We start from the raw sequence: 72,089 nt of genomic DNA on the forward strand, positions 1-72,089 counted from the left end.
CGATCTGAAATCCCTTGTCAATAGCGCTCAACACTTCCTGCGAATAAAGAGCTAGCTGTGTTTCACAAAAACGATGTTTTCTAAATCTATGTTGACTGCGTATCAATAGACCGTTTTCTACCAGGTAATTGATAATGATCGAACACAATTTATGTTCCAAAATCCTGCTGCATACCGACGTTAATGATGCGGGCCTGTAATTTAGTGGATTACTCCTACTACCTTTCTTGAATATTGGTGTGAACTGTTGTGCAAATTTACATATATAAAATATATAATTACAAAAATAAATTATGCTATTGACATATTCAATTTTTATGAATTTTGCAGCGAATAAACTGTCTTTCTCTTTTGATTCACAAATCTCGTGAACTGTGAGCCAGTGGTGTAGTGAAATTACGTCGAATCTGGTATCCTTGGTTATATTCGTCTTCTACCACCGTAAGTTTTTTTCTTTCTTGACCGTGTTTACAATATGAATTCTTAATCGGAGCCGGCCGTGGTGGTCTCGCGGTTCTAGGCGCGCAGTCCGGTACCGTGCGACTGCTACGGTCGCAGGTTCGAATCCTGCCTCGTGCATGGATGTGTGTGATGTCCTTAGGTTAGTTAGGTTTAAGTAGTTCTAAGTTCTAGGGGACTGATGACCACAGCAGTTGAGTCCCATAGTACTCAGAGCCATTTGAACCATTTCTTAATCGGACTTTCTCTTCTGTTGCAGGCAGCTATGTTGACATGACAATGGGATAATGCGCAGAAGAAAAGAAAAATTTCGTGGTTTTGCACAAAAACGAGCTCTCAGACTTCATATTTTCATAGAATTATTATTCAGACAACACATTGTATCACAAGAAATACGTCTTCTCGCCACGAGAACTAAAGACAGAGTCTGTGTAATAACTGACAAAAAATTTAATGGAGTTTTTATTATTTGTCATTCGCCTTCCGGCGTAGCAAATTACATCTTTTCCGGCGCTTATAGCAGTCGTGCTAATGATTATTATCATTGGTTTTAAATTTTTGTAGTAGCTTGTTGGGGCTTTTCCTTATGTACCTATACACTGTGCAACTTTCCAGTCCTTGGGTATGGATCTATAGTCGAGCGAACGGTTGTATATGATTGTTAATTATGGAGCTAATGCATCAGCATACTCTGATAGGAACCCAATTGGTGTACAATCTGGACCAAAAGACTGCCTTTTACTAAGTCATTTAAGTTGCTTCACTACTCCGAGGATATTTACTTTTGTGTTACTCATGTTGGTAGCTGTTCTTGATTCGAATTCTGGAATATTTACATCGTTTTCAATTGTGAAGGCATTTCGGTAGGCTGTGTTTAGTAACTCTGCTTTGGCAGCACTGTTTTCGATAGTATCTCCATTGCTATTGAGCAGAGAAGGTATTGATTTCGTCTTGCCGCTATCATACTTAACATACTCCCAGAATATCTTTGGATTTTCTGCCAGGTTTAGAGACAAAGTTTCGTTGCAGAAATTATTATAAGCATCTCGCACTGAAGTCCGAGCTAAATTTCGAGCTTCCGTTAAAGATCGCCAGCCTTGGAGATTTTGCGTCTGTTTAAATTTGGCGTGTTTATTTAGTTGTTTCTGCAACAGTATTCAAACCCGTTTTGTGCACCAAGGAGGATCAATTCCGTCTTTTATAATTTGGTATAAATCTCTCAATTGCTGCCGAAACTATTTTCTTGAATTCAAGCCACACTATGTTGTTAATTTGGAATGAGTGGAGATTACTCTCAGGAAGGCGTCAGGTGAATTTTTATCTGCTTTTTTGGATAGGTATATTCTTTCAATTTTGGAGGATTTGGCGGTTAAAATATTCAATCTCGCTACGACAACCATGTGTTCACTAGTCCCTGTATCCGTTTTTATGCTCGTTGCTAACTCAGGATTATTTGTTGGTGAGAGGTCAAATGTGTTTTCACAGCCAACTACTATGCGGTGGGCTCTTGAACAAACTGCTCGAAACAATTTTCAGATAATGCGTTTAGCACAATTCTGATGATGTGTTATGCGTACCTCCGGAATTAAACATGTATTTTCGCCAACATATGAAGGGTAAATTAGTCACCACCAACTATAATCGTATGAGTCGGGTATGTGTTTGAAGTCCAACTCAAGCTTTCTTTGAACCTTTCAGCAACTGTCACATCTGAATTGGGAGGTCGGTAAAAGGATCGAATTATTGTTTTATTCCGGTTAGCAACAATAATCTCAGCCCATACTAACTCACAGGAACCATCTACTTTAATTTCACGACAAGATAAACTACTTCTAACAGCATCACCACGAACCGTGTTTAGCCTATCCTTCCGGAACACCGTCAGGTTCTTCGCAAAAATTTCGGCTTAGCTTACTTCCGGCTTTAGCCAGCTTTCAATGGCTATAACGATTTGAGAATTAGTGTTTTGTATTAGCTCCAGGAGCTCTGGTACTTTCCCAACGCAGCTATGACATTTTACAAATGATATACCGGTAGTTCCTGTACCTACGTTGTTCCTGTGTTCTGCCTGCACCCTTTTTGACTGAAGTCCTTTTTGTGTTTTCCGGAGATGCTCTAACCTAAAAAACCGCCCAGTCCACGCCACACAGTCCCTGCTACCTGCGTAGGGGCTTCCTGCGTATAGTGGTCACCTGACCTGCTCAGCGGAACCCGAAACCCAACCACACTTTGACGCAACTCAAGGAATCTGCAGCCTACACGGTCGCAGAACCGTCTGAGCCGCTGATTCAGACCAACCACTGGGCTCTGTACCAGAGGTCGCCAATCGGTCCTGTCTACTATGCTGCAAATGGTCAGCTCTGCTTTCACTTCACAAGCAAGACTGGCAGCCTTTACCACTTCTGTTAGCTTCTCGAAACCAAAGAGAGATTCTCTTCTGCTCCAAAGAGACACACATAACTGGTAACGACGTGAGCCACCACCTGCAGTTGGCTGCACACGGTGCTCTTCATGGCATCTAGGAGGATCCGTTCCACGTCTGGAATCACTCCTTCTGGTATGCACACGGAGTGCACATAGGTTTTCTTACCCTTCTTGTCAGCCATGTCCCTAAGAGACTACAAAGCCGTCACATAACATTAGATTTATCTGACATATCTGATGGCACATCTATAGACGCTATGGACTATGGTCTGATAGAAACACCAACTCTTCATACTGTCGACCATCCGAGTTATGCTCGGGGTTAGGGTGAGAGGAACTATAGAGGCAGAACTCTCCGCTAAGATGGTTCGTTCTTATATTGCACTGGAACGTAAGAGGTTTCAGGATGGGGGATCAGAAACTTCCAGAGCAGGGCATACGCTCTGCAAGAAACATATTGAATCTCACAGATCCGCAGTAAAAAGGGGCTATGCACTTCAGTCCAAGGATTAGCTTAATGGAATAATAGACAAGGGAGGCGTAGCTTCGTTTGTCAGTAACGTACACCAGCTCTCAGTTTTACATGTGATTACTGACCTACAAGTGGTTGATGTATTTCATGCGGGCCAAGGATTACAGTAAGCCCTCTGTACCTACCAGCAGAAGACAAATTGGCTAACGAGACATAACTCTTCTATATGTAGATATTCCCCAGGAGTCGGGTTTAAGAGAGCTACATCACGTATCAAGGACAGTATATCCTGAAAACCACCAACAAAACATATTGAAGCACAGCTACTGGGTCAGTCATAAACCTCTACTTACGCTTTTCGGCTCTTGCTGAATTTACTCAGTGATAAGGATGATCTTCAGTGCAGATCCCACAGCTCACACTAGAGCCACCTATCAGATTGCGATCCACTGTGTTACAGATTTATCCACCCAAAGCCGTCTTAGGAGGCAGCATCATAGGATTCAGTCTGTACCTTGGTGACGTGATTAGTGTCACTCAGAAGCACGGTTCTGCAATGGTTTAAATATACCAACCAAAGGCAGAAAGCCTCGGAGCTTTTCAGGCGCAAGAACTAAAGCTCGACAAGCAACAAAAGAGTGCAGCAAAAATAATTATAGTGTGTCTGGTCAATATAAATCGTTCCTTTAGTTCTACAGAGGTCTACGATGCCTATAATACTACAATGAAGAGGTTTTGATTTGGCTTCAGTTTCCAGAATTCCTTTCTAGGACTGTCCCTTCATGATACAGGAAGAGGAATCGTCATTGTCTGTGGCTCATGATACTGCAGCTGAACACTACCGAACACAGCTCAGCTTGTTACGACACTTGTGAAGAGAAACAAAGAAAATATTTCTAGAAAACTTATTCGATATGACTGAAAGACAAATCCCAGTTCGTTGTGGGAGCCAATTTTAATATCTCTCCTCAGATATGAAAAGGACAGTATGTGCTCCAATAGTTGCAGAAATGTCGTCTTATTGGTCTGCATAGGAAAGACCTGTGATTAGTCAAGTGTGCGCGCTCCGCATGTTAGAGACCACGCAGCTCGTTGCCTATTCTCAGTATGGGTTCGGGAGATACCAAACCACTATCGGCTACCAGAGCCCGCTAGAGGGGGCAATATAGCAGCCCTTCTACGTATGCAGCATTGCGTAAATATATTTGTGATATTGATTAAGTTTTCGACACTACTTGGACATTTAACATTTTCACCGCCATGTGCATCATGTTTGATGCACAACGTTTTTTCCGTTTTTGCTATGTGCATCATATTAGATGACACGAGAGTTCATGAGTATTTTTCTGGTGCATACACGAACACAACAGCGTACCGGCAAGTGGTAAAAGTTTTTTGATGTATTGGCAGCAGTGGGAATTGTTACCAGTGTACTATGTAGCGTCAGTATGTGTTCATTGCTGGCACTGACATTTTATTTACATTTATGGCGTTATGTAGTGCTTATTTCCAGTAAGATTTTGTGGATGTTCGGTGAAAAATGGATTCACAAGAGGAGAGAATCCGAAAATGGTTGGAGGAATTGAGTTTGTCTGATGAGTCACTGTTTGACACTGGTAGTGATTCCGACCCTGATTACCGTGCTCATTCCTTGAGCGAAAGTAGTAGCGAAGATTAAGTAATTCCTTTTAAGAAACAAAGGGTACACGGGCAAGTTACGAATAATACGTCTACAAATGGAGCAAACAAGGTTTCATCTTCCACTGATGAAGACAGTGAAGGTGAGCTGTCACCTGAAGAGATGTCTTGTGTCGCTGGGCTCCCTACTTCACGAGTAAAGTGGTCTGACGTACAGGGAAAACTAAAAAAGTTTGTTTTTTCTGGCAACTGTGGATGAAGCACTGTACCTCTGGACAATCTACCTGCAAATATTCGTCCCATTGACGTTTAAAATGTTTTTCTTCATGAAGAAAAATACAATTTCGTAGCAAATGAAACAAACCGTTATGCTGAGCAAACGATTGTTAGTGGAATAGCTGCAGAAACATTATCACCATCATCCAGACGGACTTTATGGAGTGATATTGGCGTTGATGATTTGAGGAAATTTATGAGGCTTACGTTATGGATGGGGCTTGATCATAATCCAAGAATGGAGGATTATTGGTGCCGGAATCCGCTTTAAAAAACCAGGTGTCTTTTGGTATGTCCCGAAATATGTTTGATTTGTTCCTCAGTTGCATACATTTTTGCGACAAAACAAACATAGATGAACATGACGGTGTTCAAAATTAGGACGCTTGTGAATCGTCTGAACGCAAAAAGCTTTCATTCCAGGTGAAGCTGTTTGTATCAATGAAACGATGGTTTAGTTTCGTGGAAGGTTACAATTTCGTCAGCACATTCCTGGAAAACGTTTCATATACGGAGTGATATTACACAGAATGTGTGCTGCGGGTTGATGTACGTGGAATGTTAAAGCGTATTGTGGAAAAGAAGCTAATGCTAAAGACGTAACAACAGCGACTGTTTTAGAGGTAATGGTTTCACTTTTGAATTCTGGAAGGACACTCTTCGTAGATAACTCTTACACTTCTATGAACTTGGCACACATTCATATAGAAAAACAAACTCATCTGATGGGAACACTCCCCGCAAAAAGAAGGGGAAATCCGGAAACCATCATGGCAAAAAAGTTAGAGAAGGGGGAAATGGTGGTTGCGGAAAGCAACTCAAAGGTTGTTGTTGCAAAGTGGCATGGCAAAAGGGACGTCTTTATTTTGACAACCAAACACAAACCCGAGCTTGCGGAAGTGAAAACGAGGAGAGGTAAAGTGAAAAAACCAAACGCAGTTGTGGATTTCCTTAATTGATCCTTCATATTAGAAGGAAACTTGTAGCTCATGCTTGAGGAAGTCAGTTAATTCATACCGCAAAGTGGCCTTCGAATTACTGTCCAATGCTACTCTTGTAAATCGTCATACTTTGTATGTCCAAATTACAAAACAAAAAATTGGCAGCATTGCTTTCCGCGAGGCTATTGCAAATGCTTTTACTCGGGATTGATGATGTTCGGGAGACATCAATGAATGGCGATCACAAACTGGTTGACACTCCAGTGAGAAGACGTTGTAACAGCTGTTACCACAAACTCTCCATTGCAGGTGGGTGAAAGCACGCTGTTAAACATAGGAAGCAGATGTCACTGAAAAGCCAAATTTGTCCTCAGAGTTTCATGTGCATGGGGTGTTCTTTTACAATGCACAAGTGTGTAAAAATGTATATTTTATTTTGATAATTAGAGCAATTATCTAACAGATCATTGGAGCTTTAATTTTCCAATAATTACCTCTTCCTCAGATGTGACTGTGTATCAGGAGTGACGCACATGGACATATAAAGCTTCTAGTAGAGTCGTAAGTTAAAAATGGGCCAGGTGCATCTTCGATCACACCATATTTATCTGGTTAAAACCGGTATTTTTACAATTTTATGCGTGATGAGATACGCCAACTTCAATGATTTAAAATAATCTGTAGAAAAAAGTCATGACCAAAATGAAAAGTTTACCAAAATATTACTTGTGGTGAAAGGGTTAATATTCTAGGAAAGTTCCACCTGTCTGCCCATTTCCATTTGTTAAAAACCATTCAACAGCCAAGATCACATAAAATATTTCTTTATTCAAGACAACCGGTTTCAACAGAATTGCTGTCATCTTCAGGTACTGAAACTCTCTATGTTGTAAAAGGTGTTCATTTTACACTGAACCTCACACCAAGATGTCAAGTGGATGCAAATCAGCACATTATAAAAGCTCTGTCATCAACAAAATATTCAAAAACATAAAGAACCTTGTGAAAAGGCCATGTCTATGTGATCACAGATGCTTGCTGCTTCAAACAAACATGGTACACCATAGCACATCTGTTTACATATGCTGGACATATTCTAATATAGTCCGAATGCACTTTAAAATGGTGTTTACCCCCTCCCCTTCGTGTTGTTTTGGTGTTGTCAGGGTTCATAAATGCGACATTCAATTTTGCACCGGTTTGCTGCCGTCGTCCTCTTAATTTTCGTCGAAGTCTTCATCAATAATTGTTCGCCACGATCACTCAACACGCCATTTCGCCCGAGCTGTAACTTAACGGATGACGTTTTTCTGCTATCCCTGCATGCGGTATAAATGTTCAATATGGTGCCTCTTGAGACACGAAACACTTCAACCCTTTGGTTTACAGGAGGACGCAAGAGCAACAACAATTTTCCCACGTTCTAATTCACTTAGATCCGACGTAATGTACTCACAACTACGCAAAACGCTATTACCAGTGACACTTGCAACATACTGAGAACATAGCAAAGAGGGGATTTCGTGGTCAAATACAACAGCGGCAAGCGCAGGCTTGGCTAGCATCTGCCATTTTTGGTTCAAATGGCTCTGAGCACTATGGGACTTAACATCGGAGTCATCAGTCCCCTAGAGTTAGAACTACTTAAACCTAACTAACCTAAGGAATTCACACACATCCATGCCCGAGGCAGGATTCGAACCTGTGACCATAGCAGCAGCGCGGTTGCAGACTGAAGCGCCTAGAACCACTCGGCCGAAGCGGTCGGCACTGGCATTTATGTCGAAGCATGCATTTCTTGTTGTTTTTCCGTTCTTTTCATCCTGCCTCTGTACAGGGTGTTTCCGATTGGTCGTTTTCATTGGTGCTTACAAAGTAATATAAAGATAAACGAAAGAAATTTGCCTTTTCTACGGAGTTTCGGTAACCTTTTCTGAAACACCCTATAGGCAGATGTAGAACAAAGAGTTGCACCACTGCGGTACGACGTCACCGGTATACTCGTAAAACGGCACAAAGGATGTAGCACATTCTTCTCTTTTCGTGTAGTCAAATACATAAAGTGTTCATTGTCTTGATAAAATCATACGTAACACAAAACACAAGACATAAGATAAATTATTTCTTTGCAGAGAATGCAGAATGAACTCTAAAAGAACCTGAGTTGTACGAACGAAGGTATGCTGACTGAAGGTTTCCAAGAAGAATGACTATTCAGCACAAACAAAAAATAATTACTCGAAGAACACTGGATTGCAACCTAGAAACATTTAACGAACGAAGCTCATAATACGAATGTTAATTCCAGAGTACCTGCTAGGGCCTGTGGAATAAGTAAATAAAGCATTGATCGTATTTTGCGGACAAACGCTTCTATCAATATCGGGTGTCACTCTGTCAAGAAATAAACCGGTCTGATTGCAAAAGACGCATACAGATCTGTCATTGGATTCTAATGAGACAGTATTGTTTCTTTTTCAGACAATCCTGTTTGCCGATGAGGCTGTCTTTACACTGTTCGCTGAACTTAACTAACTGATCCATTATAGATTGAATAGAAAGCTGTCATATCGACGTCAAACAGTCTACTCTAGCGTATTTTCATAGTTTTGATTTACAATTGTTTTTACTGCTGTTGCAAACAAAATACTACCAGTTCACTATCTGTTCTTTACAGTACTGTGCGATACTTGGTCAGTGTATAAACGGACGTGGTATGTTAGAAACGAGCTTGTTCCAGTGTAGTAGGATCTGGGACACAATAACACAATATGTGAGCGTTCTTCAAAACAGAGGTCTTGCACGCTACTTCATTACGTTACATTACACTTCATTACACAGCGCAGCAAAATTAATCTCATCTGCCGGTAAAGAGTTGTGACTGCAAGTAGGAAAGCGAAGCGTAGAGCAGAACGGTGCACTAATTGTGAATACATTCGTAATTAACGTTGTAATTAAGGTTTCAAGGAAACTGTCAATATACTGAATGAGGCCAAATTACCGGCCAGCGCGTAAGTGTGCCCATTACACTCGCAGCACAAAACCTACTCATCTGCCATCTTAACGTTCGTAATGTATCGGAAATTTTAAATTTCACAGCCCTGAATTATTGCCAACTTTTGAATTTGGTGCAAAATACGGTTCTCGAATAAAAAGGAATGTGCGGAGGAGATGAATGCATATTTTGGGTGTGATGTTCTCTGATACGTCTATGCAGATTATACTAAAGTGGACTGCAGAAAAGTTTTAAAAGGGGTATTCTTCAGTCCGTTTGAGTATCTGAACGAACACTTCTACGATACGTAATAAAATGAAGCACTTGCAGCCGTCATTATGATATTACTTCATTATATTGCAACCAGTTTCGGCGACTCAATGTAAACAGTAATGATAGCACATCGCCTTAGTAACTGTGCAAATGCAAACATATTAAAAACAGAATAAGAGTCAAGGACAACTCTAGATAAGTGAACTACAGTAATCAGTTAAGTTAACGGACAATTTCCTGAGAGAAACAATCGCAAGGATGGACATACAAGAGTTCTGGGAATGTACATCTATAGTTTTAGATATGGGATATCTGGTCAAAATGTTGATCCTGAGAGGTAACCACAACTGTTTGTCAGTATACTGTATGTTGCAAGTGCAGCTTCCACGGAAGGCAGACACAACGTAAAATTAAATTTCAGAATTAAAATAGCTTGATAAGGCACAAAATGACAAGAGCATAAATCGTATTGAAACATTTTTATTAAAACACTTTATAAAAGCAATTTCACGTTGAAAATCTGTTGTATTATGTAATATAACATCGGCTACTCTGCATTTATCATCAATAATTATGTAACCAAACGTGTGTAAAGAAAAGTGGAGTAGAACAAGAGTATCGTAACTTATAGTGTGAATTAATCTAGCTTTTATTTAATGAAATAATCCCATTCAACTACAGAGTCAAAAGAATCGTGTCCAAGGGATAACAACCGATGTAACGCTACTTGATCAGAATCCCGCGACGCAATGTTACCTCGCCGGAATGTGGACAAAATGAGCGTAGGTGTGGAGTAGCATTAGCATTGCATCGACAAATGGCAGCATCAGGACACTGGGACACGATTATGCCATGAAATGTAATAGGTTTTGTGGACGTACTACATTGTTCTTGATGCATGCACTCCCAATGTAAGACCAATATCGTGATTTCCTAGTGTTTAATACAAAGTCATCGAGATTTGAACTCAGAATTCTATCTTAATACTTAAGTCGCACATATCTTGCTGTTCTCGAATCGTATGAAATCTGTCAAATTGTATACCACCTTATTCCGTAAGTGTTTGCTATCTCACCCTCAGCCTCTTCTTCCCCACCCCTACTGTCACCTGTGCCACCATTTATGTCCGCCCTCTTACCCCTATCCCATACTATTTCCTGGTCCACATTGACCGCACCTTCTTCACCTACGTGACGGCCACTGACCTCAATATCCACAGCCGTGCTCCTGCTGAACTCCAGCAGTGTCACCAGTTTCTCACCACCCTCCAGGGAGACCTGGTTCCAATCCAACAGCTCTCCCGACTTGATCCTAGCCTCTCCAAACCTCCTTGGGCGCATCGCCATGGGTGTCCTTCAACTCACTGACAGTGACCATGCTCCAATCCTCCTCACTGTATCTAACGGTCGCCATCCTTGCCCATCCCTGACATCCCTCCTAAACTTGTCTACGATTACTCCCTCACCAACTGGGATGCCTGCCGGGACTCCATACACACCCAGGTTGAACGCCACGACCTTACTCTCCAATCTCCTGAAGACACCTTCCACACCACTGCCTTCCGGCACCAGACCTTGTCTGACGCCGTCGCCACCCATATCCCTACCAAAGCCGTCCACCCTCACTGCCCAGCCATGCCCCCATAGGCCATCCTTATCCTTTGTGAATCCCGCCGCCTCTACCGCTCTTTTCTCCGCATTCGTGACCGGGACGCACTCACCCGCCACCAGCAACTACAATGACACGTCCGCAACATGATTACTGCGAAGAAACGCCGTGCTTGGCGACAGAAATGTACACAACTCAACATCATGCGCCCAATTAACTCTTCCAAGTACTGGTCTGATTTCCACCCTACCTCCCAGTACCGTCTCCTCCTTGATGACCATCCCTTTCCTGACAACCTCAGTAAGGCCAACCACTTTGCCTCCCACCTATCCAACGTTTTTTCCATCCCAGATGATCCCCAATTTGATTATTCCCTCTTCCCTGATGTCATCGACCATACAGATACCTCCGTTCCTCCCCTAGCTCCTAGCTTCCAGTGCTTGGGTCACATACCACCATCTGAACTTAACACTCCCATCACTAAATAGGACACCAGCTTCACACTCTACAGTAAACGCAACTCTGCTCCTGGCCACAGCTGTGTTACCTACCGCCACCTCAAACACTGCCTTGCCTCCATCCTTGCAGTCCTTGCCACCCTCTACAATGTAATCCTTGCCTCTGGCTTCTACCCTGACCTGTGGAAAACCTTCCATATCCTGATGTTCTCTTAAAGTCAACAAGCCTCCAACTGATGCCTCTTCCTATCGCCTTATATGTCTCACGTCGGTGTTCAGCAAGCTCTTGGAATCCATCCTTACCCAGCGCATCCATCACCACCTCCACAAACACCATCTCCTCCCCAACATCCAATGTGGCTTTCGACCTTCCTTCTGCACCTATGACCAACTCCTACGACTCACTGCTCTTCTCTTCCTCCAGCTTAACTCCTGTCGCTCCACCATTTTTGTCTCCCTCGACCTCAAAAAGGCCTACGACTGCGTCTGGCATCCCAGTCTCCTGTTTAAATTTCAGACCTATGCCCTTCCGATCAACTATGTCTGTCTGATTGCCTCCTTACTCTCCCACTGCTCCTCCTGTGTTACCATTCATAACGCCAATTCCCGCACCTTCTACCCCTCTGCGGGTGTGACCCAGGGCTCTGTCTTCTCCCCTCTCTTCTACTTCCTGTACATGGCAGATATGCCACAACCCCCCTCCCCTCCAGTACACCTCTTGCAGTATGCCGAAGACACCGCATTGCTTTCCCTCGCTCCTACCCTGCAATGGTCCCAACACCTTCTCCAGAAGCCTTGACCTTTTTGCCACATGGTGTATGCAGTGGCAACTGAGAAGCAATCCTTCCAAGACCCAAGCAATCATCATAGGTCGTACCACTTGCTCATTCCGACACCTCGATTTCTCTCTTACGATCTGTGCACGTCCTGTCCACCTCTGCCCCACCCACACCTACCTTGGCCTCACCAATGACCGTCACCTCACCTGCATCCTTCATCTCTGCTCTACCCAATCCAAAGCCCACAGCCTCATCCAAATCCTCAAACTCATCTTTGGCTGGACATGGTGGTTGAACCTCTCTACCATCTTCCACATCTACAAATTCTTAATCCGTTCCATCCTCTGTTATGCCAGTCCCACCTGGATATCTGCCCCCCCCCCCAAATTCTATAAGTCCCTCCAGATCCTCGAGCGCCATGCACTCTGCCTCGTCTTCCATATACGCCTCCTGTCCACCAAACGGATCCTCTACAACCTGATTGCTTTCCCCCATCTGCTCCTTTTCCTTGAACATTTCCATGTCCTCTACAGCTCCTGCTGCCTTGATCCCCCTCATCCCCTAGTATATCCTCTCCTCTCCAACACCCACCCTCTGCCATGCCTTCACTGTTGTTTCCACCCTACCCTTCACCTCTACATCCATCTCCTTTCCCAAGCTGGCTTCGGTCAACTCCCCCTCCCGGATGATACCGTCTCTCCCTCCATTTATTCCCCCTGTCAACTCTGATCATCACTTCTCCTTCCCTTCCTCTGTCCTTTTAGCGGGCTCCCTCTACCCCCCTTCCATCATGTTTTTTCTCTACCTACCCTCTCTCTGTCTGCCTTCTCTCCCCCGAGCCCTTTTTGTTGACCCCTTCACTGCCTTTCCACACTCCCTCTCGCATCTGCCCTACGCCCCCCCTCTGAGTCCTCCCCCTCTGTCGGCTCCTCCCCCCACTTCGTTTTTCCTCTCCTTTGCCCTGTTTTCCACTCGTCTTTCCAGGTCTCCCCCCCCCCCCCCCCCCCCAATCTGTCCCTGGCTGTTGTGCATCATTTTCATGCCAACTTTTTAGTGCAGTGTTTTAAGTGAGTGTTAAGTGTTGTGCATCTTTTTCGAAGTGTTGCAAACAGAAATCATACTTTCACTTGGTGTGTTTTTTATATCTTTTGCGAAAACAAACCAGACTGTCACCGTGTTTTTTTAATTGTCTGTCTACTATTTTACCTGTTGGCTTCCTGTGTATTTTATTAGCATAGCCAACCCTTTGTTTTATGTTTTAACTTCCACAATTTTCCTCCATTTTACAATTTAAGTCACCGTTTGTATTGCCTGCTTTGATTATTTATTATCTTCTTTATGTTTTAAAAATTCTGTAGGCTGAAGAGCAGCGTGCTAAGTTGCTGCTATTAAGAGGTTGAAATTATTTTAATTAATAATACCTTGTTCGTGAAACGCTTATGTGAGCAGTTCACAAAATACGTGAATGTATTCGCAGTTGCGAATACGAACAACCATCAGCTGGATAAGGGAGTGACAACAGTAAAAATTTGTGCTGGACTCAGACTCTAACCCGGATTTACTGCTTTAAGGGAATGGTCACCTTAACCGCTTTGCTTATCCGTACACAGCTCACAGTCAGACGAAAACTTCCATATGTCACCGTCCCTGCATCACAACCTCCACTCAAAGACACGTTATGTTATTCCCATGCGTTGTATCGGTAGATAAGTACGAAATTACCATGTCTGTGTGGTTAAAAAGAACGATGCTATGTCCTTTCGAACATGCATGCATGTTCATCGATGACTGTAACGTGACCGTAGCTATTTAGATCAAGCTCATAGAGTAAAAACCACAATAATCGACTAATTCTTGGTGATATATAATTGTTAATACGTTTGATGTTTCTATGTATACACGAAGGGAAGTAGTGTTATAGATGACATTTCATCAGTAGGATGAAGAAAATGGAGGAACAAGTAATTCGTGTAGGTGACGTCGCAGTTTTCAAAATTCTCTACTTGAGTGCTAGAGTTCAGTGTTCATGCATGTTACACACTATCGCTGACGCTCACCTGTACGGTAGTGCTCGACTCACTGCAAGAAAGGAGAGGTGCTGGCGTAAAATCCTTGATCACCAGACTCAGAGGCAAAAATTTCTTGGTCACTAGAGCCAGTGTCCTGAATGTCTGCTCATAATTTAGCAAGTACTACATTGATTTTAATCCATGAACAGTTAAGACAATCGCAGTTTCGTCATAAAGCCGTCGGCACACGGACCGTGCATCCGAACGTTGAGCGTCGAGGGTGCAGCGTTTCTGACGTCATAGCGTGGAATAGGACGCTCGATAGTCTTTCCGAACGTGCAGAGCAATATCTGGCTTGTCAGATATTCTGAGCATGCGTCTGAGCGTTATCCAATGAGATGGCACAACGCCACTTACGTCACACGCACGCCGTCTCCCTTCAGTACAGAGTTGTGAGGCAACATATTGGCATTCATTTCAAGCCCATATGTACAGGGTGTTTCAAAAATGACCGGTATATTTGAAACGGCAATAAAAACTAAACGAGCAGCGATAGAAATACACCGTTTGTTGCAATATGCTTGGGACAACAGTACATTTTCAGGCACACAAACTTTCGAAATTACAGTAGTTACAATTTTCAACAACAGATGGCGCTGCAAGTGATGTGAAAGATATAGAAGACAACGCAGTCTGTGGATGCGCCAATCTGTACATCGTCTTTCTGCTGTAAGCGTGTGCTGTTCACAACGTGCAAGTGTGCTGTAGACAACATGGTTTATTCCTTAGAACAGAGAATTTTTCTGGTGTTGGAATTCCACCGCCTAGAACACAGTGTTGTTGCAACAAGACGAAGTTTTCAACGGAAGTTTAATGTAACCAAAGGACCGAAAAGCGATACAATAAAGGATCTGTTTGAAAAATTTCAACGGACTGGGAACGTGACGGATGAACGTGCTGGAAAGGTAGGGCGACCGCATACAGCAACCACAGAGGGCAACACGCAGCTAGTGCAGCAGGTGATCCAACAGGGGTCTCGGGTTTCCGTTCGCCGTGTTGCAGCTGCGGTCCAAATGACGCCAACGTCCACGTATCGTCTCAAGCACCAGAGTTTACACCTCTATCCATACAAAATTCAAACGCGGCAACCCCTCAGCGCCGCTACGATTGCTGCACGAGAGACATTCGCTAACGATATAGTGCACAGGATTGATGACGGCGATATGCATGTGGGCAGCATTTGGTTTACTGACGAAGCTTATTTTTACCTGGACGGCTTCGTCAATAAACAGAACTGGCGCAAATGGGGAACCGAAAAGCCCCATGTTGCAGTCCCATCGTCCCTGCATCCTCAAAAAGTACTGGTCTGGGCCGCCATTTCTTCCAAAGGAATCATTGGCCCATTTTTCAGATCCGAAACGATTACTGCATCACGCTGTCTGGACATTCTTCGCGAATTTGTGGCGGTACAAACTGCCTTAGACGACACTGCGAACACCTCGTGGTTTATGCAAGATGGTGCCCGGCCACATCGCACGGCCGACGTCTTTAATTTCCTGAATGAATATTTCGATGATCGTGTGATTGCTTTGGGCTATCCGAAACATACAGGAGGCGGCGTGGATTGGCCTCCCTATTCGCCAGACATGAACCCCTGTGAGTTCTTTCTGTGGGGACACTTGAAAGACCAGGTGTACCGCCAGAATCCAGAAACAATTTAACAGCTGAAGCAGTACATCTCATCTGCATGTGAAGCCATTCCGCCAGACACGTTGTCAAAGGTTTCGGGTAATTTCATTCAGAGACTGCGCCATATTATTGCTACGCATGGTGGATATGTGGAAAATATCGTACTATGGAGTTTCCCAGACCGCAGCGCCATCTGTTGTTGAAAATTGTAACTACTGTAATTTCGAAAGTTTGTCCGCCTGAAAATGTACTGTTGTCCCAAGCATATTGCAACAAACGGTGTATTTCTATCGCTGCTCGTTTAGTTTTTATTGCCGTTTCAAATATACCGGTCATTTTTGAAACACCCTGTATATATGCCGTTTCTGAGCACCAGCAAATTGAGAATCACTGGAAAACCCGTTGTTAATTGTGTGATTCGTTCCAATAAAATAATGGGAAACATCATATTCGGGGCGGTCATCAGAGGGTTGGATCCCCTCAGTCGACGACGTCAGGTTGCAACGCCTGGGCTACTCTCAGGTTGTAATCTCCGTCTTCGGCGGTTGTGTCTGTCTGTCTGTCTGCCTGCCTGCCCGCCCGTCGCTTCCTGCTGTCGCTGTTCGTCCGTCTGTCCGCCTGCCTGCTCGCTGTCCGCCGCCGCCGCCGCTGCCGCTGCTGCCTGCTGTCCGTCCGTCTGCCTGTTCGCCGCCGTCTGCTGTCCGTCCGTCCGTCCGTCTGTTCGTCGCCGTCTGCTGTCCGTCCGTCCGTCTGTTCGTCGCCGCCGCCAGCCGGTGCCCGCCGCCGCCGGTGCCCGCCGCCGCCGCCGCCAGCCGGTGCCCGCCGCCGCCGCCGCCGCCGCCGCCAGCCGGTGCCCGCCGCCATCCGGTACCCGGCGCCGTTGCCGCCTGGTCGCCGCCGTCGCCGCCGTTGCCGCCTGGTCGCCGCCGCCGCCGCCGTTGCCGCCTGGTCGCCGCCGCCGCCGCGGTCCTGACCCTGGTCTACGGCCGTCTTCGTCTTCATCCGTCTTCGTCTTTGTCTGTCCCCAGTTTCTTGTCCTTTCCTCTTCGTTCTGTTCGTTATTGTTTCTCTCTACCGTCATGTCCGCTCCCACCACCGCTGCCACCGCTACCACCACCGCCATAGTTTATACTTCCCCTTCCGCCGCCTCCACCACTATCGCTTGGCGTGCCCATTCCCACCCCCCTCCTTCCAACCCACCTCTCCTCACTCTCCCTTCACCCTCTATCTTTGTCGCCCCCTCTCCCGCTTCTTCCTCTCGCTCCTCTCGTTCTGATCCTTTCCCCCCACTCCCCCAGCCTGTCACTGCAGCTCCGGCTCGGGTAGTGGCCCGTCGGGCCACTGTCCACGCTCAGCTCTCCCCGTCACCTTCGCCATCACCGCCGCCACTGCCACCGTCATCGTCATCGTCGCCGTCGCCTTCACCTTCACCGTCACCGTCACCATCTCTGGCGCCGACTCCGGCCCCGGGACCTGCCCCTCCCCACCACATTCCCGTTGTTCCCATCCCCCACACCTCCTCCACCGCCGTCAAGCGCCCCAGTGGCACCCCTGCTTCCTCTGCTTCCAAAAAGGCTACGCCTCGTCCTCCTTCCCCCACCCATGATGCCATGGATGTCTCCTCGCCTGTCCTTGCCCCCTCATCCTCCTCCTCTACCCCCTCCTCCTACTGCTACCTCCTCTCCCGTCCTGATCCCTCTCTCCTTGAAGCCCGGAACCTCACCCTCTTCCTTCGCCAGCATTGTCCTGGTGCCCCCATCTCCCTCCTCACTCCTCGCCGTGATTCGGTCCTCATCTCCTCCCCCAGCCCAACCCTCCACACATACCTCCTTTCCCGCATCCCTGTCACCCGCTTTGGCCCTCATGCCTCTCTCACCCCTGCTCCTTCACCATCTCCCTCCCGCCAACCCCAACCTCCGCGTCGCCCACCAACTCTCACCGCCGTGATCACTCGGCTTAGTCCAGTGATCACGGAGGAGGAGGTGTTGGCGCAGCTCAAGGCGCATCCCCATTTGGAGGTGCGTGCGGTTCGCCGCATTCATAACGCTGCCGGCCCAACCCGCCTTATGCGGGTGTTTTCTGAGCACGCCCCCTCCATTGACCGTCTCCTGAAGGAGGGTGCCCTCCTTTTTAACCAGCGGTACAAGGTCGACCCCTCCTATTCCCCTCCTCAATCCCTGCGCTGCCAGAGGTGTCTGCGCTATAACGCGCACCCCACAGCTGAGTGCCGCGAGGCCCCCACCTGCCCGCATTGTCGGCAAGCGCACTTCCTCAGGCAGTGCCCTAACCACCAATCCCCTCCTTCCTGCAATACCTGCAATTTCCCCCATCCCACCTACTCCCAAAAGTGTAAAGCCCGACCCCCTCCAAACACTCCTGAACTCACCGTCCCTGTCCGTCCCCTGGACGCCCCCACCCCTCCTGGCAATTCCCTTCGTCCCCCCCCCCCCACCGCTGAGGACATCATCAGGTTCCTTACCATCATCCTCCAGAATGTTCATCCCTTTCAGCGCCCCCACACCCTCCAGTAGATCTCCCTTGCCGCCCGTTCCATATTCCAACTCAAGATGTACGCCACCTACTCCAACAACCAGGCCCATTTCACCTTCTCCCGCCTTGACACCCTCGTCTAAATCCCTATCATGGCGCGACAGCAACGTATCCTTTTCAACAACATCCGCTCCCTACCCGCCAACAGGAACCTCTTCCTGCACACCCTTGCCACCCACCGCGTGGATGCCTTCCTCCTTAATGAAACCTTCCTCCAACCCCACCACACCATTCACACTTCGCCCTACCTCCTCCACCGCTCCGATAATCCCCTCCCAATTGCGCGTGGCGGAGTTGCCATTGGTCAGCACCGCCAGATCCCCGTTCGGCTCCAACCTCTCCTTTCTGACCCCACCGAACACCTGATCCTTAGTCTCTTCTTCCCCGGCCTTACCGTTACCTGCGCCACCATCTATGTCCGCCCCAACGCTCCTATTCCCTTCGACTTCCTCTCCCACATCGATCGTACCTTTTCCTCCTACGTGATCGCCGCCGACCTCAACATCCATAGTCGTTCCGCTGCCCAGTTACGGCGGTGGCATCGGTTCCTCTCCACCCTTCAAGGCGACGTCGTCCCCATCCCCCAGCATACCCGACCCGAATCCAACTCCACTCCTGATGTTATCTTCTCCTCCCCCAACCTCCTTGGGCGCATAACGGTGGATGTCCTGGAACCTACTGGTAGCGACCATCTCCCTGTCCTCCTCACCATTTCAGACGGTCGTCGCCCTTGGCCCGATCCTCGTACTGATCCTCCCCCTAAGTATGTCCAAGACTATTCCCGAGCCGACTGGAATGCCTACCGGGATACCCTTTCCACCCAGGTCGATAACCACCCTCTCATCTACCACCACCCTGACGATGTCACCCATGCCGCCTCCTTTCCCCAGCAGACCTTGTCTGAGGCCGTGGAGGCCCACGTTCCTACTGTCGCCATCCTCCCCCACCGTCCTACCTTACCCCCACAGGCCGTTCTCCTCCTCCATGAATCCCGTCGTCTCTACCGTGCCTTCCTCCACACGCGTGACCCGGACACACTACGACGCCACCGGCAACTCCAGCGACACGTTCGTAATTTGCTCGCGGCTAAGAAACCCCGGGACTGGCGACAGACATGCACCCGTTTAAATGCAACTCTACCAATCAACTCGTCCAAGTTCTGGTCGGCCTTCCGTCGCCTTACCGGAACTAAACCCTCCCCCTACTATCCTCTTCTCCACGATGATCACCCCTTCCCTGACACTCTTAGTAAGGCCAATCACTTTGCCTCCTACCTCTCCGAAGTTTTCTCCATCCCCGATGATCCCCAGTTCGATTACTCCCTCTTACCGGATATCCGCGATCGAACTGACACCTCTGTCCCTCCCCTCGCTCCTGGTTTCCAGTACTTGGACAACATTACACACACGGAACTCAATGCCCCTATCACTACCCAGGATCTCATTGATACACTCCGCACCAAACGCAACACCGCTTCTGGTCACGATCGTGCCACCTACCGTCACCTTCGTGAAGCTCCTGTCTCTTGCTTCTCCACCCTGGCCAGGCTCTACAATGTAGTCCTGTCCACCGGTTACTACCCCGACCTGTGGAAAACCTCCCGTATCCTCATGTTCCTTAAACCTGGCAAACCGCCGTCCGCCGTCTCCTCTTACCGTCCCATCAGCCTTACCTTGGTCTTCAGCAAGGTCCTGGAATCTATTCTCACCCGCCGCATCCACCAGCATCTCCGCCAGCACCGCCTCCTTCCCGTCACCCAGTGTGGCTTTCGGCCATCCTTCTCTTCTGACGATCTTCTTCTTCACCTCACTCATCTCCTTTCCGAACAGCTTAATTCCTGTCGCTCCGCAATCTTCCTCTCCCTTGACCTCGAACGCGCTTATGACCGCGTCTGGCATTCCGGTCTCCTCTTCAAGCTCCAAACCTTCGCCCTTCCCATTAACTACGTCCGTCTGATCGGTTCCTTTCTCTCCCGCCGTCCTTCCTATGTCACCATCCATAACACCGATTCCTACACCTTTTTCCCCTCCGCCGGTGTGCCCCAATGCTCCGTCCTCTCCCCCCTTCTGTACCTTTTGTACACGGCGGACATGCCGCCGCCGTCGCCCCCCATCCACCTCCTCCAGTTTGCCGATGACACCGCGTTCCTCGCCCTTGCCCCCACCCTGCAACGCTCCCAACGCCTTCTCCAATCCCATCTTGACCGGTTCACCACTTGGTGCAGCCCAGTGTTAGTGATGTTTCTCGTCCAGCGTGAACGGCTACATGTTTTTTCGATTTTTAGTGTCTACATTTTTTTGTCCACCGTTTTTACTGTCTACTCTGTGCCACCTTTATGTACTACTTGTTGTAACACTCAAGGCTGAAGAGCGGCGTATTGTGCTGCTGCCAGCCCGCCTTTGTATAAGGTGTTAAAATCACAATAAAGAAGAAAAAAAAAAAAAACTTATTCGTGGCAAAAGAATTATTGTAACTTGCGTGTTATGAGAGTAGGCTATTTGAAGGCAGCGACACACTGAAGATCCACCCAAAACGCATTGTTCTTGGTACAATTTGTTATAATTAAATTTCAATTAATAACATAATTATCTACGATTAACGTTATGAGGTAACACAATATGATTCAGTAAAGAAAAAAAAGAAAAATAAAAGAAAAAAAGAAAGAAAAAGGAAAAAAAACTGAACGGGTATCATCGGACGTCCGCACTGAACGAATTCAACGAATAATATACGACAATTTAAAAAAAAAAAGACAGGTAGCTTGTTGGTGGCTTAGCGTAATGAGTAGAGTCTCTGTTCGATAATGAGTCTTCGTTGGGGCGGTGGTTCGCGTCTTAACAGTTACAATCTTTTGTTCCTAACATGCATGTTTTTATTAGGTTCTGATGCTTTATTATTAATTTCATATAAGTATATGCTATAATTTTTGATATTATGTAAATATAAGTTCGCCTTTTTTTCAGAGGTGACTTTGGCCGATTGGCTTAATCTACGTGACAGCTTGCGCTACTTGTATAAAGATATTTTTCTCCTTTTTCTTTTAAGCTTCGTAACTCACATGTTGCAAAGGTTCTGCTACTAGGTAGGAACAATGATGAAATAATGTTTATCTTATGCGGAGAAGTATTCCAAATTTGTACCGCACTGTTTGTAATGGAACTTTTATAAGCCTTTTTCCTTACTGATTGGACATGGTACTTTTCATTTCGCGGACGAAGGAGAAAATGTGCGTTTTAATAGAGCTAACTTGGGAATTTGACGCACGCCCGTTGAGTAAACAGTGTGATTTACGAACTAGAAACATCCCTCAACTACCGCTGGAGTGCGTTACGATCGCGTATACCACGTTGGGGCCCACGTACCGTATGTACAAGTATCATCGTTCCTGAGCGTTCTGCAGCAATTTAAACTTGGCACGCTCAACGTTAACGTTCGACAGCACGGTCCGTGTGCCGACGGCTTAAGGCTTCCATTGTGTGGATAACAATTTTCAGTTTCACAGAGAACATTGCAAACTGTGCTTACTGCATATTAATTTCACCTGCATTACTATATTTTTCTGAACTGAGAATTTTTAATTATCGTTTCTGCCTAAAATTATACACAACATTTACAGGTGTCATTAAAAAGAAGTTTTAAAAAGATATTTGCCTGGACTGTCTTTTAAAAGCACCATTCAAGTAGTCACGGATGAAAAACTCACACGAGAACTGGGAACCAGAAAAGAAAATGACAAGCACCTGGTCCTCATAAATTTTACTGTTTCTTGATTTAAAAACATAAGTTCCACATCAAAAATTTTTTCTTTATTTCGTTTACTTACATTTAATGTTGTAACTCCAAAACAAGTAGTAAGAATGAAATATAAGTAAATGAATTTACTTTTACTGTTTTGATACCCCAAAATTGGTAGTAATAGTGAAATATAAATAAATGAATAAAGCCGAAATTGTAGATGTGGAACTCCTATTTCCAAAACATAAACTTGATCAGTTACGGACCCGGAAATAGAATTCTTCTTCGAAAATAATGGAGACGATCATGAGAAAGAGAGAGAGAGAGAGAGAGAGATTCTGTTTTTGTTCTTGTACTCAGGTTTTTTTCCGGGCTTACTTTCCTATGCCGAATCGAGTAGTTTCGCATCCGGTCAGCCACCATTCTTTCACTTCAGTCGCTGCGCTACGTTAACTACGGTAATAGCCTCGCCTTCTCGCACCGTTGGTTACCGGAAAAACCAGTCGTGGAGAACGATGTAAATAAAATGAAGGCCGAAGCAGGCGGAGCCGCTCCGCGCTGCCCCCTCCCGCCGCCTGCGCCGCGGCGCGCGCTGGTGCCGCCGCGCCCCTGCCCCTGCCCCTGCCCCTGCCCCTGCCTCTGCCACTGCCGACGCCTGTGCGAGGCGGGCAGGCCGCGCTGGCAGCGCGCCAGTGGCGCAGCCACGCACCTGATTTTACCCGGAAATTAAATTCCTCGGATGAATCGGAGGCAGAGGGATGGAAATAAGAAGTCCGTCTGCTTAAGGTCTAGTGCTTCGCGGAGCTCATCCAATTTGAGATAGATTACTGCGGACGACTGACGCGGAGGCGAAATTCCGATAAGCGAAGATGCGTGCGAGTGGCGATACGCAGACTAAAATAGGTTCCTTCAGATGGAGTAATCCAGAAACTAAATTACGATATAATACAGGAAAATCCATAACTGTACTAATAGCGAAACTGTAAAACCGTCGTGCCTATAGACTGAAACTATTTGCTAAAACTGGTTGCAACTGATATAGAGAATGGAAGAGAATACAATAACGCTAATTTTAATACCTTAGTCTTTCCGTTTGTGTGTTTGAACACGGTAATTTCCAAAACCACTAAACGAATTTTCGTGGAGTTTCCACTGGTAACTCTAGTGTAGCTAGGGGCAACATGTAGACTTCATTTCATCAAAGTGGGATCACCGAAAGAAAAGATGTCTTAATTTAATGTATTAGGATTCTGCTTTGCTTGGTAGTTTGGATGTTTACCTTAGTTACACGATCATCAACGCGCTGTACACCGAAGAACCAACAGATGTAGGTGTTAGCTTTCTACCTCAGTGGCTTGAGTATTTTCGGAAGTTTAAGTTAATGACAGAATTAAGCACCGAAACCTTACCTTCATTAACCCAAAATAACATTCAATTTACTCGGCTGGGATATATGGATTTACTACTTTCACTTTGTGCGTTAAAAACTTAACAAAATTTTTTAGCTTCTTTTGATAGGTTTTATTTATATTTGACTTCTTGGGTAGGAAAAGCGAATTTATTGCGTTTGCTTTGTGGTTTAGATACCTAATAATAACATTTTGATGTCATTTCCATTACGAATAAAAACTCCTAGAAACCGGTAGAGTCCTTCTCAATACATTAGGTGGGACTGTGGGACTTAATTTAGTTATTTTTGTTTGCCTTAGTAATGTGTTACATTTAGAGTATATTATCTGTGCGATTTTTAAATACTACTGCCGTCTACAAGAGCTTCATAATTATTCGTGCGGTGGAAGACATGCTGCTCAATCCAGTTGAATTAGAAGCTATGACGATAAACGAAAGTCTACTGTCGTTTAAGAAATCAGTAGATTCAATAAAGTTTTACATGCAGAAATTAACAGTTTTGTAATCTGTTAAAATTTGCCTGTCGTAATCAGAACTCGACACAGTTCAGAGATGATCTCTACTACTAATTACCATTCTGTCTGTTCAAAAATGTTCAAATGTGTGTGAAATCTTATGGGACTTAACTGCTAAGGTCATCAGTCCCTAAGCTTACACACTACTTAACCTAAATTATCCTACGGACACACACACACACAGACACACACACACATGCCCGAGGGAGGACTCGAACCTCCGCCGGGACCAGTCTGTCTGTTAATTAACTACTTTTAAATGGTGAGTAATCTACGCCACGTGCCACTCGGTTTTCTATAACTACGGGCGGCACACGAAACAAAACTTTGAAACTGTAACCGGCAAATTATTCATCCTCGCAAGTTCACTTTCATACATTGGCACAAAATCTGTGCGACAACTACTTCGATTGAAAAGCGCTCAGGTCAGTAGTCTCTAACGCCATCCGAAACATTGTGTCCACGAATACTTTTAGAATTACGGCACGTTCTGCAGACTAGCGAGACACACCCTGTGCGACTGACGGTGATCGAACGAATTTTTTCATGTCACTGCATTGGTCCTTACTTTCAATGCGGACGGCAAACGGAACACCAGCACCTGCAATGCCTCCAGCGTCTGAAGCTGTGTCCACAAAGCACCCTTTTTGACTACACAGATGTTTATATCGTTGTTAGTTGATGACTTACAACTTTCGCAATTTTCTTCTGACTAAAAATTTGCTCTATTTATGTTGTACAAGATTAACCTTTCGATAACTGTTAAACTCTGACTTCTAGAATTTTTGTAACGGCACAGAGTGTGGATTGTGACCTCTGAACTGTCTCTGTTGTACCGTCTGAACGTTTGTCATCTTACAGGAACATCTTGGAATTTGGTTCAACTGTTTCATTACGACATTTACATTTTTACATTACAACTGTCGAAAATAGTGCTATTATTTTAGCATCATATCTTAATTGTAAAGCTTAGTTAATATCACACATTTTTACAAAGTTTAGTGCAAAATTCAGTTTTTAATTAAAACGCTAGCTTTACAGAAACTTCTACAGCAAGCTTTTATATAAAAATGAACCTAAACTCCAGAAGGGAAACTTCGTACGTTTAATATTATGCACTTCCGAAGTTTTCTAAAAAGTGGATTTCTGTGCATCTAATCTGTGGATACTGCTAAAACATTTAACACCAGCGTAGTTTAGCATAATCTGGCCAAAACATGTAATATTATTAAATCTTTTAATTATACTGCAGGTAGTTACGTCACAAGAATTCAATGGAGATCATGAGGCCAGACTTGCCGCAGCATGAGAACATCAGGCTTCAACTCACTCTTGGGGAACTACTCCTCAAAATAAAGTGCAACGTAACTCTGGTAGAAAATATTATCCATTTTCTCACTCCTCGCCATAAATTATTTAAAAGTTGTCAATATATAGATATCTAATGTTACTCACGCGAAAATGGGACGGGATTTGCAAAATACATGGCACTATGCGCTTACTTATTAGCATGACGATGTGGCAGCACGATACTGTCGCATGAGAGGTTAAACGAGGATGCAGGAAGTCCTCAAGTTATCGTTGCGCCGTCAGGGTACCCTCAATCACTGCAATCTGAAGCCACACCAGATGTCTTTGCGCACCATGATGGTAGGAGTAATACTGCTGTGCCTCTCCAAATCATTTGAAGAATGGGTCACCTGCCAAATTTACCTCCAAAGGCACCGGCGTTAGTCAAATGGCTCTGAGCACTATGGGACTCAACTGCTGAGGTCATCAGTCCCCTAGAACTTAGAACTAGTTAAACCTAACTAACCTAAGGACATCACAAACATCCATGCCCGAGGCAGGATTCGAACCTGCGACCGTAGCGGTCTTGCGGTTCCACACTGCAGCGCCTTTAACCGCACGGCCACTTCGGCCGGCACCGGCGTTAGTCATCTGGGCTACTGCAGAATGGTGACTCATAGCAGAACACAATGCATAGCCATCGATCAACAGTCCATGTTTCCTGATCATGACACCACTCGAAGCGAGGCAGTGTCTGACGGCATTCACAAGAGGCGATAGCTCCCTAGTCCGGCTGGTGCTAGTTTCTGACCAATGGTGAGGGATGTCACAGGATGTGTCAGGGTGTCCATTACGTTTTATCAGGTGGCAGGCACAGATGTGAAGAGGTTACGGTGTGCTTGGTGCGCGATTTTTGCACGATCCTCGATTGTGATTCACACTTCAAAATGAATATTATAACTATAATCACAAAGAAAGCAGGTGTTGACAGGTGTGAAAATTACCGAACTATCAGTTTAATAAATAACGTTTGCAAAATACTAACACGAATTCCTTAGACGAATGGAGAAACTGGTAGAAGCCGACCTTGGGGAAGATCAGTTTGGATTCTGTAGGAATGTTGGAACACGTGAGGCAATACATATCCTACGACCTATCTTAGAAGGTAGATTAAGGAAAGGCAAACCTACGTTTCTAGCATTTGTAGACTTAGAGAAAGCTTTTGGTATTGTTGACTCTCTTTCAAATTCTGAAGGTGGCAGGGGTCAAATACAGGGATGCTAAAGGCTATTTACGATTTGTACAGAAACCAGACGGCAGTTATAAGATTCGAGGGGCATGAAAGGAAAACAGTGGTTGGGAAGGGAGTGAGACAGGGATGTACCTTATCCCTGACCTTATTTAATCTGTATACTGAGCAAGCAGCAAAGGCAACAAAACAAAAATTTGGAGTAGGAATTAAAATCCCTGAAGAAGAAATAAAAACTCTGAGGTTTGCCGATCACATTGTAACTCTGTCAGAGACGGCGAAGGACCTGGAAGAGCAGCTGAACGGAGTGGAAGGGGAATATAAGATGAACATCAACAAAATCGAAACGAAGGTAATGAAATGTAGTCGAATTAAATCAGGTGATGCTGAGGGAATTAGATTAGGAAATGAGACACTTTAATTAGTAAATGAGTTTTGCTATTTGGGAAGCAAAATAAGTGATGATAGTAAGTAGAGAGGATATAAAATGTTGTCTGCCAGTGGCAAGGAAAGCATTTCTGAAGAAGAGAAATTTGTCAACGTCGAGTCTAGATTTAAGTGTCAGGATGTCATTTCTGAAAGTATTTGTATGGAGTGTAGCCATTGATGGAAGTGAAACATGGACGATAAATAGTTTAGACAAGAAGAGAATAGAAGCTTTCGAAATATGGTGCTACAGAAGAATGCTGAAGATTAGATGAGTATATCACGTAACCAACTGAATATAACTGGGGAGAAGAGGAATTTCTGGCATAACTTTACAAGAAGAAGGGATCAGTTGGTAGGACATGTTCTGAGTCATCAAGGGGTCACCAATTTAGTATTGAAGGGAGACCAAGAGGTGAATACACCAAGCAGATTCACAAGGATGTAGGTTGAAGTAGTTACTTGGAGATGAATTGACTTGGACAGGATAGAATAGCATGGAGAGCTGCATGAAACCAATCTCTAGACTGAAGGCCACAACAACGATTGTGATGGTCAGTCGTGGTCAACTGGAACCTCGACGACGTATATGCCTGCCCTCATGGTCCAATACAGAACGACGCCAGGACACTGTCACATCCTAATGCCCCATCCCCTCTAATATGAATATTGCATGATTCGGCCACCCCACCGCATGGAGACATATAACGAGGCTCCGTTTAAGCTCTGTCCAGTGCTGTTAACTCTCTCTCACTGGAGTACGTAGTATTTCCATGCCGTTCAGAGAAAGCACTCAGCGTGTAATACTGTTCACCACCCTTGCATACCTTGTCAGGCCTGGTAACAGCACTAAACACGAGGAACACTAATGCACTCTGGTGGCTGTTCTACCTGCAACAGAGAATTGCAGCTCTAATAACTTACATATCCGTCGGTGATGCGTACCTAAAGCTACACCGACATCCGATAAAGCCTTCAGAGCTCTTAATATTTTGTTAGGTAGTGTGTAATGTCTAACGCACATGCGATATTTTTATTTCTGCTGGAGCCACAGTCATGGTAAATTTTTTGAATGATATTGCTGTCCTTTGTAATAAATTTTGTTTTCTGTTATACAAAAATAAGTTTTTGTACTTGAAAACGGCCTAAGGCCAAAGTCTGGATTGTATTACGAAAATAAAAATTATTACAGTCAAGTGGCGGCAGGATCGTTCAGGAAAAATGTATGTGTCTCCAGAAAATAGTGATTTACTTACCGTTTACTAAAAGGGTCGTCCAACAGGCGGACAGTAATATAGGCCTATAGCTCTGACGTCACACTGTTGCAAAATTTTGGTACATATTTTATGCGCACGTATTGTGATATTTCATTAGATCGAAAATCTTCTCTATAGTAATGAATATGGATTCAGAAAACAACGATAGTGTGACAACTAACTCGCTCTTTTCGTCCACAGACGCTGCTCTAGCGGGATATCATAGACGAGACGCGGTAGTGCGCCAAGCGGAGGGTGTCGACCCCAGCACAGATGAAGAGCGGCGTGACTTTCCAAGAAGCCTCTACATGTGTTAAACCAGAATCAGTAAGTCTTCGGTGTTTCTGAAAGTGTTAGGTTGTAGAATTAATTTGTGTCCTCAGGAAAGACCATACTACTACAGTAATAATCGAGAAACAGCTGCTCTAACACTTCAAACAGATCGTCAGTGAAATAAATTACAGTTTCGATCATCTTTCAGGAACGAAACGGTAGTAGAAACACAATGGAAGCAATGAATGTATTAATCAGTATCATTTTGCTGTGGTACAGCTGAAGTTAAAAATGTTGGAAGTGCAGAACCACTCATCTTCTCGTACACACATCTGCAGATACCATTTCTGTTTTATATTTGTCTGAATTCGCAAGTGGTCACTGCACAACAAAGGATAATTTGTCAATTGATTTTCTCGATACATCTACTCTAACCAATATATTTCATCATTTTCACGGAAATGCTGAAAGGTTGCTCCTCTAAGACTGCAAATAGCATTTTGGATAATCTAATTTAGCAATTAATTTTACTGTAGTGAAATAAGCATTGGATGCTAAGATTAGAAAGCAGTTTGATTTTCCAAATAAATTTCCATGTGGGATAACTGGCCCGGGCTCGTGCCAAGAAATCATAATGACTTTTGAAAAGTCATCCAAACTGCTAGAAAACATCTTTTGGCCACCTCATATGCAAGATGTCCCAGGAGGAGCGGTCATACTACTCAGCGACATGATAATAACGGTTATTCGAAACAAAAAAGTTTTGTAAAATCGTCTCAGACGCCGAAAGTCTGCCATTAGAACTGAGCCTCCTCCGAAAAGTCTTCCGGGAAAACGGGTACAGCCACGAACAGGTGTCACAGGCTATATCTGGTGTGACTCGCAAGGAACACATCAACAATGAAAGGAACACCACCGAAGAAGAAAGCAAGAAACTTGTGTTTTGACTTTCTGTGGTATAGTGTCAGGAAAGATAAGCGGGCTCCTGAAGAGATGTACGAGTAACATTTCATCGGTGTTCAGGCCCCCGCAAAAATTCGACAGCTCATGAAGCCCCTGAAGGTTGATCTAGGGCTTAGAGTGCCTGCAGTGTACAAGATATCATGTCAGTGTTTCTGTTATTACATCGGCCAAACGGTACGCACTGTGGAGCAACGCTGGATGGACCATGAGAGGTGCTTACGCCTACGCTATCCAGAAAAATCGGCCGTGGCAGAATACGCCTTAGAAAATGGACACCGAATTCTATTCGACGAAATATCTGTCGTTATGAGGATGAAGGGATTTTGGGATAGCGTCATAAAAGAAGCTCTTGAAATAAAAACCTCTGAAAACACCATCAACAAGGACGGCGGTTTGAAGCTCAGCACAGCCTGGGACCCGGCCATCGCTAGGTTAAAACGGGCGCGACGGACGCGGGATGAAAACATTACCATATATGGAGAGGAAGAGGGCACTAGTGACGTCACAGCCAACAGTGCGGCTATATAACGACGCGGTCACGACAACACAGCAGTCAGTCTTACCACTTGACAGTGACTGAGGAGAGCTCGGTCGAAAGTTCGTGGGATTTTAACCACTTGACGCCCCTGGAAGCCCGAGAAAATTTTATCAACATCCTCAGTTTCCTTTTCCATTCTTCTGTATATTATTCTTGTCAGCAACTTGGATGCATGAGCTCTTAAGCTGATAGTGCGATAATTCTCACACTTGTCAGATCTCGCACTCTTTTGGAATTGTGTGGATGATATTTTTCCGAAAGTCACCAGCATGAATAGTCGTTTTGTTGCCGCTTCCCTCAATGACTTTAGAAATTCTTATGAAATATTATCCATCCCTTTTGCCCAATTTGATCTGATGTCCTCCAGAGCTCTTTTAAATTCTGTTTTAATACTGGATCCCCTATCTCTTCTAAATCAAATCCTGTTTCATCTTCTTCTACATCAAACAAATCCTCTCCCTCATAGATGGCTTCAATGTACTCTTTCCACCTATCCACTCTCTCCTATGCATTTAACAGTGGAATTCTCGTTGCAGTATTAATGTTACAAGCCTTGCTTTTAATTTCACCGAAGGTTGTTGTGACTTTCCTATATGCTGAGTTAGTCCATCCGACAATTTATTTCTTTTTCGATTTCTTCACATTTTTCATGCAGTCATTTCGTTTTACCTTCCCTGCACTTCCTATGTATTTCATTCCTCAGTGACTTGTGCTTCTCTATTCCTGAATTTCCCTGAACATTTTTGTACTTCCTTCTATCAACGATCAGCATAAGTATTTCTTCTGTTACCCATGGTTTCTTTCTAATTACCTTCTTTGTATCTATGTTTTTCTTTCCAGCTTCTGTGATTTCCCTTTTTAGAGATGTTCATTCCTCTTCAACTATACTGCACTGCTTGTGTCTATAGCATTAGAGAACTTCAAGCGTATCTCGTCATTCCTTAGTACTTCCTTATCCCACTTCTTTGCATATTGATTCTTATTGATTTTAACTGACTAATGTCTTAAACTTCAGCCAACTCTTCATCACTACTACACTGTGATGGATGTCTGTATCTGCTCCTGGATACGCCTTACAATCCAGTATTTGATTTCGGAATCTGTGCCTCGCCAGGATGTAATCTAACTGAAATCTCCCCCTATCACCCAGCCTTTTCCAAGTATACCTTCTCCTCTTAGCGAAGCCAAGTATACCTTCTCCTCTTAGCGAAGCCACACGAAACGTAAATATGGGCGGCTGACTGGAGATTTGAATCACGTTTTTCTCTTAAACGAATCCATTGCTTCGTCATCGCACCATCTCACTCCTTGCTGAGTGTTTTAAGTGTTTCCTCTCTTTTGTCGTCCAATGAATTTTACACATTATTTCACGTATACAGTATGTAAATGATACCTGTTTGCAACTTAGCGCAGAAGTGCAGAACAAGTAGTGACGAACAATTTGATATAGAACAATTATGGCACAACAAATCAGGAAACTATCTCAAATTGGCCTATGGAAACCATCAGAGCTACAGCGCATGGACGTAGCGCCAGATTTTCAGTACTGTCTTGCTCTCTAAGCACAAAATTTTGATCCTAGAGAGAAAATGAATGCTATGCTTTTTTAAAGGAAATTTAATGTAGTTTCATTTTGTAGTGGGATACGTTTTCGCTAAAGCCAGTAGTTTTCGAGTTACGTATAAACGTGACTTTCAAACTACCCTATAACCCCACCATCAACCCCTCTGGTCAAGAGTTTTAGTATGTTTTTCGTGGCATTGAAACCTACCGCTGTACAAAAACTTGAGACTACGCGAATTATTCCCATATTCGATATTTTTTGGTCTGCACTGACTGAGCTGTTACTTCACCAGCTTATTTCGTTAACGTAATTAGCTTAAAATTTCGCGAGAGGGTATTATAAGACGAAGGACGTTTGTAAATCTACATCGATGTGATTGCTCTGCGGTTAACAGCCAAGTGCCTGGCAAAAGGTTCATCGAACCACCTTCAAGCTATTTCTCTACCGTTCCACTCTCGAACGTTTGCGGGATAAACGAACATTTACATCTTTCCGTGCTAGCTGTGGTTTATTTTATTTTATTAGAATGATCTTTTGTCCCTGTGTAAGTGGACGCCAAGAAAATATTTGATCTTATGCGTAAACTAATAACGTTTACAGTTCAGTCTCGGCTGAAGTACTACCTGCCCATTAGTCACATATTAAGAAGAGGTTCGAGTCCTCCCTCGGGCATGGGTGTGTGTTGTCCTTAGCGTAAGTTAGTTTAAGATAGATTTAGTAGTGGGTTAGGGACCGACCGATGACCTCAGCAGTTTGGTCCCATAAGACATTACCACAATTTTTTTTAAGAAGACCAGACAGTCAAAACGATTAAATTGTTAATTTAGTGGTGTTAAAATTTACTGAATTGTGGTTAAAAGTAGGCAAAAGTCAGTATTACGCATTGCAAATGCACCACTAAACCGGTGGTGTGATAATAGCCCACAAAATGTTGACCGAGAAAGGTCGCAAATTTTTGTCAACGGTAGGAGGAGTGAACAAAATATTATAAATTCTGACCGTTGGGGAGTGAGTGTGGGGGTGGGATGCCTTTGAAGGTCACTTATTTATTCGAAAATCGCGGCCTCTAGAGAAAACGTAACTCAGGACATGATTAAAACATATTAAATTTCCTACAAGAGCGGTCCTGTTCATTTTTTCTTCTGTACCAATAGTTTGAGCGCACAGGGAAACAAAATATTGAAAATCTCGCGCTCCGCACTTATGCTGTGGCTTGCGTGGGTTTTGTAGGACATTCTGAGGCACCCCCTCCCGACTTGATGGACCACAAGTGTCCTGTACCAAATTTTTCGTCTCGAATTCCGATACACCGCTGTGGAAAGTTGTAAACAATTAACTTTTACTTCCTGCGTATCCTATATTTTCTATGTGGTCTATCTTATCAAATAATATCATTATAACTTCATTATGCTGCTCCTGGCACGTCTGACTAAATAAGATGAACTATCTTTTACATGCCTTGAAATGATACGTGTTACAATTTTGCGTGTAAGGTCATATTCTTTTTTAAAACTGGCACGTACCCTGTACTGGCTGAATGATTTCTTCGCTTGGGGCTTTTCACTGCCGGGGAATCTAATCACACCGTAAAAGAGCTTGAGGAAGATCAAATCTTGCTATACAACGTTCCATCCTTGGATGAACGAAGCACGCGGTTCCAGTTGCTATGCGATACAAAGTCGCTCGAGAAATTACTTGTGCTGTTGTAAAGCGATTTTGAGTTTCGGTATCGTTTGCCTGGTGGCTGGACAGTATCGATCCCCCTCATTCAAAGAGAGTTCATTCCACAAATGGTTTCTCTTGCTCTTTTTTCTGACTCAAATGTGGCAAACAGCCACAGAAAAGTACAGGAACAAATCTGACGAGTTTCTACCCCGGTTAATTACTAGAAGCACTCTCGTCGATGGGAGACTGTGATAGCTATGGACGGCGGAACGTTAACGACGCTGATTGGACGGTGACGATAGCAGTCGACAATGCACTCAGTCCCCAGGGCTGGCCCGCGGGCGCACTCCAGTATACATTAGAGGTGGGTGTTCTGCAATGTGTCGAATGATCCGTTTCAGTGCGCACACACGAAGCAATTAGTGCGTATCTCGGTTTACTCGCCACACAGTCACCGCAGGGCACTGCCATCGTGCGGCTGCGCATCGCGTCCGCTCGGCTTAGTAGCAGTATTAGGCTACGCTCCTTTGTTAACTGTAACATCGCGGCAGCACTTGGGAACGAAATCACTCGATCGTAATAACTGCCGCGATGTTCAACGATACTTCTCGTGTGGAAATGCCATTTCTTTCTAGAAATAAAGCACCGGCTGTGATGTTTTCAGTCACAGTTATGCAAGTTGGTAATTACAGAGTAGTTATTACGAGATGACGAACTGTGCTGCTCACCATTTTGCGATTGATTCATGAGCTGACAACGTTTATTAATCAAGAGTCGTCGCAATGAACTGGATATTACCGCGGCATTATTAAACCAGGATAATTTCGTACAATCGAGTTAGTAGTTCTCTTTACTTCACTAGCGTTCTATTCTTCTCAACCCGCGCTGTGTTGTACAAGGAACGTCGTTGATATGGTTGCCGTACCTCTAATCTGTCACACAACTGTGATTGATTGTTAGGCGGATATATACTAATGTAAAATAAGTTATAGATGAATACCGTAGTTGATGTTTGAGTGAACAACACAGGTTCTTGTAAGGAAGTATTGGTTTTCATGTTCCAAAACTGTAAACATATAGTCAAATATTTCCATACTAGACAACTAGTTGGTACAAAGGTACATCTACATGTTCATCATACACTGGAATAACTATTTCCCTGGTTACTTTCTTTCCTCACCCGCGGTGGAATTTCCTGAAAGCAAACTGGGAAACTTTTTCTAACAACCTGGATAAGTGCAGGGATGGATACCTCCTAAACTAAAAAACTACAAAAGGTTTGTTGGAGCGGTCATAAGCTCCGCAAAACAGTCAATACCTAGAGGGTACCGTAAACAGTAACTTCAACGATGGAACAAAGAATGTGAAAATCAGTACCAGGAATTTCTTATCAGTCACGACCAGGAAATTCTTGACGACCTACTACACAATCTAGATGTGGCTCGACGACAACGATGGATGGAAACAGTTCAAGAACTAGACTTTGAAACGTCTAGCAGAAAAGCACGGTCCCTTTTAAGAAAAGTAAATGACGACAACAAGAGCGTCCACAAAGAAACACCGATGCATCAAAAGAAGAATGCCTCCCATATAGTAGCAACCTCTAAAACTCCGCGAGATAGAGCTCACACCACTCATATTAAGCATGAGATCACAACATTAAAATCTCTCTGCAATGACCAAACGGATTTTCCGGTCCACTCTTGGCAGAAGATATAATGAGCTCTCTCAAAGCCGTAAAATTGGGAAAAGCACCTGGACATGATGGAGTCCATCCGGAGTTTCTTCTAAACTGCGGAAAATATGAGGAAAAATGGTTAGCAGAATTCTTTACAGATATTATAACACATGATATAGTCCCTCAGCAAAACTCGTTGCTCTTCTAAAGCCAGGGAAGCACAGTAACGAAACAAAGAGCTACCGCCCACTCGAATTACTGAGCTCTGTGTATGAACTCCTGGAAAGACTTCTCTATAGCCACATTGCCACCAAAATTCTGGAGTCAGTTTACGAGAAGCAGGCCAGGTTCCGCCCTGCGCGGAGCTGTACAGAGCAGGTTATGTCACTAACTACGTACAGGGTGTTTCAAAAATGACCGGTATATTTGAAACGGCAATAAAAACTAAACGAGCAGCGATAGAAATACACCGTTTGTTGCAATATGCTTGGGACAACATTACATTTTCAGGCGGACAAACTTTCGAAATTACAGTAGTTACAATTTTCAACAATAGATGGCGCTGCAAGTGATGTGAAAGATATAGAAGACAACGCAGTCTGTGGGTGCGCCATTCTGTACATCGTCTTTCTGCTGTAAGTGTGTGCTGTTCACAACATGCAAGTGTGCTGTAGACAACATGGTTTATTTCTTAGAACAGAGGATTTTTCTGGTGTTGGAATTCCACCGCCTAGAACACAGTGTTGTTGCAACAAGACGAAGTTTTCAACGGAGGTTTAATGTAACCAAAGGACCGAAAAGCGATACAATGAAGGATCTGTTTGAAAAATTTCAACGGACTGGGAACGTGACGGATGAACGTGCTGGAAAGGTAGGGCGACCACGTACGGCAACCACAGAGGGCAATGCGCAGCTAGTGCAGCAGGTGATCCAACAGCGGTCTCGGGTTTCCGTTCGCCGTGTTGCAGCTGCGGTCCAAATCACGCCAACGTCCACGTATCGTCTCATGCGCCAGAGTTTACACCTCTATCCATACAAAATTCAAACGCGGCAACCCCTCAGCGCCGCTACAATTGCTGCATGAGAGACATTCGCTAACGATATAGTGCACAGGATTGATGACGGCGATATGCATGTGGGCAGCATTTGGTTTACTGACGAAGCTTATTTTTACCTGGACGGCTTCGTCAATAAACAGAACTGGCGCATATGGGGAACCAAAAAGCCCCATGTTGCAGTCCCATCGTCCCTGCATCCTCAAAAAGTACTGGTCTGGGCCGCCATTTCTTCCAAAGGAATCATTGGCCCATTTTTCAGATCCGAAACGATTACTGCATCACGCTATCTGGACATTCTTCGTGAATTTGTGGCGGTACAAACTGCCTTAGACGACACTGCGAACACCTCGTGGTTTATGCAAGATGGTGCCCGGCCACATCGCACGGCCGACGTCTTTAATTTCCTGAATGAATATTTCGATGATCGTGTGATTGCTTTGGGCTATCCGAAACATACAGGAGGCGGCGTGGATTGGCCTCCCTATTCGCCAGACATGAACCCCTGTGAGTTCTCTCTGTGGGGACACGTGAAAGACCAGGTGTACCGCCAGAATCCAGAAACAATTGAACAGCTGAAGCAGTACATCTCATCTGCATGTGAAGCCATTCCGCCAGACACGTTGTCAAAGGTTTCGGGTAATTTCATTCAGAGACTGCGCCATATTATTGCTACGCATGGTGGATATGTGGAAAATATCGTACTATAGTGTTTCCCAGACCGCAGCGCCATCTGTTGTTGAAAATTGTAACTACTGTAATTTCGAAAGTTTGTGTGCCTTAAAATGTACTGTTGTCCAAAGCATATTGCAACAAACGGTGTATTTCTATCGCTGCTCGTTTAGTTTTTATTGCCGTTTCAAATATACCGGTCATTTTTGAAACACCCTGTACATAGAGGCTGGGTACCAGAGGAAATTAAAAGCATCAGCTGTTTTCATAGATCTGTCTGCCGCCTACGACACTGTCTGGAGACATGGCCTACTGTGCAAACTCATGCAAACAATCCCTTGCTCGAGAACTACCAGACTTATAGATTCCATGCTTGCTGCCAGAACATTCCAAGTAGTAACAGAACAGATAAGCGTCCATATAACCCTGAACAACAGCTACTGTTCAGCTTATGTATTGCCGATATGCCATCCACATCTTCCAGGAAGTTTGGGTACGCAGACCATTGGGTTTTGGAAACACAACACAAGAACTTTGAGGTCATGGAAATAACCTTGACATGTGACTTGGAGACATTAAGTACATACTTTCGTAAATGGAGATTACAGTCAAATCCTACATAAATCGAAAGTACATGTTCCCATCTCTGTAATAAATTAGCAACCAAACAACTTGACGTTCGGCCCTAGGGAAATCGGCTCCTAACTGATGAGCATTCAAAGTACCTTGGAATCACTTTGGACAGAGGACTTACTTATAAGCAAGATCTGGAAAATACTGCAGCCAAACTGAAGGCGAGGAACAAAATCGTCCAGAAGCTGTGCGGCACTAATTGGGGCTTCTCGGCTGACACGCTACACACCACGTCGGTACTAGGATTGCTCTACTCGGCCGTGGAGTACTGCGCTCCGGTCTGGATGAACAGTGTTCACAAAAAAAAAAAAGAAAAAAAAAATATCGACGTGCAGCTGAATAGCACGATGGGAATTGTCGGCGGAACCATGAGATCAACCCCAACACAATGGCTGCCAGTTCTGAACCACATACAACCTGCGGACCTACGTCGGAAGAATACTCTTCTCCAGGAATATAGGAAGATAATCGACAACGATCAGCTCTCTATACACTGCGACATGCCTGACCTGGAAAGAAACAGACTTCGGTCTAGAAATCCAACAATGACTACAGCCCAAGACTTGCAAAGTATGAATTTTAATGCAGTGAAGACCTGGAGGGAACAATGGCGAGAAGTGTGCCCCGAGCAATGTGAAGCACACACCCTCCACCCCCGCCCCCCCGCCCCCCCCCCCGCCCCCCCGACCCCCCCCGCCCCCCCCGCCCCCCCCCCCTCCTGCATCACAGAGAGACCACCAGGATATGAACTATTGCGTAAAATATGGTCATCTCTTAATAGAATACGATCAAATCACGGTAGCTGTGGATATACTCTTTAGAAATGGGGAAAAACGCCAACTCCCAACTGTGACTGCGGAGCCAACTGACAGACCACACGCCACGTCGTCCAAGAGCGCGACAGAAGAGCAAAAAATTGGAAATTTATGGTAAGGTCTTATGGGACCAAACTGCGGAGGTCATCGGTCCCTAAGCTTACGCACTACTTAATCTAACTTAAACTAACTTACGCTAAGGACAACACACACACACACACACACACACACACACACACACACACACAAAATAGAACCAGTAAAGACAGAAAAAAAACCGTTCTTACGAAATTTAACGGTAAAATGTCCCTGCAAATAGAATCATGTCGTAAAAAGTCTGATGTCAGGTGTGACTTCCAGGTCAACAACACTCTAAAACAGCGAATAAAACATGAACTGAAAGGGAAGTATGACAAATTTGATGGCTCTGGAGTATACAGGATTGACTGCAGTAACTGTGACAAATATTATATCGGTCAAACGGTCCGCTCTTTCAACGTAAGGTTTAAAGAACACTCACAGCCACGGAACAAAACTGCTTTGGGATAGCATTTATCTGGAACTGGTCATTCTACAGGGAACATTGAGAATTGTATGCGTATTCTCCAACGATTGGAAAAAGGCCGTGCTCTTAATTTCTTAGAGGAACCTGAAATTAATGAAGCAGAAAAAAAACAACAAAACTTCTCAACTGGCAGTGGCAGAGCGACTTCGTGCATAATGCCTACTATGTTTAGTTTGACAATGTTTAAGTACATTTTTTTTCCTTTATTGATTTTCAATTGCCCCCGAAGGGAGGCGGGCTGGCAGCAGCTTAGTACGCTGCTCTACAGCCTACAGACTTTTTTAAAAACGGAAGAAGAAAAGAAACAAGAAAAACAGGTGATAAAACGGTGACTTACAGTGTAAAATGGCGGGAAAATGCGGAAAGTTAAAACAGAAAGCAAAGGGGTTGGCAATGTTAATAAATACACAGGAATCAGACAAGTAACATAGTATACACACAATTAAAAAAAACATGGCGACAGTTTGGCTTCTGTTCGCAAGAGATAAAAGATCACACCCAGTGACAGTATGATGGCCGTTCGCAACACTTCCTAAAAGACACACAACACAGAACACTCAGCATAAAACACTGCACGAAGGTGGCGGCATAAAGATGACACTCCCGAGCCAAGGGCAGATGGGGGGAGGGGGACCTGGAGGAGGGGGAAAAACAAGGAGGGAGGAGAGGAAGAAACGAAAAAGGGGGGGATCCAAGGAGGGAGACGACTCATAAGGGGGGAGAGGGGCAGGGCAGACGCGAGAGGGAATGAGAAAAGGCAGAGGAGGGAAATGCAAAAGGATTCGGGGGAGAGAAGGGGGCAGAGAGAGGGGAGGTGGGGAAAAAAGTGGATGGAAGGGGGGGAGGGAGCCCAGAGAAAGGACGGAGGAAAGGAGGGTGAGTGAGGATCAGAGTTGATAGGAGGGATAAATGGAGGGAGAGAGGGCATCGTCTGGGAGGGGGAGTTGATTGAAGCCACCTTGGGAAAGGAGATGAAGGTTGTAGAGATGGAAGGTAGGGGGGACACAACAGTGAAGACATGGCAGGGGGTGGAGATGTGAGAGGAGAGGAGCAACCAGGGGGTGAGGAGATCAAGGCGGCGGGAGGTGTAGAGGATGCGGATATGTTCGAGGAATAGGAGCAGATGGGGGAAAGGAATGAGGTCATAGAGGATCTGCGTGGGGGACGGGAGGCCTATATGGAAGGCGAAGTGGAGTGCATGACGCTTCAGGATCTGGAGGGACTTATAGAATTTGGGGGGGGGGCAGATATCCAGGCAGGACTGGCATAACAGAGGGTGGGGCCGATTACGGATTTGTAGGTGTGGAGGATGGTAGAGGGGTGTAACCCCCATGTACTACCAGAGAGGAGTTTGAGGAGTCGGAGGCGGTTGTGGGCTCTGGATTGGATGGAGCGGAGATGAGGGATCCAGGTGAGGTGACGGTCAATGGTGAGGCCAAGGTAGGTGAGCGTGGGGGTGAGGTGGACAGGACGGGCGCAGACAGTAAGGGAGAAATCCAGGAGCCGGAAGGAGCGAGTGGTACGACCTACGATGATTGCCTGGGTCTTGGAAGGATTGATTTTCAGGAGCCACTGGTTACACCATGCAGCAAAAAGGTCAAGGTGATTCTGGAGAAGGCGTTGGGACCGTTGGAGGGTAGGGGTGAGGGCGAGGAATCCGGTGTCATCGGCATATTGCAAGAGGTGTCCTGGGGGGGGGGGGGGAGGGGGTTGGGGCATATCTGCCATGTACAGGAGATTTAGGAGAGCGGAGAGGAAAGAGCCCTGGGGCACACCTGCAGAGGGGTAGAAGGTGTGGGAATTGGCATTATGGATGGTAACATAGGAAGAGCGGCAGGAGAGGAAGGAGGCCATCAGACGGATGTAGTTTATAGGAAGGGCGTAGGTTTGGAGTTTAATCAGGAGACCGGGATGCCAGACATTGTCGTAAGCCATTTCGAGGTCGAGGGAGACAAAAATGTCGGAGCGATGGGAGTTAAGCTGGATGGAGAGGAGATGAGTGAGGCAGAGGAGTTGGTCATCGGCAGAGAAGGAAGGTCGAAAGCCACATTGGGTGTTGTGGAGGAGGTGGTTTTGGCGGAGGTGGTGATGGATGCGCCGGATAAGAATGGATTCAAAGAGCTTGCTGAACACCGATGTGAGACAGATAGGACTACAGGACTATAGGCACCAGATGGAGACTTGTTTGGTTTGGAGAACATCAGGATACGGGAGGTTTTCCACAGGTCGGGATAGAAGCCAGTGGCAAGGACGACATTGTAGAGGATGGCAAGGACTGAAAGGAAGGGGGAACAGCAGTGTTTTAGGTGGCGGTAGGTAATGCAGTCATGGCCGGGAGCAGTGTTGCGTTTAGTGCGGAGTCTGAGGCTGATGTCCTGTGTAGTGATTGGAATATTGAGTTCAGATGGTGGTGTGCGGCCCAAGTACTGGAAGCTAGGAGCAAGGGGAGGAACAGAGGTATTCGTACGGTCCTTGACGTCAGGGAAGAGGGAATAATCAAAGTGGGGATCATCTGGGATGGAAAAAACATTTGAGAGGTGAGAGGCAAAGTGGTTGGCCTTACTGAGGTTGTCAGGAAACGGACTGTCATCAAGGAGGAGAGGGTACTGGAAGGTGGGGCGGTTCCCAGTAAGGCGGTGGAAAGCAGACCAATACTTGGAAGAGTTTATGGGGAGCGTGAAGTTGAGTTGTGAACATGTCTGGCGCCAGGCACGGGGTTTCTTCGCAGTAAGCAGGTTGCGGAAGTGTCGTTGCAATTGTCGTTGGCGGGTAAGTGTATCCTGGTCACGAGTGCGGAGAAAAGAGTGGAAGAGGCGGCAGGACTTTCGAAGGAGAAGGACGGCCTACGTAGGCAGGGCGGGGTGGTGAGGGTGGATGGCTTTGGTGGGGATATGGGTGGCGACAGCGTCAGACAAGGTCTGGTGCAGGAAGGCCACAGTTCGAGAGATGTCATCAGGAGTTTGGAGGGTAAGGTCGTGGCCATCAACCTGGGTGTGAATGGAGTCCCGGTAGGCATCCCAGTTGGCATGGGAGTAAACATGGACAAGTTTAGGAGGGATGTCGGGGCGAGGAGCGTTGCGGGAATGGCGACCATTAGACATAGTGAGGAGAGCAGGAGCATGGGCACTGCCAATGAGGTCAAGGACGTCTGTTTAAGTACCGGACGCCTCTGTTATACAGGGTGAGTCACCTAACGTTACGGCTGGATATATTTCGTAAACCACATCAAATACTGAGGAATCGATTCCACAGACCGAACGTGAGGAGAGGGGCTAGTGTAATTGGGTAATACAAACCATAAAAAAAATGCACGGAAGTATGTTTTTTGACGCAAACCTACGTTTTTTTAAATGGAACCCCGTTAGTTTAGTTAGCGCATCTGAACATATAAACAAATACGTAATCGGTGCCGTATGTTGCATTGTAAAATGTTAATTACATCCGGAGATATTGTAACCTAAAGTTGACGCTTGAGTACCACTCCTCCGCTGTTCGATCGTGTGTATCGGAGAGCACCGAATTACGTAGGGATCCATAGGGAACAGTGATGGACCTTAGGTACAGAAGAGACTGGAACAGCGCATTACGTCCACATGCTGACACCTTTTTATTGGTCTTTTTCACTGACGCACATGTACATTACCATGAGGGGTGAGGTACACGTTCGACGGGCGTTTGATAGGACATGGAGGATGTATAAATTGGCCAGCCTGTTCTACTGATCTTACACCTCTGGACTTCTTTCTGTGGGGTATGTTAAAGGAGAATGTGTACCGTGATGTGCCTACAACCCCAGCGAATATGAAACAACGTATTGTGGCAGCCTGCGACGACATTACACCAGAAGTACGGCGGCGTGTATGACATTCATTACGCCAGAGACTGCAATTGTGTGCGGCAAGTGATCGCCACCACATTGAACATCTATTGGCCTGACATGTCGGGACACACTCTATTCCACTCCGTAATTGAAAACGGAAACCACGTGTGTACGTGTACCTCACCCCTCATGGTAATGTACATGTGCGTCAGTGAAAAAGACCAATAAAAAGGTGTTAGCATGTGGACGTAATGTGCTGTTCCAGTATCTTCTGCACCTAAGGTCCATCACCGTTCCCTTTGGATCCCTACGTAATTCGGTGTTCTCCGATACACACGATCGAACAGCGGAGGAGTGGTACTCAAGCGTCAACTTTAGGTTACAATATCTCCGGATGTAATTAACATTTTACAATGCAACAAACGGCACTGATTACGTATTTGTTTATATGTTCAGATGTGCTAACAAAACTAACGGGGTTACATTTAAAAAAAACGTAGGTTTGTGTTAAAAAACATACTTCCCTGCATTTTTTTATGGCTTGTATTAACCAATTACACTAGCCCCTCTCCTCACGTTCGGACTGTGGAATCGATTCGTCAGTATTTGATGTGGTTTACGAAATACATCCAGCGGTAACGTTAGGTGACTCACCCTGTATATGGTTTGGTGATACTTTAACCTACTATAGAGTGCCTTAATATTTACTTCGTTTTCGTACATTGTACGCATAACTCTAGTTTTTTCTTGTTCCGTCTCTGTTCATTTAATAAACTGCGTTAACCAGATGATCTTGTTCATTCACTGGTGCGGAATTTTTATCACTCTTTTTGGGTAACGGCGTGCCACTGGGTACGAGCGGCCTTGTGGGGGTCATGTTTCTCTAACCACCTCTCGCCTATGCGTAATTCTGTGGTTAGCGCTAACAGGGGGTGCTGATTACGTGTAGCAGTATGTTTTCTCTCATTATGGCTTCTTTAGCTGTTTGCTTTGTAGTTTTTATATTATTCCGTGATCTATGAAAGATGTTCATTATTTATGTCATTTTCTAGAATATTGGCCTTGAGCATACGTTAATTACTTTTCATTGAACTCTTCCTCTTTTTTAACAGTCTAACTTTTGTCGTGTGCTATTTCATCGCTTCTTATTACTGCAATGCCTCTTTCACCTTATAAGCCCATTACAGACTTTACCGATTGTCATCTCTGGCGGTACCTCCTATCGAGTACCGCCCTTCGATTGTGATTTCTGTCACTAATTGAAGTGATAGGTTTTGGAGGTGCCAGCCAGCCAACCAGCCAGTAGCAGCAGCAGCAGCAGAAGCGGTCCAGCTAAACAGCAGCAGAAGCGGTCCAGCTAAACAGCAGCAGCGGTCCAGCCAGCCAGCAGCGGTCCAGCCAGCCAGCAGAGGTCCAGCCAGCAGCGGTCCAGCCAGCAGCGGTCCAGCCAGCAGCAGCAGCAGTGGCAGAAGCAGCAGCAGCAGCAGCAGCGGTCCAGCCAGCCAGCAGCAGCCCAGCCATCCAGCAGCGGTCCCGACAGCCAGCAACAGCCCAGCCAGCAGAGGTCCAGCCAGCAGCAGCGGCGGCGGCGGCGGCGGCGGTCCAATCCACGGCAGCAGCAGCAGCTGCAGCGTTCCTGCCAGCGTTCCTGCCAGAAGTCGCCTCCCACCAGCGCCAGCAGCGTGGGACTTTGGCCCCAGTTGACATCCGTCTTCGTCCGTCTTCGTCCGTCCCCTGTTTTCCTCTATGCTTTTCGTCCTGTCCTGTCTTCGTTCCTACTTGTCATCATGTGAGCCCTCACCACCACTGCCACTACCACCACCACCGCAATAGTTTATACTTCCCCTTCCACCGCCACCACCACCATTACATGTTGTGTCCAATCACCCCCTTCTCCTTCCATCCCTCCTCTTCTCACACTCCCTTCCCCCTCGCTCTTCGTCACCACCTCCCGAGCTTCTTCCTCCCGCACCTCCACCTCCGATCCCTTCCCCCCACTCCCCCAGGTTGTAACTGCAGCTCCCACTAGGTTAGGGGCCCGACGGGCCACTGCCCATGCCCAGCTCTCACCATCGCCTTCGCCATCGCCATCATCTCTGTCATCGCCTTCGACTTCACCATCGCCATCCCCATCTCCTGTGCTGGCTCCAGCGTCCACGCCAGGACCTGCCATTTCCCACCACCTCCCTGTTGCTCCTGCCCCGCATGTCTCCACTCACCTTTCCATTGAACTCAAACGTCCTAGTGGCACCATCACCTCCTCAGCTTCCAAAAAGGCCCTGCCCCATCCTCCTTCCCCCCCCCCCCAGGATGCCATGATGCCATGGATGTCTCCCCACCTGGCCCTGCTCCCTCCACCTCCTTCTCCTCCCCCCCCCCTTCCTACAAATACCTCGTCTCTTGTCCTGATCCTTCCCTCCTCGAGGCCCGGAACCTCTCACTCCTCCTCGGCCAACACTTTCCTGGAGCCCCCATCTCTCTCCTCACTCCCCGAAGAGACTCCATTCTCATCTCCTCCCCCAGCCCCACCCTTCATACTGACATCCTTTCCCGCATCCCCATCACCAGGTTAGGCCCCAATTCCTCCCTCACCCCTGCTCCTTCCCTGTCTCCTGCCCGCCAACCCCAAGTCCCGTGTCGCCCGCCGACCCTTCCCACCGTGATCACTCGGCTTAGTCGGATGATCACGGAGGAGGAGGTGTTGGCGGATCTCAAGGCGCATCCCTCGCTGGAGGTCCGGGCGGTCTGCCGCATTTTTAACACTGCCAGCCCCACCCACCTTATGCGGGTTTTTTCGGAAGACATCCCCTCCATTGACTGCCTCCCGAAGGAGGGTGCCCACAACCAAAGATACTAAGTCGACCCCTCCCGTTCCCCTCCTCAATCCCTCCGCTGCCAGAGGTGTCTAAACTGCAATGCACACACGACATCAGAGTGCCGTGAGGCCCCCACCTGCCTGCACTGTAAGCAAGCACATTTCCTCTGGCAGTGCCCCAACCTTCAGTCTGCTCTCTCCTGTAATACCTGTAATCTTCCACATCCCACATACTCGCAAAAATGTAAAGCCCGGCCCCCTCTGACCACTCCTGAACTCACCATCCCTGTCCGCCCTCTGAACGCCCCCACCCCTCCTGGCAATTCCCTTCGTCCCTCCCCCCCCCACCACCACCGCTGAGGACATTATCAGGTTCCTCACCATTGTTCTACAAAATGTCCACCCTTTCCAGCACCCTCACACCCTCCAACAGATATCCCTCGCCGCCCGTTCTGTCTTCCACCTTAAAATGTATGCCACCTACTCCCACAACCAGGCCCATTTTTACCTTCTCCCATCTCGACACCCTCGTCTAAATCCCTGTCATGGTGCGACATCACCGTATCCTGTTCAACAACATTCGTTCCCTTTCTGCCAACAAGAACCACTTCAGCCACACCCTCGCCACCCACCGCATGGATGCCTTCCTCCTCAATGAAACCTTTCTTCAGCCCCACCACACCATACACACATCGCCCTACCTCCCTCACCACTCTGACAATCCCTTCCCGATAGTGCGTGGTGGAGTTGCCACTGGTCACCACCGCCATATCCCAGTTCGGCTCCAACCTCTCCTTCCCAACCCCACTGAACACCTGCTCCTTATTCTCTTCTTCCCTGGCCTTACCATCACCTGCGCCACCATCTATGTCCGTCCTAACGCCCCTTTTCCGTTTGACTTCCTCTCCCACATTGACCGTACCTTCTCCTCCTATGTGATCGCCGCTGACCTCAACATCCATAGTCGCTCTGTCACCCAGTTATGGCGGTGGCATCGGTTCCTCTCGTCCCTCCAAGGCGACCTCGCCCCATTCCCCAGTACAGCCACCCAAATCCAACTCCACTCCTGATGTCGTCCTCTCCTCCCCTAACCTCCTTGGCCACATAATGGTGGATGTCCTGGACCCCATTTGTAGTGACCATATCCCTGTCCTCCTCACCGTTTCAGACGGTCGTCGCCCCCACCTTGACCCCCTTCATGACCCTCCCCCGACTGGAATGGATACTATATCCACCCAGGTCGATGGCCACCCCTTCACCTACCGCCACCCTGATGATATTACACATGCCACCTCCTTTCTCCAGCAGACCTTGTCTGAGGCCGTGGAGGCCCAAGTCACCATCCACCCCCACTGTCCTACCTTACCCCCAAAGGCTGTCCTCCTCCTCCATGAATCCCGCCGTCTCTACCGTGCATTCCTCCGCACGCATGACCTGGACACACTACGACACCACCGGCAACTCCAGAGACACATCCGTAACTTGCTTGTGGTTATGAAACACTGGGACTGGCCACAGACATGCACCCGTTTAAACGCTACCCTTCGTATAAACTCGTCCAAGTACTGGTCAGCCTTCCACCGCCTTACCGGATCTAAACCCCCCCTACTATCCTCTCCTTCATGATAACCAACCCTTCCCTGACAACCTTAGTAAGGCCAATCACTTTGCCTCCTACCTCTACAATGTCTTTACCATCCACGACGATCCCCAGTTCGATTACTCCCTCTTCCTGGATGTCTGCAATCGAATTGACACCTCTGTCCCTCCCCTCGCACCTGGTTTCCAGTAATTGGAAACACTGCTCACACCGAACTCAATGCCCCTATCACTACACAGGATCTCATCACTACACTCCGCACAAAATGCAACACCACTCCTGGTCATGATCGTGTCACCTATCGCCACCTTCGTGAAGCCCCTGCCTCTTTCCTCTCCACCCTGGCCAGGCTCTACAATGTAGTCCTGTCCACCGGCTACTACCCCAACCTGTGGAAAACCTCTTGTATACTGATGTTCCTTAAACCCGGTAAACCGCTGTCGCTGTGTCCTCCTACCATCCCATTAGCCTTACCTCAGTTTTCAGCAAGGTCCTGCAATCCATCCTCACCCGACGCATCCACCAGCATCTCCACCAGCACTGCCTCCTTCTCATTACCCAGTGTGGCTTTCGGCCTTCCTTCTCTTCCAATGACCTTCTCCTTCACCTCACTCATCTCTCCTAACAGCTTAATTCCTGTCACTCCGCAATCTTCCTCTCCCTGGACCTTGAACGAGCCTATGACCACATATGGCATTCTGGTCTCCTCTCCAAACTCCGAACCTTCACCCTTCCTATTAACTAGGTCCATCTGATTGGCTCTTTTCTATCCCAATGTCCTTCCTACGTCACCATCCACATGCCTAAACCTTTTTCCCCTCTGCTGGTGTGCCCCAAGGTTCCGTCCTCTACCCTCTTCTGTACCTTTTGTATACAGCGGACATGCCGCCGCCTTCAATCCCCATCCACCATCTCCAGTACGCCGATGACACTGCCTTCCTTGCCCTTGCCCCCACCCTGTAGCACTCCCAACATCTTCTCCAATCCCCTCTTGACCAGTTCACTGTTTGGTGCAACCAGTGGTTGCTTAAGGTCAATCCTTCCAAAACCCAATCAATCATTGTAGGCACAACCACCCCTTCCTACCGCCTCCTCGATTTCTACATCACCATCTATGGCCGTCCTATCGCCCTCACCCCCACCTTAAAGTACCTTGGTGTCACCCTTGATTGTCGCCTCTCCTGGACCCCCACCTCCAGACGATCCAAGCCAAGCCACGCTCCCGACTCTGTCTCCTCAAGCTCCGTTCCGGCCATCGATTTGGGGTCTGGAAATCTCCACCATCCTCCATACCTATAAATCCCTCATTCGCCCTATCCTTTGCTACGCCCACCCTGCCTGGATCTCCTCTCCCCCTACCTTCTACAAATCCCTTCAGATCCTAGAACGCCATGCTCTTCGCCTCCCCTATCGCGTCCGTCTCCCCTCCCCTACGCGGATCCTGTACGACCGTATTCCCTTCCCCCACCTCCTCCTTTTCCTCGAACGGATACGGATCCTCTACACCTCCCGTAAACTCAATCCTCCTCACCCACTGGTCTCTCCCATCCTCTCCCGCCCCTGTCCGCTGCCACGCCTGTATTTCCATGTCCCACCTGTTCTCCATCTCTCCACTCTCCATACCCTCTCTCAAGGTGGCTTCCGCCAGCTCCCCCTCCCTGATGATGCCCTCCTCCCCTCCATCTACCCCTCCTACCAACTTTGATCCTCCCTCCCTGTGTTTGTTCCTATGGGCACCCTTTCTCCTTTCTCTCCCCTTCCCTCCCTCCTCCCTTTCTCCCCACTCCTCCCCTGGGCTTCCCCTACCCCTGTTCCTCCATTACTCCTACCTTCTCCTCTGCCATTGGTATCTTTGCTCTCCCCTCTCCCTCCCCCTCCCCCTTCTTCCCCTCTTGGCAGGTCCCCGGACTCGCACACGTTACGTGGACATTCGCGTGCCAGAGATCATCGCCATCAGTTTCTCGTATGTGTGCCATCGTGTTTGTGTTTGGTGTTCACCGTCACGCTCCAACGTTCACTTGTGCCGGCGAAGTCATCAGTGTTTGTGCGCCGTGCCGACAGTTTCATGTGTTTCTCGTCGAGTGTGAACGGCTTCGTGTTTTTTGTATTCTGTGACCACTGTTTCCTGCCCACCATTTTGTTCAGTCTATGTGTCTTCATCATGCTTTTCATTGTCAATACGGAGGCTGAAGAGCAGTGTGGGATGCTGCTTCCAGCCCGCCTGATTGTGCAGGTCCTCATTAGTCACGTGATCAACCCATGTAATCTTCATCATTCTTCTGTAGCACCACATTTCAAAACCTTCTTTACTTATTCTGCTGTAAACTGTTTTTCATCTGTTTTTCACTCCATATGTGGCTAGTGTTCAAACAAATACTTTCAGACAGGACTTCCTAACACTTAAATATATATTCGATGATAACAAATTTTACTTCTTCTCATTGCCAGTCTACATTTTATATGCTCCCTATTTCGACCATCATCGGTTATTTTGCTGAGCAAATAGCAAAACTCGTCTACTATTTTTAGTGTCTCGTTTCCTTATCTAATTTCCTAACCATCATGTGATTTACTTCAACTGCATTCCATTACCCTTGTTTCGCCTTTGTTGATGTTCATCGTTTCTCCTCCTCTGTACACACTGTCCATTCCGTTCAACAGCACTTCCAAGCCCTCTGCTGTCTCTGATATAATGTCGCGGGAAACCTCAAAGTAAATACTTTTTCTCCCTGGACTTTAACTTATACTTCAAATTTTCCTTTGGTTTCCTTTACTGCTTACTTAATGTTGTTTCTGTTATTGTGGTCTTCAGTCCAGAGACTGGTTTGATGCAGCTCTCCCTGCTACTGTATCCTGTGCAAGATTCTTCATCTCCAACTACCTACTGCAACTTACATCCTTCTGAATCTGCTTAGTGTAATCATCTCTTGGTCTCCCCCTACTATTTTTACCCCCCACGTTGTCCTCCAATACTAAATTGGTGGTCACTTGATGCTTCAGAACATGTCCTACCGCCAGATACCATCTTTTAGTCAAGTTGTGCCACAAATCCTCTTCTCCCCAATTTTGTTCAGTACCTCCTCATTAGTTACTTGATCTACCCATCAAATCTTCAGCATTCTACTGTAGCACCACATTTCGGATGCTTCTATTCTATTCTTGTCTAAACTATTTATCGTACCTATTTCACTTCCATACATGGCTACACTCCAAGTACTTTCAGAAAATACTTCCTGACACTTAAATCTATACTCAATGTTAACAAATTTCTCTTCTTAAGAAACGCTTTCCTTTCCATTGTCAGTCTACATTTTGTATCCTCTCTACTTCGACCATCATCAGTTATTTTGCTTCCCAAATAGCAAAATACATTTACTACTTTGAGTGTCCCATTTCCTAATCTAATTCCCTAACCATCAACTGATTTAATCTGACTACATTCCATTATCCTCGTTTTGCTTTTGTTGATGTTTATCTTATATCCTCCTATCAAGACACTGTCCAATCCGTTCAGCTGCTCTCGTCTTTTGCTATCTCCGGCAGAATTGCAATCTCATCGGCAAACCTCAAAGTTTTTACTTCTTCTCCTTGGATTTTAATTCACACTCCCAATTTTTCTTTTGTTGCCTTTACTGCTTGCTCGATATACAGATCTAATAACATCGGGGATATGCTACAACCCCGTCTCACTCCCTTCCTAACCATTGCTTCCCTTTCATGCCCCTCGAATCTTATAAGTACCGTCTGGTTTCTGTACTAATTGTAAATAGCCCGTGGCTCCTTGTATTTTACTCCCATCACCTTCAGAATTTGAAAGCGAGTATTACAGTCAACATTGTCAAAAGCTTTCTCTAAGTCTGCAAATGCTAGAAATGTAGGTTTGCCTTCCCTTAATCTATTTTTTAAGATAATTCGTAGGGTCAGTATTGCCTCAAGTGTTCCAACATTTCTACGGCATCCAAACTGATCTTCCCCGATGTCAGCTTCTACCAGTTTTTCCATTCGTCTGTAAGGAATTCGTGTTAGTATTTGGCAGCCGTGACTTATTAAACTGGTAATTCGGTAATTTTCACACCTGTCATACCTGGTTATTTTGGGATTGAAATTATTACATTCTTCCTGAAGTCTGAAGGTATTTCACCTATCTCATACATCTTGCTCATCAGATGATAGTGTTTTGTCATGGCTGGCTCTCTGAAGGCTAATGGAATATTGTCTACTGCCAGGGCCTTGTTTCGCCTTACGTCTTCTGTAAAATTCTTCACGCAGTAACATATCTCCCATTTCATCTTCACCTACGTCCTGTTCTATTTCCATTATACTGCCCTCAAGTATATCACCCTTGAATAGACCCTCTATATACTCCTTCCACCTTTCTGTTTTCACTTCTTTCCTTAGAACTGGTTTTCTATCTGAGCTCTTGATATTTATCCAAGCCGTTCTCTTTCCTCCAAGGGCTTCTTTAATTTTCCTGTAGGCAGTATCTTTCTTATCCCTAGACTCTACATATATTTGTTCTCTAGCCATCCTTGCTTAGCCTTTTTGCACTTCCTGTCGATCTCATTTTTGAGACGTTTGTATTCGTTCCTGCCTGCTTCATTTACTAAATTTTTATATTTCCTCCTTTCATCAATTCAATTCAATATTTCTTCTGTTACCCAAGGATGCACTCGCATTTTTGACTAATTCATCCTCTGCTGCCTTCAGTATTTCATCTCTCAAAGTTCCCTTTTTTGTACTGTATTTCTTCCCCCGTTGTTGTCAATCGTTCCCTCATGCTCTCTCAGAAACTCTCTACAATCTCTGATTCTCTCAGTTTATCCAGGTCCCATCTCACTAAATTCCCGCCTTCTTGCAGATTCTTCAGTTTTAATCTACAGTTCATATCAAATAGATTGTGGTCAGAGTCCACATCTGCACCTCTAAATGTCTTACAATTTAAAACCTTGGTCCAAAATCTCAATGTACAGATTGAATAACATTGGGGATAGGCTACAACACCGTCTAACGCCCTTCTCAGCCACTGCTCGACTCTTGTAACAGCACTCTGGTTTCTATACAAGTTGTAAATGGCCTTTCACTCCTAGTATTTTACCCCCACGACCTTCAGAATTTTAAAGAGAATATCCCAGTCGGCATTATCGAAAACATTCTCTAAGTTTACAAATGCTATAGCCGTACGTTTGCCTTTCCTTAATCTATCTTCTAAGAGAAGTCGAGGGTCAATATTGCCTCGTGTGCTCCTGTACCTCTCCGGAATTCAAATGCACTTATCTGGAATCCGAACTGATTTTCCCTGAGGTTGGGTAGCACCGGTTTTTCCATTCTTCTGTGAGAAATTCGTGTTAGTATGTTGCAGCCACTACTGGTCAACCGACAGCGCGGTGATGTTCACACCTGTCAGCACCTGCTTTCTGTGTAATTGGAATTATTATATTGTTCTCAAAGTCTGAGGGTACCACATCAAGTATAGATTTAAGCATGAGAAATTCATGCCTGAAAGTATATAGCGTGTAACCTCGTATGAAAATGAAACATGGACGATAAACAGTTTAGACAAGAAGAGAGTATAAGCTTTCGAAATATGGTGCTACAGAACAGTTCTGAAGATTAGATGGATGGATCATGAAACTAATGAGGAGGTATTGAATATAGCTGGTGAGTGCGGAATTTGTGGCACAACTTGAGTAGAAGGAGGGATCGGGTAGTAGGACACATTCTGAGGCATCAAGGGATCACCAATTTAGTATTGGAGGGAATCGTAGAGGGTAAAAATAGTAGGGGGAGACCAAGATATGAATAGACTAAGCAGATTCAGAAGAATGTAGGTTGCAGTAGTTACTTGGAGATGAAGAAGCTTGCACCAGTCTCTAGACGGAAGACATCAACAACAACAACAACAACAACTACAACAACTGAGGGTACTTCGCCTGTGTCATACATATTGCACACCAGATGGAAGAGTTTTGTCGTGGCTCGTCTCCCAAGGCTATAAATAGTTCCGATGGAATGTCGTCAACTCATGGGACCTTGTTTTGACTTAACTCTTTGAGTGCTCTGTCAAATTCGTTTCACTCTATCGTATCTCCAATCTCATTTTCGTAATGTCCTATTCCATATCTATAATGTTTTCCTCAATTACATCTCCCTTGTAGAGACCCTACCACCTTTTAGCTTTCCCTCCTTTGCTTAAGACTGGTTTTCCATCTGAGCTCTTGATATTTACACGGCTGCTTCTCTTTTCTCCTAAGGCCTCTTTAATTTTCCAGTGTGCGGTATCTGCTTAGAAACAGGCAAAGGATATAGGTCGTTCTGTTACTAAAATCAACGTAGATGAGTCGACCTTGTTGGATTGGATAAGGGACATTCTGAAACTAAATAGGCATATTTCGGGATTTTTTATTAATTTGGAACGGTTTAAAGAACGTTTTGAAGGAAAACCGTAGTTTAATACGATGTAAAAATAATTGATGAATGTTATGATGACAATTACCTAATTTCGACAAAAACTGATAAAGGACGTTTTGGAAATGAGCGACTCAATTACGACTTATAACACAGCAATAGAGGATCAGGAGACGCAAGGGAATAGAAAGCTACATAGAATCCAACCGTGAAATAAAATCTAAAAAATGTCGTCAAAGATAATATAGAGGCATACCTAAGTTAACTATACATCTAAAGCAATTTACGTGTTTAGAAACAGAAAGTAATTCTATGATGTATTCCATCAACCCAAGACGAAGACACGGGATACGGTACATAAATCGTTGAGAGAAGATGCGAGAGGAATCTAACTTGATGAAAGGAGATTACAAAGGGTTGGCTTCACTACATCCAGTAATGTAAGCTCTTAGGAAAGTGACCAAGACGGCATGGAGTTTGTCACAGTGAAAGAAGTGTAATAAATAAGCTATTAAATGCTGCTGGTGTACAAGGAAAGGTCGAACAACATATTATTTACTGCCACATACATCTCGCCTAACGTCCACGACAGGAAAATTGCAGAAATTGTAGCTAATGCAGATGTTTACCGGCAATAGTTTCTCCCACGTACCATTCGTGAGCGGAAGAGGGGATACTCTAGTGGTGCCAGAAGAATCTTGGGGAAAGGGGTGGAGCCAGGAACGAAAAAATAATGCTGGCTCGGCGGAGGTTGCTGCGTTACACGGAGTATTGATGCAGAAGTAGATATAGATGTAGGAGACCCACATACAACAACACAATTAACGTTCAGCCTTATCTTGGCATGAGGGAAAACTAGTACTTTAAGTGTGGTACAGGATGTGACGGACCGAGTTTTGAACTTTTAAAACATGGAACCCAGAAAAAATAGTTTTTACAGATCTTCACTGAATTAAGGAAAACAGGAAGACTCCAGACGAATGGAAAATTAAAAAGATAATCATCATCCCGAGCAAAGATGACAATGGCATGTGCGGCAAATACAGGGGAACATCATTAATTAATGGCGCATACAAACAGATTTACCCAACCTCAGTTTCAGTCCTGTGCAGATAACGCTGGATTAACAGCGTAGCTTTATAAGAGGAAAATTTTGCATTGATGTAAACCAGTACAAAACAAAAAGAAGAATGGACAGCTCAGTTAACTTATCGTCGAGTTAAGTTAATGAGGAGAGAAGCTGAAACTGGGGGAGAAAAATGGACGTGTCCTTTTTCAAACTAACTATTCCGGAATTTTTCTTGAGCACTACTAGATTACTATAAAAACGGTATGTAGACCGACGGACAGGGATTCTAACTACTGTCCTCCACAATGAATCCAGTTTATTAGTATTGTTTCTAGTTATTGATACATTAAAAAGGCACTTATGTCAACAATTACAACTGACAGCATGAATTACGATAAACGTTAATAATATTTATAAAACCACAACATAGTGTAATAGCAATATAGGCAGAATTATGATTATAACAATAAACTTAGAAGTTCCTGTACATATCCCCTTAAAAACGTGGCATAATGACAGCGATAGCGCCTTTTAAAAAAGGGACCAGGCTTAGTCGAGGGCTGTGTGGACAATGAGGAAAGGATTGAGTATTGTTAGGGAAATATTTAACACTGAGAAAATAAACTGTAGTTTATTCTACATTAATGGAATTCCTGCGTCGTTAGCTGCTGCAAAAATATATTGTTTAAAATAAACAGACAACGAAATATTAGTTTTAGCTCAACATACAGTGCAAACACTAACCTGCAATCCATACTGAAAATAGGGATGAGCTACACGCTATTGCGCTTTATCTCGTTTCGTACCCAATGATATTATCTTAAATTTCTCTGTAGCTCCACAACCTAATGAAGAAAGTTTAGTATACTTATTGAGTACAAATATATGTGAAACAACAGATGTCTACAGTAATGCACTAAACACTTCGCGTAGCGAAGTACGACTTTTAGTGAGCCTCAGGGGTAGTCGGCTCCGGCAGCGGTGACAGTCGGCGGTGGCGCGACGCCAGTTTAAGCTGTCGGCAGCAGACAGCGCGCATGGTGGCCCGCCTGGTTAATTTAGCCGCATCTATCAGGGAGGCGGCGCCCGTGTCCGCCTTGGTGTTACCTGCTGTCCAGAGAGACGGCGGAGCCGCGCCGTCGGTCTTCACTGACAACGGAAACTCCCCATCGTATCCCCCACACCCCCCTCTCTCTCTTACTCAGAATGGGGGTAAGATGGCACAGTGGATAGCAGGTCAAAAACTGATCACAGATCAACCATGAAAAAAGGAAGGTGCAAGGAAGGGACCACCAGACGTACATGCCTCCTATTTGTTCTACACAAGTGCCTCATGTTATGACTCTTGTATTGCGTATTGGGAGTTGTGATTCTTGAATTCCTTTGTTGCAACATAGTTCACGCCCGTTTACTTGTTGTTTTCATTTCTGTGAGAGATCCAAGCGGCATCTCGCCTGCTCTCAGTATTCGTCATGTTTACTTGCGACGGTAATATATCCTTACCACATGACTCATGTTCTATGACCGACGTGTAGTGTGACAACTGCTCAGACTACAGAAGGAGAAGGGACATCTCAACGACCAGAGGGACGATTCATAATTTTGTGAAAAAAGTGGGGTACAAGGGAGATTTGAACAAGGCTCTCCCGCTTTGCTGGTCAACACCGTGACCACAAAACCACGACGCTGTAGTTCTCACAATTGGCTCGACGTTGCACATCCTGAGCTTGGACTGTTCACTGTTTCTGTTTTGCTTCTTTTTCACAGTTCACACCTTCTTCCCGGTTTCACGCTTGATCTCTGTTAAGTTTTTGACTAGACCACTTTCCACTAAATCTGAGAGGGGCGCGGCGGGGACTTTTCCCTAGTAAGCAATCCACCCGCTGCGTACGTCTGTGGCTACCTCTCACACACTGTGCTTATGTAGAAATAGTGCTTCGCTACGACATGACTGCGAAATGATTTTCTCACAGACTTGACGGAGAAGAAACAGGGAAATGAATTACGTGATCAACAACTACAGACCAGTTACAGAACTTCATTATTAGAAAGTCTGCAATGTGCAGAATGATGTAGTTAGGTGAAATAAAACATCAAATAGTACGCTCTCGGAGTAAGAAAGTGAGGGTAGTATCAGGGAAAGACGCTGGAATCCGTGATGTTACAGCTGCATAGTGGAAAACAAAAAAAAGTTTGTAATCAAACATAGGTGTACAAACTTTTTAAAAAATTGAGTCAATATTTCAGTTGTGAGTGGATTAAATAAAAATCTTATTGTTTCCACCATCCAGTGAAAACTTTTAGAAACTTGTTTTCTACAACATTATCTTACGTGCAGCTACAGTTAACAAAGATTGAAGTTGACTTATTTATGAAATCATTAAATCTTTTTGGCTATTCTTACAGTAATTCATTTGTTAAATGTGTCACTCAGATACTGAAGTTTAATAGCGATTAGTAACTTATTACTGAAACCTCTTTATCGAAGCGCAGAAAAGACTATTAAAAGCATCAAGCCAATTTTTCCACTAACACCGTGTTTGAAAAGTCCATGTATCATAGAGAAAAAGTACATTCCACTACACAGGGTCTTTGGAAATTCTTGTTAAAAACTTCCAGGAGTTGTAGATGGGAGTAAGTAGATAATATTTTCAATTGGAACCCATGTCCGGAAACATACCGTTTCCGTGCTACAACCATTGAAAACATGTTGGTAACGCTATTACTTTTACAGATAACTCCTTAGGCGCGATCCAGTACGTCATTTCTTTTACAATTTTACTCATTAATCCCCAAGGAAAGTTCGGATGTGCGGCGTCTCCTTGGAGCACCACAGTCATGCATGCTGACGGTAAAGGTACCCTTCCTCGAAGCCGTTGCATAATTGTGGCTAAAAGGGTATGCGATGGATTAAGATGTTGTGGAGCACGATGTTGATAAAGTCGACGAGGAGCTCTTCCCTTACGGTGAGCTTCGCGTCTCAGAAGGATCACGTCGATGTATTCTGCAAACATGTACTCAACCATGTTGGTTTAACATTCACATACTCGTAAATGAGGCCCGAACCATGCCAGAGAGATAGGACAGACGTCAAATCGCATCAACCGATCTGACGTAAGCACCCTGCACCATGACTTCCTGTTGCACAGTACATTTCCTGACAGGGGTACCTACTAAAAATATTATGTGCTGATTTTCGTCTACAGGTCCTAAAAGTTTGTAACAGGAATTCCTGAACACTTTGTATCTAATATGTTTCCAGGCCCTCTGTTTGACTTGAGGGAAGGGTGCTGAACAGAAAATACAATTTATTCTATGTAACTAGCAAAACATTTAATAAACTTGGAAGCCAAGATTTCTTCAGTGTTGGGAAATATGTATGCAACTATTTGTACTTAGCTATAATATAACCAAAGTCGGGAAAAAAAGGTTTTCGATTGTTCTTCAAATGGTTCAAATGGCTCTGAACACTATGGGACTTAACTTCTTAGGTCATCAGTCCCCTAGAACTTAGAACTACTTAAATCTAATTAACATAAAGACATCACAAACAGCCATGCCCGAGGCAGGATTCGAACCTGCGTCCGTAGCGGCCCCGCGCGGTTCCAGACTGTAGCGCCTAGAACAGCTCGGCCATTCCGGCCGGCTCGATTGTTCTACCTGCACCTAGAAAAGCGGAGGCTTAGAGTTATCTGGAGGTGCTGGCTAAATGAAAACAAAATAAATGCTGTCAAGAAATAACGTTCTCCGATAGGATTTTTTATTTTTATTTCTTTATTTTTGCTTTGGGTTACAAGGATCATACAGCAAAACTCTTATAGAGAGCCAAAGAAACATAATCGCAAAAAAACGAAATAGCAAAGAATTACGAAGTTAGCATAGAAACATGGTCTTAAAGTAAAATAAAGCGCTTTTAGACAAACACCAGACAGCCGGCTGCAGTGATGAGAATGACATTGTAGCAGAATTACACGCACCGCTATACAGCAACATTATGACAAACAGGGTTACGGTCTTATAGTAAAAGACAAAACAGGAAAGGGCAAACACAGCACACCGTACCATAAGTGCAACAATAGCTGAACAACAAAATTGAAAGTAACAAAAATGGCTCTGAGCACTATGGGACTCAACTGCTGAGGTCATAAGTCCCCTAGAACTTAGAACTACTTAAACCTAACTAACCTAAGGACAACACACACATCCATGCCCGAGGCAGGATTCGAACCTGCGACCGTAGCGGTTGCGCGGTTCCAGACTGTAGCGCCAGAACCGCTCGGCCACCAGCGGCCGGCGAAAATAACATCATGTAACATTATGACGTACTTAAAGAAAAACCCAAATTTCAGAGGCAATACAACCAACAGTACGCCAGTATAACAATGACTAAAATGCACAAGAGAGCAATAATGAAAATTTAATCTACAAATGGAGATTTCTATGCAAACTAAAACACAAAATTATACACACGATTACGAACAAGGCTGCCACAGGATTGTCTTCATGATCTCCTGGGTTTGTATAAGTACCCACTGATAGAGACAACATGTTATATTGTATTGTATTGTATGGAACTGGGGCCTAGAAACGACAGAGAGGCTTCGTGCCCGCCGCAGCCCTCAGTGGTTCACAAACCCACAACAGGCTAGAGAAGTCCACTCGCCCCACCGCCGCCCCACACAGAACCTAGGGTTTTTGTGCAGTTCGGTCCCCAGTGGACCCCCCTGGAAACGTCTCACACCAGACGAGTGTAACCGCGATGTTTGCATGGTAGAGTAATTATGGTGTACGCTTACGCGGAGAAAGTATTTGCGCAGCAATCGCCGGCATAGTGTAACTGAGGCAGAATAAGGGGAACCAGCCCGCATTCGCCGGGGTAGCTGGAAAACCGACATGAAAACCATCCACAGAATGGCCGGCACACCGTACCTCGACTCTAATCCGCCAGGCGGTTTCGTGTCGAGGACCGGCATGGCCTCCCACCCGGAAAGCAGTGCTTTAGACCGCACGGCTAACCGGGTGGGATAGACTTAACATGTGACTCAAAATCTTTTATATTTGTAGACGACACACGTATAGTTGTGAAAGATGTCAGAACAATGTGAAACATGTACCAAATAGGCTAGCGGATGATTTTAGGAAAATATTTAGAGAGTACATATGTCATCCTGCTGCTACAACATGGTGTTTACGGGTAAGGACACAAATGTCTTGCTGAACTGAAAATAAGAGCAAAATGAACGACAGTTAAAATATTAAAAATTTTAGATTTTTGGCTAGCAACAAAGATGGACACGATTCTTGGTAATTTAGTATTCAAAAGTCGATGCCAAAAATGAGTGCTACCGTCTTCACGGTCAGAATATTACTGCTGTGGTCCAAAAGCCCCTACAGTCGTGAGGTGCGATGATAAGGATCTTTTTACGGTAAAGAGTCCCCGGAAAACATTATTCACAGTGACTTATTTATTGTTTGGAAGTTCAAAATTGTCTTCCCAGGGCTACGGCAGCTCGGTGATGAGGAGCGCCCAACAGCAGTAACAGGCACGCATTTACCTAGCAGCACCGCTGCATAATGGGTGTCTCATGTGACGGCTATTGCGTCACGGCCTCTCGGTTCACCCTAGTGTCGAAGCCTGTGCATCCCACACTGGAACACGATGAACAGCAGCTCTGCGATCTGATCCCCAAAAGTGCTGTCGCTAACGTTGAAGATGTGCGCCCAGGAGGCAGCTGCACAGAAATGGACCCGCAACCTTCATTTACGAGGCAGAGACCAGCGGCATCAGTGTCGGGTGCAGGAATGGGACGAGATGCATCAGTGACTGCCCCACACGACGGTGATGGCGAGCAGCTTCTTGACCCCACTAGTCAAGCCTCTAGCAGGTCAGCTGGCTGACGGCAGCCTCTGCACCCTGTCAATGACGACACGTAAGTTCGCACTGCAACGTGCAATGGCAGAGTCCCTCCAGGGACTGTTAGGCGTGCAGAGGGTCGACAGACGCAACTTCACCCCCTCCGCAGGACAGCTACAACTGACATCATTGATTTATAAAGAATTAGTAATTATGCTGTATATATGGTTCTCGGGCGAGACGTCGGATATCATAGTGAAAACTCCACAATATTTCGTCAGCGCAACTGGCAGTTATTTTTTTAGTTTATTGTTATTTTAAAACCCGTACAACAGGCAGGCTGTCAGCAGCATTCTACGCTGCTCTTCAGCCATATAATACACAATGAGAAAAAACAGTAAGAATACACATAAGTTACAGAACGGTGGGCAATAAAACAGTAGACACATGAAGACAAACATGGAGCCGTTACCACTCGACGATAATCCACACTGCAAACTGTTGATACGACGCACAAACACTGAAGATGGCGATGGCACAGGTGAACGATGGAGTGCGACGGTGAACACTGAACACCAAACACTAAACACGACGGCACACACGAGACACTGATGGCGATTATCTCCGGCGCGCGAAAATCCACGTAGCATGTGCGAGTCCGGGGACCTGCCAAGAGAGGAGGAGGGAGGGGGGGTGGGAGAGGGAGAGGGCAGAGCAGAGTTGCCATGGGCAGAGGAGATACGAGAAAGGGGGATGGGAAGCCCAGGAGAAGAGGGATGGAGAAACAGGGATGGGGGGAAAAAGGAAAGAGAAGGGAGGGAGGGTGCCTAAAGGAAAGGACACCGGAAGTGGGGGGGGGGCAGGATCGAAGTTGACAGGAGGGGTAAATGGAGAGGAGGAGGACATCATCAGGGAGGGGGAGCTGGCGGAAGCCACCGTGGGAGAGGGTAAGGAGGGTGGAGAGATGGAGACCAGGTGAGACGTGGGAATACAGACATGGCAGCGGGCGGGGTTGGGAGAGGATGAGCGAGACAAGCGGGTGAGGAGGATCGAGTTTGCGAGAGGTGTACAGGATCCGTACCCTTTCAAGAAAAAAGAGGATGTGGGGGAACGGAATGAGATCGTACAGGATCCGCGTGGGGGAGGGGAGATGGATGTGATAGGTGAGGCGGAGAGCATGGCGTTCAAGGATTTGAAGGGATTTGTAAAAGGTAGGGGAGGGGGGCGGAGATCCAGGTCGGATGGGCATAACAAAGGATAGGGCGGATGAGGGATTTATAGGTGTGAAGGACGGTGGTGGGGTCCAGACCCCATGTACGGCCGGAAAGGAGCTTGAGGAGACGGATTCGGGAGCGTGCCTTGGCTTGGATTGTCCAAAGATGGGGAGTCCAGGAGAGGCGACGGTCAAGGGTGACGCCAAGGTACCTAAGGGTGGGAGTGAGGGCGATAGGACGGCCATAGATGGTGAGATGGAAATCAAGGTGGCGGAAGGAAGGGGTGGTTTTGCCTACAATGAGCGCCTGGGTTTTGGAGGGATTGACCTTGAGCAACCACTGGTTATACCAAATGGTGAACCGGTCAAGATGGGAATGGAGAAGGTGTTGGGAGCGCTGCAGGGTGGGGCAAGGGCAAGGAAGGTGGTGTCATCGGCAAACTGGAGAAGGTAGACAGGGGGTGACGGCGGCGGCATGTCCGCCATGTACAAAAGGTACAGAAGGGGGGAGGGGACGGAGCCTTGGGGCACATCGGCAGAGGGGGAAAAGGTGTAGGAATCTGTGTTATGGTTCGTGACGTAGGAAGGACGGTGGGAGAGAAAGGAGCCGATCACACGGATGTAGTTAATGGGAAGGGCGAAGGTTTGGACCTTGAAGAGGAGACTGGAATGCCATACGTGGTCATAAGCACGTTCGAGGTCCAGGGAGAGGAAGATTGTGGAGCGACGGGAATTAAGCTGGTCAGAGAGGAGATGAGTGAGGTGAAGGAGAAGGTCGTCGGAAGAGAAGGACAGCCGAAAGCCACACTGGGTAGTGGGAAGGAGGCAGTGATGGCGGAGATGCTGGTGGATGCGTCGAGTGAGGATAGATTCCAGGACCTTGCTGAAGACCAAGGTAAGGGTGTTGGGACGGTAGGAGGAGACGGCGGTCGGCGGTTTGCCAGGTTTAAGGAACATCAAGATACGGGAGGTTTTCCACAGGTTGGGGTAGTACCCAGTGGACAGGACTACATTGTAGAGCCTGGCCAGAATGGAGAGGAAAGAGACAGGAGCTTCATGATGGTGACGGTAGGTGACACTATCGTGACCAGGAGCGGTGTTGCGTTTTGTGCAGAGTGTAGCAATTAGATCCTGTGTAGTGATAGGGGCATTGAGTTCCTTGTGTGCAATGTTGCCCAAGTACTGGAAACTAGGTGCGAGGGGAGGGACAGAGGTGTCAGTTCGATCGCGGACATCCGGGAAGAGGGAGTAATCGAACTGGGGATCGTCGGGGATGGAAAACACATTGGAGAGGTAGGAGGCAAAGTGATTGGCCTTGCTAAGGGAGTCAAGGAAGGGGTGATCATCATGGAGAAGAGGATAATAGGGGGAGGGTTTAGTTCCGGTAAGGCGACGGAAGGCTGACTAGAACTTGGACGAGTTGATAGGTAGGGTAGCAATTAAATGGGTGCATGTCTGATGCCAGTCACAGCGTTTCTTACCCGCGAGCAAATTACGAATGTGTCGCTGGAGTTGCCGGTGGCGTCGTAGTGTGTTGGGATCACGCGTGTGGAGTAAGGCACGGTAGAGACGGTGGGATTCACGGAGGAGGAGGATGGCCTGTGGGGGTAAGGTAGGACAGTGGGGTAGGATGGCGACAGTAGGGACGTGGGTCTCCACGGCCGCAGACAAGGTCTGCTGGAGAAAGGAGGCGGGATGGGTTACATCGTCAGGGTGGTGGTAGGTGAAGGGGTGGGTATCGACCTGGGTGGAGAGGGTATCCTGGTAGGCATTCCAGTTGGCACGGGAATAGTCATGGACGTACTTAGGGGGAGGAACGACTATGGATGGCACCTGAAAAACCTAGCGCTTCGATTAGTGCTGGAACGGCTCAATCGAAGGACGGTATCCTTGCGGAGTACCGCCGGAGATGCTAAGCGCAATTTTTTTTTTTTTCTTTATTGTGATTTTTATCACCTTACACAAGGCAGGCTGTCAGGAGCTGAGTACGCCGCTGTTCAGCCTTGAGATTTACAATAAGTAATAAATAGAGGGGGCACAGAGAATACAATCATAATGGTGGGCAAACAATGTAGACACCAAAAAACAAAAAACACGGAGCAGTTCACGCCTGACTAGAAAACATCACTGACACCAGTTGACACGGCGCACAAAACAGGGCTGATGGCGATGGTACACTTGAACAGTGGCGGCGTTTCGGCGAACAAACACTAAACACAAACGAAGGCACACACACGAAACACTAATGGCGATGACCTCCGGCGCACGAATGTTCACTGTGCGTGTGCAAGTCCGGGGACCTGCCAAGAGAGGAGGAGGAGGAAGGGGAGTGGGAGAGCGAGAGGAGGGAGCAGAGATGCCACAGGCAGGGGAGATAGGGGGAGGGTGGAAGGGGGAAGAGGGGTGGAGAGAAGGGATGAGGGAAAAGGAAAGAGATGGGAAGGGAAGAGAAGGGAGGGAGGGTGCCTAAAGGAAAGGACACCAGAAGTGGGGGGGGGGCAGGGTCAAAAATGAGAGGAGGGTTTGATGGAGGGGAGGAGGACATAATCAGGGAGGGGGAGCTGGTGGAGGCCACCTTGGGAGAGGGTAAGGAGGGTTGAGAGATGGAGACCGGGTGGGACGTGGGAATACAGGCGCGGCAGTGGGCGGGGGTGGGAGAAGATCGGGGAGACGAGCAGGTGGGGAGGATCGAGTTTATGGGAGGTGTACAGGATCCGTATCCTTTCCAGGAAACGGAGGAGGTGGGGGAAGGGGATGAGATGGTACAGGATCCGCGTGGGGGAGGGGAGACGGATGCGATAAGCGAGGTGGAGAGCATGACGTTCAAGGATTTGGAGGGATGTACAAAAGTTGGGGGGGGGGCAGAGATCCAAGCCGGATGGACATAACAAAGGATAGGGCGGATGAGGGATTTATAGGTGTGGAGGATGGTGGAGGGGTCCAGACCCCACGTACGGACGGAGAGGAGCTTGAGGAGACTGAGTCAGGAGTGTGCCTTGGCTTGGATTGTCCAGAGGTGGGGAGTCCAGGAGAGGCGACGGTCGAGGGTGACGGCAAGGTACTTAATGGTGGGAGTGAGGGCGATACGACGGCCATAGATGGTGAGATAGAAGTCAAGGAGGCGGAGGGAAGGGGTGGTTTTGCCTACAATGATCGCCTGGGTTTTGGAGGGATTGACCTTGAGCAACCACTGGCTGCACCAAGTGGTGAACCGGTCAAGATGGGATTGGAGAAGGTGTTGGGAGCGCTGCAGGGCGGGGGCAAGGGCAAGGAAGGCGGTGTCATCGGCAAACTGGAGAAGGTGGACGGAGGATGACGGCAGCGGCATGTCCGCCGTGTACAAAAGGTATAGAAGGGGGGAGAGGACGGAGCCTTGGGGCACACCGGCGGAGGGGAAAAAGGTGTAGTAATCTGTGTTATGGATGGTGACATAGGAAGGACGGTGGGAGGGAAAGGAGCCGATCAGACGGACATAGTTAATGGGAAGGGCGAAGGTTTGGAGCTTGAAGAGGAGACTGGAATGCGAGACGTGGTCATAAGCATGTTTGAGGTCCAGTGAGATTAAGATGGTGGAGCGACGGCAATTAAGCTGTTCAGAAAGGAAAGTACTGGAAACTAGGTGCGAGGGGAGGGACAGAGGTGTCAGTTCGATCGCGGACATCCGGGAAGAGGGAGTAATCGAACTGGGGATCGTCGGGGATGGAAAACACATTGGAGAGGTAGGAGGCAAAGTGATTGGCCTTGCTAAGGGAGTCAAGGAAGGGGTGATCATCATGGAGAAGAGGATAATAGGGGGAGGGTTTAGTTCCGGTAAGGCGACGGAAGGCTGACTAGAACTTGGACGAGTTGATAGGTAGGGTAGCAATTAAATGGGTGCATGTCTGACGCCAGTCACAGCGTTTCTTACCCGTGAGCAAATTACGAATGTGTCGCTGGATTTGCCAGTGGCGTCGTAGTGTGTCCGGGTCACGCGTGCGGAGGAAGGCACGGTAGAGACGGTGGGATTCACGGAGGAGGAGGACAGCCTGTGGGTGTAAGGTAGGACGGTGGGGGTGGATGGCGACAGTAGGGACGTGGGCCTCCACGGCCTCAGACAAGGTCTGCTGGAGAAAGGAGGCGGCATGGGTGACATCATCGGGGTGGTGGTAGGTGAGGGGGTGGCTATCGATCTGGGTGGAGAGGGTATCCCGGTAGGCATTCCAGTTGGCACGGGAATAGTCATGGACGTACTGAGGGGGAGGGTCATGACGAGGGTCGTGGCGGGGGCGATGACCGTCTGAAATGGTGAGGAGTACAGGGAGATGGTCGCTACCAACAGGCTCCAGGACATCCACCGTTATGCGGCCAAGGAGGTTGGGGGAGGAGAGGATAACATCGGGAGTGGAGTTGGAGTCGGGGGCGGGTGTGCTGGGGGATGGGAGTGAGGTCGCCTTGAAGGGAGGAGAGGAACTGATGCCACCGCCGTAACTGGGCAGCGGAACGACTATGGATGTTGAGGTCGGCGGCGAACACGTAGGAGGAGAAGGTACGGTCGATGTGGGAGAGGAAGTCGAAGGGAATAGGGGCGTTGGGGCAGAAATAGATGGTGGCACAGGTAACAGTAAGGCCATGAAAGAAGAGACTAAGGATCAGATGTGCAGTGGGTTCGGGAAGGATCTGGCGGTGGTGCCCAATGGCAACTCCGCCACGCGCAATCAGGAGGGGATTATCGGAGTGGTGGAGGAGGTAGGGCGAAGTGTGGATGGTGTGGTGGGGTTGCAGGAAGGTTTCATTGAGGAGGATGGCAACCACGCGGTGGGTGGCAAGGGTGTGCAGGAAGAGGTTCTTGTTGGCGGGAAGGGAAGCGGATGTTGTTGAAAAGAATACGGTGCTGCCGCGCAATGACAGGGATTTAAACGAGGGTGTCAGGACGGGAGAAGGTGAAATGGGCCAGGTTGTATGAGTAGGTGGCGTTCATTTATAGTTGGAAAACGGAACAAGCTGTGAGGGAGATACGTTGAAGGCTGTGCGGTCGCTGAAAAGGATGAACAGTTTGAAGGACAATGGTGAGGAATCTGATGATGTCCTCAGCGGTAGGGGGTGGGCGAAGGGAGTTGCCGGGAGGGGTGGGGGTGTCCAGAGAGCGGACAGGAATGGTGAGTTCAGGAGTGGTAGGAGGGGGTCGGGCCTTACAGTTCTGGGAGTAGGTAGGATGAGGGAGGTTACAGGTATTACAGGAGGGGGGGGGACTGGAGATTATGGCACTGCTGTAAAAAGTGGGCTTGCCTACAGTGCGGGCAGGTGGGGGCCTCGCGGCACTCAGATATTGGGTGCACATTATACCACAAGCACCTTTGGCAGCGGAGGTACTGAGGAGGGGAATGGGAGGGGTCAACTTTATAACACTGGTTAAAAAGGAGGGCACCCTCCTTCAGGAGACGGTCTATGGAGGGGGCGTGCTCAGAAAAAAACCCGCATATGGTGGGTGGGGCTGGCAGCATTGTGGATGCGGTGAACCGCACGTACCTCCAGATGGGGATGGGCCTGAAGCTCTGCCAACACCTCCTCCTCCGTGATCACCTGACTGAGCCGAGTGATCACGGCGGTGAGGGTCGGCGGGCGACGCGGGGGTTGGGGTTGGCGGGAGGGAGGTGGGGAAGGAGCAGGGGTGAGGGAGGTATGAGGGCCAAAGCGGGTGACAGGGATGTGGGAAAGGAGGTCTGTGTGGAGGGTAGGGCTGGGGGAGGATATGAGTACCGAATCATGGCGAGGAGTGAGGAGGGAGATGGGGGCACCAGGACAATTCTGGCGAAGGAAGAGGGTGAGGTTCCGCGCTTCAAGGAGGGAGGGATCAGGACGAGAGAGGAGGTAGCGGTAGGAGGAGGGGGTAGAGGAGGAGGAGGAGGGGGCAGGGACAGGCGGGGAGACATCCATGGCATCAGGGTTGGGGGAAGGGGGACGAGGCGGAGCCTTTTTGGGAGCAGAGGAGGCAGGGGTGCCACTGGGGCGCTTGACGGCGGTGGAGGAGGTGAGGTGTGGGGGATGGGAACAACTGGAATGTGGCGGGGAGTGGCAGGTCCCAGGGCTGGAGTCGGCGCCGGAGATTGTATACAGTTCGTCTACGAACTTCATTGTTCTCTTCTTGTGGTAAACGGTCCCTGAAGCGATGACTACTTATCAATTTGACGTGCTGCGTCTTGTTGTCGTTTCCATCCTGAGAACGCCCAAATAGCGCTGTTAACCCACGTCCAAGAATCAGCGGACAGTCTTAACGATATCTTCAAATGAAGTGCCAAGAGCTCTCTGGATACGAAGTCCAGTTCTCGCCGAGTGCAGTGAATCCTTTCTCTTACCAGTGCGTGGCTTGCGCGATTTTTATCCCTTTAGCGGATGCAGAGGTTATGAAGTGCGTCACCTTAACGAACGTCGGAATAACTCTATGATATCGGCAACTTAATAAAAACGTAAGGGCACATAGCAGTCTGCAATTCTTATTCCGTAGTTTATCAAAACTGTTAACTTGTTTTACCATCCTCTGCCCGTACAGGTATCGGATGTGTTGCTTGAGGCTTTCCCGACGGACATGTTGTATATACGGTTCTCGGGCGAGACGTCGGATGTCATAGTGAAATCTCCACAATATTTCGTCAGTGCAACTGGCCGACATCTTCAGGTGCGACGAACAACACTGCTAAGGCAGGACCAGGGCTCCGTATTATGCCAGTTTTAGGCAGGACGTGCGCATGCGTGGAGGTGCCAAATTCGATGGCCAATAGCGACGATATCAATTGATAGCTGGAAGGACAGTAACGCCACCTGCAGGATGAAAAATCGAGCAAGCCACGCACTGGTTAGAGAAAGGATTCACCATACTCGGCGAGAACTGGACTTCGTATCCAGAGAGCTCTTGGCACTTCATTTGAGGATATCGTCAAGACTGTCCGCTGATTCTTGGACGTGGGTTGACAGCGCTACTTGGGCGTTCTCAGACTGGAAACGACAACAAGACGCAGCACGTCAAATTGATAAGTTTCATCCCTTCAGAACCGTTTAGCACAAGAAGAGAACAACGAAGTTCGTAGACGAACTGTGTAGTATCTAGCGGACAAACCTTTGCCTGACGCGGCGGTATCGGTCCTGGAGAAAGAATTGAACTTCGCACCCACTCCGAGGACACCACCTGTTCTGGACATCATTAGCTCCGTCGAACAAGGCATCCTAAAACTTCCCAGGGAATCTGCCGAGAAGATCCGGCGGGAGACTTGCCGTGCTCTGACATGGGCTCAAGTGCCTAAGAACAATCTGACAGCTGCAGAGAGGCCAGTGGTTCGATCCCTACGAGAAGATCCTGATATTGTGATTTTGCCGGCGGATAAGGGAAATGCGACTGTTATCCTCTCCACGTCGATGTATCTGAGCAAGATGCACTAGCTTCTGGACGACTCTGCATATCGTACACTAAAGAAGGACCCCACAGCAAAAATTCAGCGAAAAACTTTGGAGCTCGTCAAAAACACCACGATCTCCGATGTGGTTGCTAAGAGACTACGTACACAGGCGCCCGTACCACCCAGGCTATACGGATTGCCCAAAATTCACAAGGACAATGTGCCACTGCGGCCTATTGTGAGTAATATCGGGGCACCAACGTATAATCTCGCGAAACATCTGGCAGCGCAATTGAGCCCATTAGTAGGGAAGTGTGAGCATCATATCCGTAACTCACAAGACTTTATTCGTCGGCTCAAGAACTTACGACTCGCACCATCAGATATACTCGTGAGTTTTGTCGTAGTCTCACTTTTTACTCGAGTACCATTGCAGGAATTGTTGTTGCTCATTAGCGAGAAGCTGGATGGGGAACTTTTAGACTTATTCCAACATGTGCTCACTTCGACACACTTTTTATTTAATGGTCAATACTTTGAACAGACTGACGGCGTCGCAATGGGTAGTCCCCTGTCACCCAAACCTACGTGTTTTTGGCGATATGTGGACGACACCTTTGTTATCTGGCATCACGGCATTGCATCGCTGAATATTTTTCTTGAGCATCTTAACTCGCTTCATCCCAACATCAAGTTCACGATGGAGATGGAGAAAAACGGCGAACTTCCATCTCAGGACGTGTTGGTACAGAGAAAAGAAGATGGCACATTAGGTCACGCAGTGTACCGTAAACCAACGCACACGGTCTTATACTTACAGGCCACCAGCTGTCACCATCCTTCGCAACGAAGTGGCGTACTGAGGACGTTGGTCCACAGAACACGAGCCATATCAGACTCAGGCAGCTTATCCAATGAGCTACTCCATCTGCGTACCATTTTCCAACAAAATGGATACTCCGAACGGGAGATTCGCCGTGCCTTACAACCAAAGCGGGTTACCCAACGTGAGGAAGTGGAAGAAGGCGAAGAACAAAGGGGAATTGTCATCTTGCCATACATCGGCGGTGTCTCTTCAAAAATAGGAAGACTATAGAAGAGGCACAAAGTTAAATGTGTTTTTCGTCCGCCGGCAAAACTCAGAGCTCTCTTGGGCTCAACTAAGGACAGCCTTGGCCTAAGAAGACCCGGTGTTTACGAGATTCCTTGTAGCTGCGGCGTGTCGTACATCGGACAAACTTGTAGCACTGTAGAAGAGAGATGCACTGAACACCGACGCTACACTCGTCTGGAGCAACCAGAAAAGTCTGCAGTGGCCGAGCATTGTCTCAGTACAGGCCATTCTGTGAGTTATCAACATACAAAAATTCTCGCATCGACGAGTTCGTACTGGGACAGTGTTATTAAGGAAGCAGTGGAAATACATAGCTCGACGAATCTTGTAAACAGAGACACGGGCTTTCAGCTTAGTTCAGCATGGGATCCAGCACTGGCTATATTGAAGTCGCTTCGAGCAAAGAGGGTGGTCATAAGACGGACGACGATTCGCCAGCAACATAAATATTCTGTTGACAACGGGAGGATAATCAAGGCGCCTACGTGGACGCGCAGTTTTGCTTGCGGCTTCCGACAGAGGTCGCTGGGGCGGCCGATGGCAGCGCAGAGCAGCGGTGGCAGCCTCCGCGCGTGCGCCTAAGCATTTGGTTCTTCATCCTGTAGGTGGCGTTGCTGTCCTTCCAGCTATCAGTTGACATCGTCGCTATTGGCCATCGAATTTGGAGCATCCACGCATGCGTACTTACTGCCTAAAACTGGCATAAATAGGGGGCCCCTGGTCCTGCCTTAATGCCTCCTTCCCATTACCCAGTGTGGCCTTCGGCTGTCCTTCTCTTCCGACGACCTCACTCATCTCCTTTCCGAACAGCATAATTCCCGTCGCTCCGCAATCTTCCTCTCCCTGGATCTCGAACGTGCTTATGACCGTGTATGGCATTCCGGTCTCCTCTTCAAGCTCCAAACCTTCGCTCTTCCCATTAACTACGTCCGTCTGATCGGTTCCTTTCTCTCCCACAGTCCTTCCTACGTCACCATCCATAACACGGATTCCTACACCTTTTTCCCCTCCGCTGGCGTGCCCCAAGGCTCCGTCCTCTCCCCCCTCTTGTACCTTTTGTACACGGCGGACATGCCGCCGCCGTCACCCTCCCGTCCCACTTCTCCAGTTTGAAGATGACACCGCCTTCCTTGCCATTGCCCCCACCCTGCAGCGCTCCCACCACCTTCTCCAATCCCATCTTGACCGGTTCACCGCTTGTTGCAACCAGTGGTTGCTCAAGGTCAATCCCTCCAAAACCCAGGCGATCATTGTAGGCAAAACCACCCCTTCCTTCCACCTCCTTGATTTCTATCTCACCATCTATGGCCGTCCAAACGCCCTCACTCCCACCGTTAAGTACCCTGGCGTCACCCTCGAACGGCGCCTCTCCTGGACTCCCCATCTCTGGAAAATCCAAGGCAAGGCACGCTCCCACCTCCGTCTCCTCAAGCTCCTTTCCAGCCGTACGTGGGGTCTGGACCCCTCCACCATTCTCCACACCTATAAATCCCTCATCCGCCTATCCTTTGAATCTCCGCCCCCCCCCTTCCTTTTATAAATCCCTTCAAATCCTTGAACACCATGCTCTCCGCCTCACCTATTGCATCCGTCTCCCCTCCCTAACGCAGATCCTGTACGATCGCATTCCATTCCCCCACCTCCTCCTTTTTCTTGAGAGGATACAGATCCTGTACACCTACCGCAAACTCAATCCTCCTCACCCGCTTGTCTCGCTCATCCTCTCCCAACCCCGCCCGCTGCCGCACCTGTATTCCCACGTCCCACCCGGTCTCCTTCTCTCCACTCTCGTCTCCCACGGTGGCTTCCGCCAGCTCCCCCTCCCTGATGATGTCCTCCTTCCCTCCATCTACCCCTCCTATCAACTTTGATTCTGCCCCCCCCCCCACTTCCGGTGTCCTTTCCCTTAGGCACCCTCCCTCCCTTCTTTTCCCCCCATCCCTCTTCCTCCTTCCCTCT

Source organism: Schistocerca americana, chromosome 5 (genome assembly GCF_021461395.2).
Source record: "Schistocerca americana isolate TAMUIC-IGC-003095 chromosome 5, iqSchAmer2.1, whole genome shotgun sequence".
NCBI classification, from domain to species: domain Eukaryota; kingdom Metazoa; phylum Arthropoda; class Insecta; order Orthoptera; family Acrididae; genus Schistocerca; species Schistocerca americana.